The 72,089-nt window shown below is 41.4% G+C and overlaps 1 protein-coding gene and 1 long non-coding RNA gene across 2 annotated transcripts; both read right to left on the reverse strand.

The window, feature by feature from the left end:
• Positions 1–26,314: 26,314 nt before the first annotated feature.
• LOC121642169 lies at positions 26,315–36,357 on the reverse strand. The gene is made up of 3 exons (XR_006010853.1): positions 36,116–36,357; positions 32,534–32,539; positions 26,315–26,326 (listed from the first exon to the last, which is right to left on the reverse strand). It is a non-coding gene; the product is annotated as an uncharacterized LOC121642169 (long non-coding RNA).
• An 8,198-nt stretch (positions 36,358–44,555) lies between these two features.
• Positions 44,556–47,512, reverse strand: LOC121642113. The gene is made up of 4 exons (XM_041988606.1): positions 47,436–47,512; positions 45,772–45,931; positions 44,864–45,074; positions 44,556–44,757 (listed from the first exon to the last, which is right to left on the reverse strand). Exons 1-4 carry the CDS (start codon positions 47,510–47,512, stop codon positions 44,579–44,581), a joined length of 627 nt encoding a protein of 208 aa, XP_041844540.1. The 3' UTR covers positions 44,556–44,578.
• Positions 47,513–72,089: the final 24,577 nt, after the last annotated feature.

Consider the following 72,089-nt stretch of genomic DNA (forward strand, 5'->3'; position numbering starts at 1 on the left):
CCAGGTTACGAACTTGGTTGGTAATTTTAAGAGCCCGAGTCTCCAGGTGTTTGCCAATGCTGACCCTCTTCTCTTTGCTACCAAACAGAATAATCTCAGTTTTGTCTTCATTTAATTGTAGGAAATTCTCCCTCATCCAGGTGTTTATTTGCTCCAGACACTGACACATTAAGTCTATTGGACTGCAGTCATCTGGTGACAGAGACACATAAAGTTGTGTATCATCTGCATAACTTTGATAACTAATGCTATAGTTTTGTAATATTTTACCCAAAGGGAGCATATACAAGTTGAACAGAAGAGGTCCAAGGACTGACCCCTGGGGGACTCCACAAGTCATGGCCACTCGCTCGGATTCATAGCTGCCGATCGTAACAAAATAACTCCGGCCTTCTAAATAGGACCTAGGTTTATTCTCAAATGGTGATTAGGTTAAAATAAATTTAACTACCTTTTTAAGTAGTCAGTATCTTTACAAACCTAGATTTGATTAATACAAGACAGAATTTAAAGTAGTACAACTCACCTTTAGAGGTGCTCTGTAGTAAGAGCCTGTGATCAAATGTTTATTTGTATATGCACATTAAAACAACAATCACAAGAAAGAATCAGATAGATTAGGAACAAAATAATAAATAAATAAATGAAAAGAAAAATGTTTGGGAATGGTTAACTTTCAGATACCAAAATCGAACTTTCTTGTTGCTGATTTCATTGCAAATATTAGTAATGCTGACAAAACATATAGCTATAGTATATAGCTGCTGGCATTTACTTTTCTTAAACATTATATTAGCCGATTCACATAGGATCTTTGTTATTTGTTATTTGGACCTCATTCTATTCTTTTTTTTTTTTATTTTTTGGACCTCATTCTAAATGACATGCTGCCAGTTCATATAATCATATTGACAGTTTTTGTAAGTAAGTAAGCAAGCACCAAAAACCAACAAAAAAAATACACATTTACACATACTGAGCATGCGTTGTGATAATACTTAATATTAAGAACCTGCAAATATTTGATTGCATTCACAGCACTCTATAAATAATTATCTTTTTTTTACCTGTGTTCACAGTCTCCACTGGTTAATGGTTTTAAATACATCTTTCTAGTGGTTTACCTGAGTGCTTGTCCTGACTTTGTTGTGGTTAAAAGCTGCTAATAACAGTTAATCTGAGATCATCCATGTATTACAAAACATGTACACGATTTGGGTGGTTGTAGATACATATTTAAAGACAAAAAAGTTAACGGTAATGTTAACGGTTACTAGAAATTGTTATATTGTTATATCCTGTTTGACAGGCATGTTACCAACGAAAGAAAGTAAACTTTTCCCAGTCCTGCCTAGTTTTACTACGTTATACAAAAGGTTAATATCGGACAGGAAAGTTTGAAAAATGAGTGCAACCAAAGTGAACTGACCAAGGTTTGCATTCCTTTAAGAAATGTAAAAACAACATGTTTAAAAGCTCCCACATTTTGCTTCATTTAATATACTGACACTGACACCCGCGAGCACAAAACAATGTGAAGTTGTATAATCTCCTGCACTACACATTGGCAGCAATGTCAAAACTCATTTTTGACTTTGACGTCATTAGAGCAGCAACGTTGTGGCGTACTGCACTTTAAGTGTACAATATTTTCTAAAAAAGTCTACTTAGAAAAGGTCTTTATAGAAGCTGTGTTTACTCACAAACCCCGAGTTATACATAATTATAACTACATCAATCGTTCAGAGTGTATTAAAGTTTTAAGTTGGTTAAATTTGGCAGCAGATTTTAATTGTAAGACCTGCAAGCTTTATGAGTAAGGTTTACTGTTCAGGTTTACAGGGATTCACAAAAGTGATAATTAAACAACAGTAAGTCTTTACATAGACTTACGCTGTGCTCACACCAAATGATTTTCACAGTCACAGACTAAAACCAGAAGTCTTTAGGAAATCTTAGGTGTCTTCCTGGAGTCACAGCGCGCTCCTGCCAGCTCAGTCGTTAGGTTTAAGATGGTAATCTGCACTGTTTAACGTCAATCTTTCCCTAGCCTTGGGTCTGACAAAACACAATCAACAACGAATAGATGAGCTCTGACAAAAGCAGAAACAGGCATCCCAACAGTCAGAACACTGGCAAAAAGGGATGCAAAAAAAAAAGAAAAAAGAAAAAGACAAACAAAAAGCGGTGATGAAACGCCATGGGTGGACCATCCAGAAAGAGGAGCAGATGGTTACTAAGAAGTAAATGTCTGCTGTGGATCATTTATGTGTTAAAGTATTATGAGATAACAAATGAGAGAAGAATAGAAACTCATTCATCCCTCCAGATTCTGATGAGTCGGCGTAACACCTGGTGGAGATGCAAACACAATGTGTAATTCCTAATTGATTTTGGAGGGAAACTCTCCCCTTGTTTGCTTTGCTGTGGGCAGATCAGCCCTGTTCCACATCAACTGCCCAACAAAAAATGCTAAAAGAATGTAGTTGTACTCTTGTAAATAATGATTCACAGTCTTTGTCAAATCTCAGTCTGAGACTAGGCTGAGACTTAAAACTTGAACATTTGTCTTTAGATGTAAGCTGGGGTGAGCTGGTGGTTTTCTGGAGTCTTTTGCAAATCTTTTAAAGGTCTTCTGATGTAAACCCAGCATTAAGTGTACAATTTCAGAATTTCATTGGCTTTTTCATGACAACTCTCATAACTTCACATGTGTGGTGAGCATGAAAGATTAATTCAGTAAATCCACCTGCCAGATTAAAAATAGAAATATTAATTCCAGGCTCAAGCAATGTAAATTAAAATTAATAAAACAATTATATCATTCAGCAAATAAACAAATCTCAATCATCTGTGAAATGAGATGCATTTGATTAATCTGCTGAAAAAGAATCATCTATTTGTTTCTTTTATTTTTATTTCCAAGTAGATTGCTGTCACAAGCCTGGGAAGTTAAAAGGAAGTCAAATGTGTTTTTGGTGTAGAGATGGATAAGATAAAAAGATTTCTGTCTTTCGTTCAGGCTGTGTCATTAAAGTGAGTTTTCTTACAAAGTGCTTTTGGGGCAAAAAGCCAAAGAATGTGAATGGGAGCCAAGCAATAGTAGGTTTGCTTTTGCTTAGCTAATTTACATAGTTGACTTTTTCTCAAACAATTGTGTGATGAAAGGGAATAACAGTTTTTTCATATATTATGTTGTTACATTGTTGGTGTTATTTTATATTGTTTACAAACAAAAATGGTTAAATTTAAATTTATCAGTTCTGTTATTCAGTTTGTTAATAAAAATGTTTAAATTGACAAAAATATTTTTACTGTCTTTATTATGATAGTAATCATGATCAATAATCAAAGAAAAAGTCATTACGTGACTGTGAGCAGGTCGCTGGTGAACTACAGACTTGTGATCATGGACAGCTCAGCTAGTTGGTAACTCTGAAAACATACATTACATTACTGAAATGAGCTGGGTGCATTTGTAGCTCCGGTTTGGGGATGTCACTCAGAAACTAAACACTTAAATCTTGCAAAGTTATCACCACTAAGTAAAAGTCTGCACAAAATGTATTTGATATAGATATTTTGATAAACCACTGTTAGACCATTTTGATTAAATAAAGACATTCACTAGTATCAACAAACAAACAGATCACTAACCTGAAAGAAGAAATCTGGAAGCTATCTGAGGAACTGAAGTCCAAAAATCAGCTGAATTCCCTGATGGATGTAGCCCAACAGCAGTTGATTCACATAGTGTCACTGAAAGTGGCTCCCCAGGACACCATGACTCGCCCTGGCCTTCTTCCAGCTCCACGCCAAAACACCTGCCATCTTGGTCTGAGGTTGTCTGTCGTCCTAAGAAAGACTCCAACAGTGCTTGACCAACTCAACTCAACTCAACTTTATTTATATAGCCCTTTAAAACAACCACAGCTGAAACAAAGTGCTGTACATAAATGGACAAGGCAACACAAAGTACAAAAATCAACCAGGAAATAAATAATATCATAAAATATAATAAAATAATTGTTCATTGTTTTAAAAACGGTTTTAAAACAATAAGCAATTTTAAAAGAACAAATATAAACAAATAAAACCAATAAGTAAAACAAACCACTGCACACTAAAACAGGAACAGTCTCACACTGGGCTGAAAGCCAAAGAATAAAAATGGGTTTTAAGATGAGTTTTAAAAATAGACAATGAAGACGCTTGTCTAATGTGGAGAGAGAGCTCATTCCACAGTTTTGGACCAGTGACTGAAAAAGCTCGATCCCCCCTGAGCTTCCGTTTGGACCTCGGTATGTCCAGGAGCAGCAGGTCAGCTGACCTGAGGCACCGAGCAGGAGCATAGGGGTGGAGTAGCTCAGAGAGGTAAGGAGGCGCCAGACCATTTAAAGATTTAAAAACAAATAAAAGAATCTTAAAATGAACTCTGTAGTGCACTGGCAGCCAGTGAAGTGAGGCCAGGATGGGGGTTATGTGCTCCCTCTTACGTACTCCAGCTAGGAGGCGTGCAGCTGCATTTTGCACCAACTGGAGACGTGCGAGGGAGGACTGGCTAACCCCGAAATAAAGTTTTATCCAACCGTTTCCAGGTTTTGTCTGACGCTCTGCTGCCCGGCTGTGACTCTGTGGCTTCCAGGACTGCCAGCGTGGCATCGATTAGTTCACCGCCGGTCCGGACCGAGGCGACCGGGACTCGACGGTCATCCCAGGGCTCCTCAAGGCGTCGAAAGCTCCTTAAAGCCAGGAGCACATCGCCGCTCAAGCTGGATCCTCCCTCTCTTCTCTTGCGTCCACTGCTGCAGGGGCCTATGTCTCTCCTCCCGTCACCATGGAGACCGCTGCATTGCACTCTAATGCTGCAGGCCGCTCTACCTCTACCTGGAGACTACCAGCAGCTGTTGCTGGCCCTTGTGTGCTCATTGTTGTGGATTCATTCATGTCCACGTGAACAGCTGCTGCACATCTTGCCACTAAGGTGGAGTAGTCACTGACATCAGTAGCTCCGCCCACCAACTCTCTCATCACCACCCGTCAGCTTCCGCCATAGTTAGACATGCAGGCACAAATGATCTGAAGTTCCAACAGACAGACACTGAAGATGGACATTGTTAACCTCATCCACAATATCAAACAGTTAAATTAACACTGCCTTATTTCTGGTCCACTACCTTCACCCTGTTATGGAGACATTAAGTCCAGCCAATATACACCTCCCCCAATTAAAACTTACGCTCTTATACATCACATACCAGTACACATCACCAGCAGACAGTACAGACATGTCCATCCACATACCTCTACCATCAGATGCATACGCCCCATACATACAGCTCCTAGTACAGAATTCATATCCACAACTTCAAAACCGAACTTTCCTGCAACACTCAACATGGCTCTTTTAAATGCCAGATCACTGTCAAACAAATCTTTTATTATCAATTATCTGATTTTAGATAATAATACTGACCATCTCTTTTTCATTGAAACTTGGCTCGGCACTGATGCATCAGTTATGCTTACTGAGGTATCTCCCCCAAATTTTAATAATTTATTTTCTATCAGAGGAGGTAAAAAAGGCGGTGGAACAGCTGCTCAACAGTCATTATAAGCACAAATAATTTAATTGAAAAACTATTCTTCATTTGAGCACTCACTTGTTTTTAACAATCCACCTGTTTTATCAAGTACAATTTATAGACCACCAAACCCTCCTTCCTCTTTTATTAAAGAGTTTTCAGAGTTTTTACCAACCAGACACATTAAATACAACAAAATTTTAATAACTGATAATTTTAACCTTCACATTGACAATAGTGGTGATTCCTACACCAGCGAGTTTTTAAACACTTATACAGTATGGGTTTTAAACAGCATGTAACACAACCTACTCACAACAGAGGACACACCCTGGACCTGGTCAATACTAATGGTCTGTCTGCTGGTGTGTCCTCTGTTGTTGATCTGGCTGTGTCAGTTTTAGCCAACGCGAAACCTCTGTGAGAACTGTGAGGAAACAATATATTACTTCTTAAGTGGCTGCAAATTTTATTGACATTTTAAATCAAACTCCTGCTTAGATCTTACCTGCATTGTGTGCTTTTATTGTTGACCATTTTAACAACAAACTAAAATCAGCCATTGACTCAACAGCTCCACTTAAATCAAAAACACTGTGGAGAAGCCAGGAAATAAATGAGTTAAAAAGAAGCTGCAGGAGAGCAGAGAGGAAATGGAGAAAAACAAAATTAACAGTTCATTATGAAATTTGAAGGAACAACTCAAAATCTACAATATATTATTAAAACAGGCAAGAAAACTCTATTACTCAAATCTCATCACAAATAATAAAAACAAGCCAAAAATCCTTTTTAAAACCATAGATCTTTTAACAATCACAGATTTTAACAAGTCCTCCATGTCTGCATCAGATGCTGCATGTGGGGCCTTTGCAGACCACTTCAGAAGAAAGATTAATGTTGTTAGATCCAGTCTTTTATCGACATGTTGATTTTAACAGACCTGAAGCTTTGTTTTTACCTGAGGAAACACTGGAAAGTTTTGTCCTGGTTGATGCAAAGATGCTTGGTCGAATTTTCTCCCAACAACCTGCCTTTTAGACCCCATTCCCACATCACTTTTAAAAACATTTTATGCTTTCTTTGAGCCTGAGCTTTTAAACATAGTAAATTACTCTCTTCAGATGGGTGTCTTCCCTGCCGCCTTTAAAACAGTGGTGGTTAGGCCCCTTCTGAAGAAAAGTAATTTAGATCTAAACATTCTTGATAACTACCGACCTGTATCCAACTTACCTTTATTAAGTAAAATGACAGGAAAAGCTGTTTTTATTATTGCATGAGTTTTTGAATCAACACAAGATTTTAGAAAAATATCAATCTGGTTTTAGGATAAACCACAGTACTGAGACGGCCCCTTTAAAAATTGTTAATGACCTTATACCTAATTTAGACTCACAGAAACTTTCTGTCCTGGTTTTGCTGGATGTTAGTGCAACCTTCGATACAGTTAATCAGGTCTGGTGGGCCTCTCAGGTACTGTTCTTAAATGGTTTTACTCCTATCTCACAGAACGCCAATTTTTTTTTAAGTATGGATACATGCTCCTCAGGAATCCATGAAGTCAAGTGTGGGATTCCCCAAAGATCGATTTTAGGCCCAATACTTTTTAATTTGTACATGTTACCTCTTGGGAATGTTATCAGGAGACACTGCATTGATTTTCACAACTATGCTGATGATACGCAGCTTTACATTGCCGTGTTTCCTGATGACCGGGAGCCAGTTAATGTCCTTTTAAACTGTATTTTAGATATTAAGTCATGGATAGCAGAGAACTTCTTACAGCTTAACCAGGACAAAAGTGACTTTTAATTATCGGTCCTCAGGACAAGAGAGAGATCATTTTATCAAAACTACATCATTTTAATCCCTCTCAGTGTGTGAGAAATCTGGGTTTCTTTACAACTCTGATCTGGATTTCACTACACACATCAGGAATATAACAAAAACTGGATTTTATCATCTTACAAACATTGCCAGAGTCCGCCCATTTCTCTCTCTTGCCAGCACGGAGGTGCCGATGCATGCTTTTATTTCTAGTAGATTAGATTACTGTAATGCCCTGCTCTCTGGTCTTCCCAAAAAATCCATTTCAAACCTACAGCTACTTCCCAGAGGGCAGGAACACATTACACCAGTTTTAAAATCGCTGCATTGTCTCCCCATGCGTTTCAGGATTGATTTTAAGGTTCTTTTAGTAGTCTATAAATGTCTTAATGGTCTTGGGCCTTCTTATTTATCAGACCTTCTTTTAAGTCATGAACCCTCGCGGACCCTGAGATCCTCTGGTACTGGCCTTTTAGTTGTTCCAAGGGTGAGGACAAAGACATACGGGGAGGCCTCTTTCTATTGTTACGGCCCTCGTCTGTGGAACAGTCTGCCAGAGAACCTCAGGGCTGCAGAGACTGTTGATGTTTTTAAAAAGAGGCTTAAGACCTACTTTTTTAGCTTAGCTTTTAACAACATTTTATTTGATCTTAATTTGTTACATCATTTTATTTCATGTTAATTTATTTTTTTTTTACTCAGCTGCACTACTTCTTATTGATTGATTGATTGATTGATTCTTAGCTGTTCTTATTTTTTCTTAAGTTTATTTAATCTTCATTTTAACTCTGCTTGGTGTGTATATACATGTGTCTGCGTGTGACTGTGTAAAATATTTTAATGAGTGTTTTATTTTAATGAGTGTTTTTATTGTTATGTAATTCTACATTGATGTATGTAAAGGCTTGTTTTATTTCTAATTTGCATAAGTGTTTTTATTCATGTAAAGCACTTTGTGTTGCTTGTGGCATGAAAAGTACTTTACAAATACAGTTTTGATTTTTTTTAATTTTGATAATAACTTTCCTTTTTAGGCATTTAATTTGCATTTGTGCCAACTTGTTCCAACACACTGGAAATTATAGGGGGTACAGCAAGTGGATTTTAAATTGGATAAAAGCAAATTGTTTGCATCTGCAGAGACCAGCCAGAGGTTCAATCACATTAGCAAACAAATGTGATGAGAGTGAACAACCATGTCTTGTGTCTCCTAAGAAAGGAGACAACAGTTTATTGTTTGTAATCTAACCACAGAGGTTGTATATAGCAGCCTCATCCAGTGGAAACCATCATTCCCAAGCCAGTTCATCAGTAGTACTTAGTGAGTGACTAGTCAATTTAGCCCTTTAAAAGGCTTTTTGGTATCATGGAAAACTGCTATGAATAGAACTATTATGTAGGGGGTAACTACCAACCAAACATGAATCCTTTCAGGCCAAATGACACATAGAGATTGATTATTGAAGACAGAATAACTTTAGAGAGGATCTTTTAAATTCAAGAGTGAAATCTCTTAAAAATCCAAGACATGACTACTGCAGACTTGTTTTTTAAACAAAAATGATGTAATCTTAAAAATAAAACATGGTGTGCATGTGCAGGTAAAGGTCTAGGGAGGTCAAGATATGATCTGATATATCATAGTATCTGCAGCAAGAAGTTCATTAAACCAGCGTTGTCGTGACAACAAAACTAGAATCATGACATTGTAACTAGATGCTAATAGTGACATCAGAAGTAGAATTATGGCATTAGAAATAGATTCATGGCATCAGAACTAAAAACATGGCATCAGAATTAGAATGATGACATTAGAACCAGAATCATGGCACCAAAATTACAATGATAACATCAGGACTAGAATCATGGGATCAGAACTAGAATGATGACATTAGAATTAAAATGATGGTATCAGAACTAGAATCATGGGACCAGAACTAGAATGATGACATCAGAAATAGAATCATGGCATCAAAACTAGAACGATGACATCAGAAGTAGAACCTTGGCACCAAAATTAGAATGATGACATCAAAACTAGAATCACGGCATCAGAATAAGAATGATGACATCAAAAGTAGAATCATGGGATCAGAACTAGAATGGTGACATCAGGAGTAGAATCATGGCATCAGAATTAGAATGATGACATCAAAACTAGAATCATGGCAGCAGCGTTCTGGATGAGCTGCAGATGTTTAATGCTCTTTTTAGGAAGTCCTGTTAAAAGACCATTACAATAATCCAGTCTACTGGAGATGAATGCATGGATGAGTTTCTCGTGGTCTTTCTGAGAGACTAAACTTTTAATTCTGTTGATGTTTCTGAGCTGGTAAAAAGCTGTCTTAGTGACAGCTTTGATGTGGCTGCTGAAAGTCAGATCTGGGTCTATCAACACTCCCAGGTTACGGACTTGGTTGGTGATTTTAAGAGCCCGAGTCTCCAGGTGTTTGCCAATTCTGACCCTCTTCTCTTTGCTACCAAACAGAATAATCTCAGTTTTGTCTTCATTTAATTGTAGGAAATTCTCCCTCATCCAGGTGTTTATTTGCTCCAGACACTGACACATTAAGTCTATTGGACTGCAGTCATCTGGTGACAGAGACACATAAAGTTGTGTATCATCTGCATAACTTTGATAACTAATGCTATAGTTCTGTAATATTTTACCCAAAGGGAGCATATACAAGTTGAACAGAAGAGGTCCAAGGACTGACCCCTGGAGGACTCCACAAGTCATGGCCACTCGCTCGGATTCATAGCTGCCGATCGAAACAAAATAACTCTGGCCTTCTAAATAGGACCTGAACCAGTTAAGGACCGCTCCAGAAAGTCCAACCCAGTTTTCCAGCCTGTGCAACAGGATTCTGTGATCTACAGTATCAAACGCAGCACTGAGATCCAACAGAACCAGGACTGATACTTGACCAGAATCGGTATTCAACCTAATGTCATTTAACACTTTGACCAGAGCTGTTTCAGTGCTGTGATGAGGTTGAAAGCCAGACTGAAATTTATCAAGATTTCCACTTTCATTTAAAAAGTCATGAAGCTGGTGAAATACAACTTTTTCAATAATCTTGGAAATAAAAGAGAGGTTAGAGACGGTCTATAGTTGTTCATTATAGCGGCGTCTAGAGTCCTTTTCTTTAGGAGGCTTAATAGCAGCTATCTTTAGTGACTTGGGAAAAATGCCTGATGCCAGTGAGCTGTTAACTATCAGTAGGAGATCACTTTCTACTGAGCTAAAAACTGTTTTTAAAAAGTCGGATGGTATCATGTCCAGAGTGCATGTTGTTGATTTCAAATGCCAAACTGTTTCTTGTAGGACTTTTAAATTCACCATTTTAAATTGCGACATGACAGCAGAATTGTTTCCGGGTTTTAGACACAGACTAATTTTCTTGTTTGACTGTGTGGAATTAATATTTTGCCTAATTGTTTTAATTTTTTGGCTAAAAAAGTTTGCAAATTGGTTGCATTTCTCAGTGGAAAGGAGCTCTGGGCTTATCTGTATAGGAGGATTAGTAAGTTTTTCAATCATAGCAAACAGAGTGCGAGAATTGTTGACATTCCTGTTAATCATTTCAGATAAATGCAGCTCTCTGGCCTTGCACAGCTCATTGTTATAGTTACGCAGGCTTTGTTTGTACAGCTCATAGTAAATTTGAAGTTTATTTTTCCGCCATCTCAGTTTTTCTGCATTCTGCTTTTAGGCTGGTAACCACAGTGGTGTTTCTCCATGGTGTTTTCTGTTTGCTCAAGTTGCTCTTGATTCTTATCAGTGCAACAGCATCCATTACATTCAAAACTTTCAGATTGAAATGATCCAGGAGTCCATCAACTGACTCTGCACTGGTTGTTGGTAACATAGCTATGGCCTCCACAAACTTAGCACTTGTTCTTTCATTAATGTACCTCTTCCTAACAGAGAAGCAAGTTGGTTGGACATTCTGAGTGATCAGTAAATCAAACAAAATACAAAAATGGTCAGACAAGGCCGAGTCAGTGACCACAACAGAAGAAATATCAACACCCTTTGAAATAACCAGGTCCAGAATGTGACCTCGAATGTGGGTCGGTTGTTTTACATGTTGACACAAACCAAACATCCAATATGGAAGAAAATTCCTTGACATTACCATCCGTCATGTTATCTATGTGAATGTTAAAATCCCCAGTTAAGATGAAATGGTTAAAATCAGTAGAGATAACCGACAATAATTCAGAAAATTCATCAATAAAATTTACACAGTGTCCTGGACGTCTGTAGATGATTAGAAATAGGATTTTAGGAATGGCCCTTAAAATAAAACTAAGATATTCAAAAGAAGTAAAATCATCAAATGAAATTTCTTTACACTGAAATGAATCTTTAAATAAGGCAGCTTCTCCTCCCCCTTTCCTCCCGTTTCGACATTTATTCATAAAACTAAAATGAGCTCTAGTGAGCTCTACTGGTTCTTTGTCTGAACCTTTAAATGTTCAGGAGTGGTGCCTGTCCACGCTCCTCTCTGGGAGAGGATCTGGCTTTTGCTGGCACCCGCTCTGTGAGTTTAGAGGGCAGGCTCAGCTAGTTGGGGGGGCGGGTCAATGACAGTATCCACTACCAGGGGTAGCGGTTATTTCCCTTTATGAGGTCACAATGGGAAAGATATCAGATTCACCTATTTGAGCATAGATTTGCTAGAAAGTGGAAGAAGCAGGTGAGAGACGAGACAGAATTTACACATTATGGGACCTTATACACAGGCTATGAGGACACATATGACTGTTAGGAAACCTTTAGAATGCGAGTTTTGCATAATATGCAACCTTTAAATGAAAACTATACAGTTTAACATAATTTCAGTACAAAAAGAGCAACTGATGTGCTTGACAAAGAGTTTATAGCTAGCACTAATTTTCAATTCTTGTCCCTGTTGGATCTTTACATTCTTTAATTTTTTTTATTTTAATTTAATTTATTTTTCCTTTTTATTTATGTAATTTTTTATTATTTATTTTATTTATTTGTCTTACTGCTTTCTTCTTGATGTTACTATAAAACAAATGGACCCGGCTCCATTATTACCATGATTTACCATGCAGGTTTAGCCATGTCTCTCTCAGCCATTGGATGATACTGTATATATAAATGACTCAAGATAACACAAATGGCTCACTATAAAGTGTTTATTATAGTGTTTTATTTAAGCAGTCCTCTGTACAGAGGAAGAGGGCAATTCTTCTGCTGGACCTCCCTCACTTTCTCAAGGATCTTTCAAGCGCATTCAAGACTGTCCAGCTCAGTTTGTGTATGAAAAGAATTAACTGTGAACTCCATAAGAGTTTAAAATCATTTATATGTAGTTATCATGTGTTAAAAGTGGTGTCTGTAGAATTAATGCTCTAATTATTACAAAATGAGCATTATGTGCATTTCACTTTATATCTTGTCTAGGCCACTGACGAGGAAGCCACGTTCAGACGGAGGTAATATTAATTTCGTTAACAAAAACTGAACTAAAATATTTTGCACCGGACAAAAATTTGACTAGACGAGACTAAAACCCCCATTAATAAACAATAACTGGGACTAAAACAGAATGAATTTTCGTGGACTAATAAAGACAAGACGAAAATGTAGTTCACTAAATAATAACTGGGCTAAAGTCTATAGACATTTTAGTACATTAACAAAAACAAGACGAAAATTATATTATTATATGATATGACTTTGTCAAATCATGTCTCCTCCGCTTCCTCCTCCTCGGCTCCTCCATCACTCACACACACCCTGTCAAACCTGCAGCGGGTAGGTGTACAAACGGGACAGACAGGAGGTGAATTCACAGCGAAAGGTTAAAAATAAAACATTAATGGCCATGCTTTGCACAGGGTCCAAGAGAAAGAAAAGACGTGATATATGGACCCATTTTCACTAAATGCTGGCTAACTTACTAGCTTTGTAGCTTCATAGCTTGTAGCGATAGTAGCCACTTGTTGGTAGGATTGTGTGTGAAGTTGAATTTATGCTAACTTAGATACATTATAGTGGTCAGTTTCAGTTGGATTGCAAGTTTAATCAAAGCAGCCAGAAGTATGAGCTAATCTAGGAGCTGTAGGTGAACTATAGTGAACACAAAACACCTGGGCAGCTACACATGGATACAAACTGAAAACTAAAACATACTAAAATAAATCATCTAGATAAAATAAAATAACACGCCACACTTATTTCAAGATTACTTTAACCTACATTTTCATACATGAAATAGCCTAAATGTGGTATAAAAGTAAGTAAAATTGTCTGTGTTTTGAATGTCTGGGGTCGCCAGAGTTTAATGATATCAAAATGGAGCTCCAAGCTAAAGAAGGTTGGGAACCATTGCTCTAGGAGTTTGCATCCCAGTGACCAAAAGAACAGGATCATGAATACAAGCAGTCAAAATGAGTTTTCGCTGTAGGGTGACTCTCCCTTAGAGATGGGATGAGAAGCTTGATTATCTGGGAGGGGCTTAGAGTCACTGCTCCTCATCAAGAGGAGTCAGATGAGGTAGCTCGGGCATCTGGTCAGGATGCCTCCTGGACGCCTCCCTGGTGAGGTGTTCTGGGCACGTCCCACTGGGAGGAGGCCCCGGGGAAGACCCAGGACAAGCTGGATGGACTACATCTCTTGGCTGGCCTGGGAACGCCTCAGGATCCCCTCAGATGAACTGGTGATGTGATAGGTGGATGGAAATATGAAAAACTAACACAGATAAAGACAGGAAGACAGACCCTCCTCTCTCTATGTATTCATCTTTCTCTTCTCCACCCTCTGTCCTCTCCAAGAAACCGATCAATCAGTGTGGATAATTTCTGTACTTTCATCACAGGTCTTAAATGTGTTTCTATATGTTTTTGACTGATTTTGTACTAAACATACATGTGTTGTGGTTTCATTTCTACGTTTTTGCTCATGGAGTTTGATGAGTCTCGGATGGGGGTGTCTGCCTCCAGCACTGCACTTCCATTGGACATTTTCTGTCTGGATCTTTTCTGTGCTTCTCCAATACCTTCTCTGTTTCCTCTTTGCTCTGTCTCCCATCTCGCTTCTTTGTATTAATTTTTTGTCACAAACTCCTTTCTTTCACCTTTACCCATCCCTGTCTTGCATGTCATGTTTGCTCTCAACAGGGGGCCGCAGCAAAGCTACATAAAACTTATAGTTTATATAGTTTATAGTAAAATTTTAATGCAATTAATTACATAAATTAGTTACCACCTTTAAGGCTGTTCATTTTTGACAACTTTTTAGCTATTTTGATATCAGTTTTTTTCTCCATGAAAAACTATAATAGACCTTATTTAGACTATTTAAGTTAATTGAACTTGTAAAAGAATATTTAGATAGGATTTGAACAAGTGGAAATTTTATTAGGTTGTTGGGAGTGAGATGTATTTTTTGTATGGAGTCAAATTTCATTAATAAACCATGCCATTTATTGCAAGGATTTTTTTTTTTCTATTTTTTTTTTTCCTTTTCTTTTAGGTAAATTATTAGTTATTTTTTGTGTAGTCTTAACAGTAGAGGCCAACTCAATATTAAACATTATGTCTGCCTGGTGTAAAAAATCTAAATGACAGCATGTGAATGCAGGGCTCAGCAGAACATTTAGAAGACTCTGAAGGTAGTTCTTCTTGTTTCTGTGAGGTGTCAATCAAGGTTGGATGCAGCGGTGTGTTATGATTACAGTTTTCACTGCAGGATGCATTCACAGACTAATCAGAGTAATCACTTTAATGAGGACTCTTTCCTAGCCATCCCACAGCACACCAGGAAGCTCTGTAGCATGCTCTGTGGTTTATTTTTATTTTGCATAGCAAAAGTTGGAGTGAAACTCCAACATTCCAACATCTGAATCAAGACTTTTTCAATAAGAATGATTTTACCATTTTAAATTAAATATGTATAAATTTAAAAAATATCAAGTATTTTTGATATTACCTCTTTATCATGCTCTGTATCATAGTTATTCTGTATCATAAGACACAGTGGTGACTTCATGCATGAAATGGTAATAAATGTAAAATACGTGCTTTGTATCTGATGTTTCAGACTCACAAGAGTTACTCTTCTGGAAAATGCAGCCAAATAGTGTCCTCAGTTAAAAGTATTGTTACTTTGTAAGAGCAGATGCCCACACTGTCAAATGATGAGCCTGTATTCTTGACTCATTTATTGAACAGAATAAAATACAATTTAAGCATCCTCCTGGTTAAAAAAGAGGACTGTCTGGTTTATTTAAATCCTGTTTCCACTTAAAAGGTACTTAAAAGTAATTTAGCATCATCCCCTGTATCTGTCTTAAAGAGGGCTAATGTACCACCTACTGTGGCTCTAAATGGCAATGGCAATTTTATTTATATAGCACATTTCATTACATGTAAACACAATGTGCGTTCCAGTTCCAAGAACAAAAAATATAAATGCACACGTAAACATATTTGTACATATTTTTTTACATACATTTACACAGACATACGTGCACTAGTACATGCACACATGAATAAAAAATAAAAATAAAAACCAATATAGTTGGTGCATATCAAGAAACATAGACACAACGGTGTTAGGAGAAAGTCTGTGAGAATAGTATATATATATATATATATATATATATATATATATATATATATATATATTTATACATACACCACCGTTCAAAGTTTGGGGTCACTTCCCTATTGAATCCCATGGCAAAGTGACCCCAAACTTTTGAACGGTAGTGTATATATATATATATATATATACATATATATATATATATGTATATATATATATATATTCATTCATTCTCTGTACAGCTTAGTCCATTACGGGTCGCGGGTAAGCTGGAGTTTATCCAAGCATTTAACAGGTGAGAGGCAGGGTACACCCTGGACAGGTCACCAGTCAAAAATTATCTCAGCAGTCTCTCCTGCACTCCATAAAACCCGAGTCTCCTTTGGAAATACAGCCTACTCTGTCCATTCTTGTACAGTACATTAGTGTTGTCTGACCAGTCCAGTTTGTTGTTCAGGTGAACACCCAGGTACTTGTAAGATGTCACCCTCTCAATGTCTATTCCCTGGATGTTCACTGATGCCAGAGGAGAGTGTTTACACCTGCGGAAGTCCATCATCAACTAGTTTTCCCTGCACTGATCTGGAGGCGGTTCTGCTGACACCAGCACACAAAACCCTGGATCAGCTCTCTCCATCTGCGATGAGGCAGACAACTGCAGAGTCATCTCAGAACTTTTGTAGGTGGCAGTTTGCTGAATTGTGTATGAAGTCTGCAGTATAAAGGGTGGAGAGGAAGGGCGCCAGAACTCTTTCCTGTGCCCCCCCCCCCCCCCCCCCCCCCCCCGCCATGCTGCAGACAACCCTGTTGAACTCATTGTCTAGTGTCCTCACATACTGTGGTCGGTTGGTGAGGCAGTCCAGGATCCCTGTTGAGAGATGGAGGTCTACCATCTCACAAATTGTCTCTCATGGTGGGCAGTATGGTGTAAGGCACTGGAGAAATCAAAAAACGTTATTCTCACAGTGCTCCCAGCCTTTTCCAGGTGAGACAGGGATCTTTGTAGGAGGTAGGTGACAGTGTCATCCACTCCAACACCAGGCTGGTAGGCGAACTGTAGCGGGTCCATTGATTAGCTCACTAGAGGCTGGAGATGGGCAAGAACCAGCCTCTCCAAGGTCTTCGTCAGATGGGATGTCAGTGCCACCGGCCTTAAGCACAGTATTAATTTTATAGCTGTGAGTTTAAACTTTTAAACACAATGAATTAATAAGTAAATGATGCCTTGTTAATAGCTTCACAGGCGCTTGTTGGGCTACTGACCTAAATCAAACTGTAGCTATATTAACCCTGACCCTAGCTCACGTATTAAACCTGAAACAGCAATAGATGGGTGCATTTGCTCAGTAACAACGTTACTTAAATAGTACTAAACCCAGTCAATATAGACAACAGTAGTGACCTATCCAAAAAACAAAGATAGAAAACAGGACAGGAAACAGGGACAGGAAAACAAGTAAATACATGACTTCACAATCCACCTTTCACAATAATTTCACATTGAAGTGCATTGGTAACCAAAAATTAATGTTCATGAATGCAATTTTAACTTTATATCATGAAAAATCAAATCATGAACTCACTTTTAATGTGTGCGACCTGCATGCTAGGTCACACAGACACTCTCAGGATTGACACAGCAAGATATCTCCCCTCTGAGTCAAACAGAAACATACAAAGTTGAACGAATAAGATAAAATATAACACAGAAAATTTTGAAATCTGTCCGGATGTCACTACAACTTAGGCCAACCCCGCTCTTCAGGGTTGCTTACAGTGTGGTCAGTCCTTACATGCAATCTACAAAAATCATTAGGAATACAGAGTCATCAAATGTTAAACTTAGCTTGTTTGGCTAACTAAACTCTCTAAGAAACTTGCTAATCATTTTGCTAGCTAACGTAACTTCATATGACCTACATAAATAGTGTCAAATCACCAGTATCTGGATAAAGTATGCTTTTGTAATGCTTTTTTAACATACGGCAGCAGGGGTCAGGCAGTAAACAATGTTTATCAATGTTTAAACAATGTTTATCGTCTGATAAATCACTTGACTATGTTTATTAAACATATTTTAATAAAATATCCTGACCTGTCCTGAACTGTCAAAAGGTATTGTAATGATAAATTTAGTGGTGCTGTTAAAATGTTTCAGATACACAAACTCTGTTTTTGCCAGCATGTGCAGGTTTAGCTGTGGTTCTACATTCAATAATATAATAATAATCTGTCACACACTTGTACTGTATGGTAACCGTTTTGGGGATAGTTTTGGTGTCCATCCTTTGTTACAGTTCCCTTCCTGATGTATACTAAAAAACATTTTTTTTCTTTAATTCCCCAGATGCACTCAGGCAGTATTTACAGAGGCCGGCATCTGCTGGAGAAAGGTCCAGATCCTTCAGGTTCACCCCACTTTGTTTGTACAACTAGTATTATTGTTGCTGTTTTTGTGTGTTATTATTATAAGCAGTTATTAGTACTGTTATTATCTCTATTATTAGTAGTAGTATTCAGCCATGGAGCTGCCTATTAGTAATAATAGTAGTGGTGGTAGTGGTACAATGTCAGATAACATTTTTGGAAGACTGCAGTTATGTGGTAGGATGATAGAAATGACCAAATGCAGTAGCCTAATTAATAACATGGATCAACTCTGTGTTTGAATGCAGCTGCAGGAGACGGGATGTCCTGTAGTAGTACACCATGAACCAGTGAAACATGCCAGGAACACACAGGCTGTCTCAGGTGAATGAGTCTGTTTATTCATGCCACATTCATACTTTTAAGTAGGCCTACACTAAAATATATAAATATAAAATACAAAAGTTATTTCTAAAAAGTGATCCATGATCCTTTCACTTATTGTATTAAACACTGCTTGTCTGGCTATACAATGTGCTTAAATACAGGTAAAAGTGAAGGGGCATCCTGGGAAGCATCAGGCATTCACGGCACCAGTGTAACGCAGATGACAGAGTCCAGGGGCACGCAGTCTGACGCAAGTAAGTCATTTGTAATGAATAATTTTAGCTCATAACCATCTGAGAAAATTCACTACACTATATTGACAACACATGGAAGTCCCAATAACATTTCATCCCTATGAAACTAATTTCAACCACCATTTTAAACATTATTTTAAATTTAATTGAATGCCACTGATCTGGCTGATGCAGGTGATGTGTTCACATCTAGCATTCCAGGCACCAGTGAAACACAGACCATGGAGACCACAGAAACCACAATTAAAAACCTCAGTGACTTGTTTTCTCATCAACCCAAGTTGACACTCTTCATTAATTGTTCTCAATCACTGCTGGTCTATATTAGATGTAGTATAGTAATGCTTAGTGTAAGCACAGTCTAAAATAGCTTAATCACACTTTAGTTAGTTATAGTTATAATTTACATTTTTGCAGTATTTACAATGTGTTTTAATTTATTAATACTGATTAATCTTAGAAATAAATACAAACAAATAAGAGAATTTCACCAACACAAATCAAATTACACATTTTTACATTTGGTAATATATTTTTTTCTTTGACATTGTGTACACTAACATCCATTTTGCATGTATGTATTTGCCTTCAGGTGGAGGAGCAACAATCACATCATGCTCTGCCAGTACTCTGCCACCTGCAGGCATCTCAACCTCAGCCATTTCTGATATTCAGGGAACACCCGTAGATCCTGCTGACTGGCCAGCCCTCACTGATGCAGTAACGACTAAGTTAGTTAGTAGAGGATCATACCAGACCAGTCCAGACTTTACATATCCAAAAAAGATGATGTGACAAGCTGCCACCACCACCAATTCTACAACTTGTTAAAAAAAAAAAATTAACCAAAGTCTTCTTTTAAAATATTTTATAATAATAATAATAATAATATATATATATATCGCCTAGGGCAGCCAAAGAGCTAGAGCCAGCCCTGTTCATCACTACAGTTTTAACCAGAAGGTAAAGTCAAACGTGACCATTTGTTGTCTTTCCTTTCATTTGTCTTGTTATGAACAAGCCTTTTTTAGACATCTGCAGGTTTACCTTCTGTATACTGTGGGAGGATGCTCCCTGCTGACTAATGTGTTGCTCCACTTCTTCCTGGCTGACCATTTGTATCCAGGGTGAGGTCTTTTAGGACCTGCAGCTTCTTTGATAACTCCTTATCACCTATTCCTACGACCAGTCTGTCCCTGATGTTCTCACTCCTCTGCTCTCCAAATTTATAAAAGAAACTTCAGCTATTTCTTCAGTAAAGACAAATTCAGTCTCCCTTTCCTCTGACGCGATGTGCATGTCTTAACCACAAACTGAGAAAACAGAGTTCACGTCAAAGATTTTTAACAGTGATATGGCTTTTTGTTTTTAAATATGTCTTAAACCAGGCTGCTCTCACAAATGTTTTTTATTATTTCTGAGGAAAAATAATGCACAGACATTCGTACATATCCCTTCGACGTCCTGAACCAATAAGTGTCTAAGTCAATGGAGGAGCTCTGGCATGTTGCCTGCCGGACTTTTTTGGTTCCGATGTAAAAAGAAACAAAACAAACAAAACACCAACCAACCAAAAAAAAAAAAAAAAAAAAAGTGGTAGAAATTGTTTAAAAAAAAAATCTCTCTAATGACAGTTTTTTTCTGGGTAGGTGTGTTTTTTTCATGTCATCAGATCATTTTGAATGAAACCTGACCACTGAGTCATGGATTGCTCTATTTGTGTGGTTGAAAAGATCATTTTATCCTCCTATTATCAATTTTCCACTAATATCAGAATTATATTAGATGCTGAACAACCAATGATGTACTCTATTTAAGTGGGCACCCTTATCAAAACTTCCCACTCGAACGAATGGACATTATCAGTGGTTATCAGCACATTCATATGGGACAGTGAACAGCACTGATCAGCAGCACTGATCAGCAGCACTGATACAGGAAGACTCCCGATCCTGTCTGACTGAAATTCAGTGTTCTTGTGTCAGTGCTGCTGATACAAGAAGGGATAGGGCCAGCACTGGACTGGCCATCGGGCATACCCAGCACTTGCCCAGTGGGCCGACGATGATTGTAGGCCTTTACCTTTTGCTTTTTCTTTGTTTTTGTTTTTTTTTTGTTTTTTTTGTTTGTTTGTTTGTTTGTTTTTTAGGCTACTAATGGTACTAATTATAAAAGTCATGATACCTATTGGTACACAAATCTGATATATCGACCCACTAGTCATGATTGATTCTGAGCTGGACCAATTACAGCCAAGGGCTGATGCCCCCTCTCTCTTGGGCCACAGTTGTCATGTCAGTCAATCATACAGCGAGAAACAGAGAACAAGATGGAAAACAAAAAAACGTAAAGGAGACAGAGAAAAAATTCGAGACAGAAAGAGGCAAGCCCTTCAGGCAGATGCAGCTAAATGTGTTAAAATAGCATGACTTTTTGTTGCCGGTGGTGGAGTTCCTCAACAGCCTCAGAATCAGCCGCAGGTGATGGAGGTGGCCGGCAGGTGAATGAGGGGAAGGTGAGGAAGGAGGAGAGACTGGAGACGGCCGTTGGTGCCAATGGTGGAGAAAGTGAACTTGTGGTAAGTGATGAACTGTAGTATATACTGGGTCAGATATAAATCAAGTTTGGGTGTAGTTTATTTTTGTTTTGCTTGATACCACTTAAAGCAATCAGGAGTTATGAGTAAGCCATTTAACAATTTAGCTAGCTATACATGCTAGTTAGCTAGCATGACGGGTTTCTCTACTGCTGGGCAGTTCCTGTCATAGGCATATGTAGACGGTGCATTGGTCCCGCTTCGTATATCAATGGCGCTGCCATATTGAGGCTGGGAATTACTTTTGACTGTAAAAATGGACAACTGTTTTATAATCTCTAAATAAATAACTTTGGGAACTTGTTAGTCTTTTCCCTAGCAAGCTGGGGATTTGTTACATTAAAAATATGTTTCTTTACTCTTTCTCCAGCTTCCCTGTAAAATTTCCTATGAGAGTTTACGTCATGTGTGTGACTCATGTGTGCGTGTGTGCGTCAGTGACTGACTTTTTGGATATTAGGAATATACAACTAGTCTGGGATCATCTAATGAGAACCACATGTAACTGTGTGTCAATAAACCTTTTCTAATCTTAACATTTTTAAGGTTAAGAGTTTTGTTTAATATTCACTTTAACCTGCATCATATTTATTTGTGCATGTTTGTCTGGTCAGTTAACTGCTATTTTCATGTTTAGACATCAGAAAATACCTGGTTTGGTTACAGTGTATGAAATCAAAACTGAAACCCAATCAAAATTGCGGAGAAAAACACAACGTTGACATGTAATGTTCCTCTTTATGGACAAACTATGACAGATTAGACTTATCTGCCACCAGAAATAGATAAATGAGGCAGCACCTTTGAGCACGTTCAGGTAGGCAAGTGGAGCTACTGTGTTGCATCCCATGTGATCTGCTTCAAACATTCATGCTACATATCAAATATTCCCATAAAACCTGGGTAGTCTATGTTGGCCGTACACGCCCTTACTTGTGCTTTGTTTCACACTTGTTGCCATTACCACTGCTGCCATGGTCACATGGTGCATATTGCCTGCTTTTGTTTTCAGTCCCTCCATCATCGCAGCATCCACCTGTAAGCTCCAGTTAGAAGAAAAAATATTGTTCAGCATTCACTCCATAATTAATTTGATTAAATAACATGATTGCACAAGGAGTGATGGAATCAGAGCCTAACTGCCAAACTACAATGCTCAAGAAATCGTTTTCAAATAACTCCATCCATCCATCCATCCATCCATCCATTATCCGGAGTCGGGTCGCGGAGGCAGCTGCCTAAGCAGGGAATCCCAGACTTTCCTCTCCCCGACCACATTCACCAGCTCATCCGGAGGGATCCCGAGGCATTTTCCAGGCCAGCCGAGAGATGTAGTCCATCCAGAGTGTCCTAGGTCTTCCCTGGGGCCTCTTGCCGGTGGGACGTGCCCGGAACACCTCACCAGGGAGGCGTCCTTAAGGCATCCTAACCAGATGTCCGAGTCACCTCATCTGGCTCCTCTCGATGTGGAGGAGCAGCGGCTCTACTCTGAGCCCCTCCCGGATCACCGAGCTTCTCACCCTATCTCTAACGGAGAGCCCGGCGACCCTGCGGAGAAAACTCATTTCGGCCGCTTGTATTCACGATCTCGTTCTTTCGGTCACTACCCACAGCTCATGACCATAGGTGAGGGTAGGAACGTAGATCGACAGGTAAATTGAGAGCTTTGCCTTTTGGCTCAGCTCCCTCTTCACCACGACAGACCGATGCAGAGCCCGCATCACTGCAGACGCCGCACCGATCCGCCTGTCAATCTCCTGCTACATCCTTCCCTCACTCGTGAACAAGACCCCGAGATACATAAACTCCTCCACTTGAGGCAGGACCCTATTGCAGACCTGGAGAGAGCACTCCACCCTTTTCCGGCTGAGGACCATGGTCTCGGACTTGGAGGTGCTGATTCTCATCCCAGCCGCTTCACGCTCGGCTGCGAATCGCTCCAGTGAGAGCTGAAGATCACGGCCCAATGAAGCCAAAAGAACCACATTATCCGCAAAGAGCAGAGACCCAATCCTGAGGCTACCGGACCGGATCCCCTCAACACCTCTGCTGCGCCTAGAAATTCTGTCCATAAAGGTTATGAACAGAATCGGTGACAGAGGGCAGCCTTGGTGGAGTCCAACCCGCACTGGAAACGATTCTGATTTACTGCCGGCAATGCCGACCAAGCTCTGACACCAGTCGTACATGGACAGGACAGCTCATACAAGCGAGTCTGGCATTCCATACTCCCGGAGTACCCCCCACAGGAGTCCCCAGGGAATACGGTCGAATGCCTTCTCCAAATCCACAAAACACATGTAGATTAGTTGGGCAAACTCCCATGCCCCCTCAAAGACCCCGAAGAGGGTGTAGAGCTGGTCCACTGTTCCACGATCGGGACGAAAACCACACTGCTTCTCCTCAATCCGAGGTTCGACTATCCGACGGACCCTCCTCTCAAGCACCCCTGAATAGACCTTACCGGGGAGGCTGAGGAGTGTGATCCCCCTGAAGTTGGAGCACACCCTCCGGTCCCCCTATTTGAAGAGGGGGACCACCACCCCAGTCTGCCGGTCCCGGGGAACTGTCCCCGATGTCCACACAATGCTGCAGCGGTGTGTCAACCAAGACAGCCCTGCAGCATCCAGAGCCTTAAGGAACTCTGAGCGGACCTCATCCACCCCCGGGGCCTTGCCACCGAGGAGCTTTTTAACCACCTCAGCGACCTCTGCCCCAGAGATAGGAGAGCCAGCACCAGCTACCCCAGACTCTGCTTCCTCATCAGAAGACGTGTTGGTGGGATTGAGAAGGTCTTCGAAGTATTCCCTCCACCACCTCACAACATCCCGAGTCGAGGTCAGCAGCCCCCCATCCCCACTGTACACAGTGTTGACGGAGCACCGCTTTCCCCTCCTGAGCCGCCGGATGATGGACCAGAATCTCCTCTAAGCCGGCTGGAAGTCATTCTCCATGGCCTCTCCAAACTCCTCCCATGCCCGAGTTTTTGCCTTAGTGACCGCCGAAGCTGCGCTCTGCTTAGCCCGCTGATACCCATCCGCTGCCTCTGGTGTCCCACAGGCCAAAAAGGCCCGATAGGACTCCTTCTTCAGCTTGACGGCATCCCTTACTGCCGGTGTCCACCAACGAGTTCGGGGGTTACCACCACGACAGCCACCGACGACCTTATGGCCACAGCTGCGGCTGGCTGCCTCGACAATAGAGGCATGGAACACAGCCCATTCGGACTCAATGTCCCCTGCCTCACCCGGGACATGGTTGAAGCTCTGCCGGAGATGGGAGTTGAAACTCTTTCTGACAGGGGACTCTGCCAGACATTCCCAGCAGACCCTCACAACACGCTTGGGTCTACCAGGCCTGACCGGCATCCTCCTCCACCATCTGAGCCAACTCACCACCAGGTGGTGATCATTTGACAGCTCTGCCCCTCTCTTTACCCGAGTGTCCACGACATGCGGCCGCAAGTCCAACGACACGACTACAAAGTCGATCATTGAACTGCGGCCTAGAGTGTCCTGGTGCCAAGTGCACTTGTGGACACTCTTATGTCTGAACAAGGTGTTCGTTATGGACAATCCATGACGAGCACAGAAGTCCAGCAACAAAGCACCACTCGGATTTAGATTAGGGGGGCCGTTCCTCCCAATCATGCCCCTCCAGGTCTTGCTGTCATCGCCCACGTGAGCATTTAAGTCCCCCAGCAGAACGAGGGAGTGCCCGGAAGGAGTGCTCTCCAACAGCCCCCCCCAAGGACTCCAAAAAGGGTGGGTACTCTGAACTGCTATTTGGTGCATAAACACAAACAACAGTCAGGACCTGTCCCCCCACCCGAAGGCGGAGGGAGGCTACCCTTTCTTCCACCGGGGTAAACCCCAATGTACAGGCTCCAAGTTAGGGGCAATGAGCATGCCCACACCTGCTCGGCGCCTCTCACCAGGAGCAACTCCAGAATGGAAGAGGGTCCAGCCCCTCTCGAGGACAGTGGTTCCAGAGCCCAAGCTGTGCATCGAAGTGGGTCCAACTATATCTAGCCAGAACCGATCAACCTCGCGCACCAGCTCAGGCTCCTTCCCCGCCAGAGAGGTGACATTCCACGTCTCTAGAGCTAGCTTTTGCAGCCGAGGATCAGACTGCCAGGGTCACCGCCTCACAATGCACCCGACCCCTATGGCCCCTCCAACAGGTGGTGAGCCCATGGAAGATCCATTAATTCCTGAGTTTTATCACTGAAATTAATAAATGGTATAAAAAAAAGTTGGAAACCTCAGATTAGGTTAACCTGTTAAACCCTGGGGGGTTTTGGAGGTGTGGTTCGCCTGAACAGACCTACCCAAATTAAATCAATAAAAACACTCTAATTATAAGGTAAATATGCATAATCTTGGGGTGTGTCCCAAACCGCGCACTTCTATACTTCGAACACTACATTTAAGTGCTTAGTGCGCTGACACAGAAATTTCAGTAAAAACTCAGTGCACTGAAAGTACCCGGATGCTGCCCTAAACTCGGCCAAAAATCTAGTGCGAAACGATGGACACTACACGCACTAAACGGACGCCATCTTGCTGACGTAGCGGAAGGGAAGGGACTTTCAACCAGTTTTTCAGAGCTGGCAGCCACCGACTCAGCGGTACCGATGCAGGCGGAGGGTATTTTCAACTGTTGTAAGTATGAAGATATTTGATCATAATTCTAATATAAAATGCAGCATGCTTCTTATCTCTTCCATCCCTGATGACAGTTATGGATCTGATCATTTGTTGGAGGCTGCAGTAGAGTTAGCAACGTAAATGTTAGCAGTTTTATAGCTGATTTCGTGGATCTAGATGGGCTATAAGTGTTAAAAATGATTAATACTATAGGTTCCGTATGTTTATTCATGATTGCTGAACCTCCAAATTAAGCACTGCGGGGTCTCTGGCGTAAACGAAATGGTCCTTGATCTGAAAACTGATTAGTAAACACCGCTGGTTTAGAGAACCGGCCCGTTTCCATGGTACCGCTGACGAAGCTGTAGCTGATTGCAGATGCTTATCTAAAGTGATGTACAAAGTACCCATAAAGTACATAATAATGTTTGCTTTTATATAAACTTCCATTCTGTGTTCACCGTAGGTCACTGTGGCATCAAACTACCGAGCCAGCAGTGGCACTGAGGCATTTACCACCTGCGGGCTAGGACGCTGCTGTGGAGAAGAGGAGGCGGCAAGGGAGAAATGATTTAATTAAAAGTTTAAATAAAATGTTTTCTGCATCCCTGTTTTAGCGTCTTCATTACTGCATTTCATATTTTAAATGATGGTTTCTAGTATAATCGGTTTCCTGTTGCCAGACATGAACGGTATCAGTGTAAACACTAATGAAAACAAATGTATAATGTAACGTACTTTAATTCAGTTAAGATATCGTTGCTTATTTAAAAACTGTTTTAGCATAAAAGTATGACATGCAAACACGTATGTTGACGTGATTTTGGATTTTGGAAGAAAAAAAAGGTATATTAACTGAGCGGCGCTGCTAAGCTGGTACGTCACTACCGGTAAGTGCAAAACGTTAGTGCTCAATTTGGATCAGGACTTACCCACGATAGTGTGCACTACAGAAGGTAGTGCTTAGTGCGCACTACGCACTACCTTCCAGTGCACTCATGTAAGTGCGCGGTTTGAGACACACTCTTGGTCTCTTCGTATTGGTAAGACCTAGCTAAGAATATAATCCCACTGTCAGAAAAACTGTGAATGTTCATATCTCTGACCAAATTGTGATAAACCAAAGGTAAATTTTAATACTTTATAATCGCCTAATTGTTTTAAATTTACACAGTGAAAAACATCATGATAGAAATTATTCTATGCATAATAATGTGAACTGTAACAAGTTAGATAAGAAAAGCACAAAGATCATTGATTTTATGAAGGTTTTAGTGTGGCTAGTACCGGGTGGACTCTGTATTTGACCACTTTTATATCTAAACCGTGCCAAAGTGTGCCACAAAGGTATTTTACTTCTTGGAAGGGAATCTGGCTACAATATTCTGTGTGCATACAATTCACAAACTGGCCATGGCATTTAGCCACTATATCATCAGTTCCTACCACTGTGCATAGTGTATAATAAAATCACTGTCATAGTTTGCATTAGCATCACTACTAGCTTCAGAACTGGATATAACTACATCTCTGTGTTTACTTGAGATCTTCTAAGAAGATGTATTTATTTTGAGGTCTCTTGGACATGCTGATCACGTTTAGCCTTTGTTGTAGATGAGTAAAGTCTCTAAATCTATGAAAGAAATCACTGCCATTCTATCTTCACTCTGTGCGGTGCACCACCATACGTTATGAGGGCCCGTATAAGCCATAATTCATTCTTAGACTCATACGCACATCTGAACTCATACACACATTTATTCTTCTGTCATTCACGTGCATTTTAACTTACACACACACACACACACACACACATTTTACTCACACATACATTCTTCTCACACATATATGCATTTTTCACACACACACACACACACACGTATTTTAACTCTCACAGACATACATTTTCCTCTCACACATATACATTCTCCTCTCACACACATACATTCTCTTCTCACACACATCAATCAATCAATCAATCAAATTTTATTTATAAAGCGCTTTTCATGCAAAGGCAACACAAAGTGCTTTACATAGTATAAATGAATGCATATTAAAATGAAAAAAGAAAATCACAGAACAAAAACAATAAGCCATTTACACACCCAGTTATGTGACAGATTAAACACCTCCCACCCACCCCCCCTCACCCATCCACACACACACACACACACACACACAAACTCCTAATATCTGTCTCTGGCTTGGCGCTGCTGTGAGGAAACGGCATTTTTGGGGACCCATTCACACCAGGAGCCAGTCAAGTCATGTTTGCAGAGGGCAGACCAAGCAGGCTTGACTCCCAGAGTTTAGGATCCCCATAAAGAAACACTGGAGTTAAAAATGTTAACACATACACACACGTACATTCTCCTCTCACATACATACATTCTCCTCTCACACACATACATTCCCCTCTCACACACATACATTCCCCTCTCACACAAATACATTCTCCTCTTACATACACATATGCTGCTTTAACACATGAAATGTGTGGGTGACCTCTTTTTGTTTTTGCTTAGCATCTGGCACAGGAAGTTCTTCTCTGTACTGGAAATAATTCTTAAACCAGGAAATTCTTTAACAAGAATTGCTTAGCATGTCCAGAGGCGGTAATAATTTGCAGAAGAACATAATACAATGATGCTATTCAAGTTCATTACGATTCCTTTTTAGATGTTTTTCAATTTGGAAGTAAAAAGCAATGAAAATGATTTAAGATAATTTTTTGAAAATGTTTTGGGATGTGTTGAAGAAATACAAAGAGAACCTGCAGACTTTTTTCATCAGAGGCACCACGAAGACCTTCGTGATCATATTCATATTTTATCTGGATTACTGACAATCCCAAGTTTTGTTCAAGATTCCAGAAACAGAGAAGTGGTTGGTATGTTAGAGTCTTTATATGGATGTCTACAATTTTTGCTGAGTGTCTATGAAACCAGGCAAAGAAGTAGGTCTGAGAACAGAGAAGTTCTTTTGCCACCACCAGTTATGACTAGACATCAAGTTCGACCTCAGTACAGCATTTCAGAAGAGCAGATCTCTCATTTAGTTTCCCTTGGAAAGACAAAATATTGCAACATGCTTGGGAATAAGCTGTCGGAACCTCTACAGCAGGGCTACTCAATTCGGTCCTACAAGGGCCTTAATCCAGCAGGTTTTCCATGTATTCCTGCACCAACACACCTGAGTGAAATTAATGAGTTATTGTGTAGAACCTGATTGGCTGTTAGAGCCACCTAATTTGACTCAGGTGTGTTGGTGCAGGGATACATGGAAAACCTGCTGGATTGCGGCCCTCGTAGTACCGAATTGAGTAGCCCTGCTCTACAGGCACAGACAGTAGCTTGGGATTCAGCCACTTACATATTCAACAATATCAAATGACAATCTCAACAGAGTTGGTGAAATTCTCCAGTCAACCACAAATGCAGGTTAAAAGGTATGTTCATGGCAGCTTGAGGTCACATGGATTACGCCTTCAAAGGTGGCATGTTAGACAGAGTCTAAAAGAAGTTGACCCCGTTGGGCGGTCTTTCAGAGGACGTTATGCAATACGTCAACGGATTTATCATGTCTCTACTTCAAATCAGCTATCGTAAGGACATTCATACCACAACTGGAACAGTTACATGAAGTTACACATCTAAAATAAAATTAACTGACCTTTGACAAAAAAAAAATTTGTTTTTTCAGTCTTCATATTTTGTGATACATAATCTTGGCCTCGTTTTGCTTTTCCTTCTAATAAATCACTGTGATTTCACTTTCACGGGCACATAGATGGAAACCACAAACTTGTGAGGTGGAGGATAGTGTTTCACGGCTTTGTTGATGGTTTTAGTCAGACCATCATCTACCTTGCTTGTCTGGACAACAACAGAGCCTCAAGTGTTTTATCACTATTCATTGCTGGTACCCAAAATTTTGGAATACTGTCTAGGGTGAGATGTGATCATGGACCGGAAAACACTGGTGTTGCCCATTTCATGCTTCACAGGAGAGGGTTAAGTTATTACTGGGAGGTCAGTGCACAATCAAAGAATTGAGAAATTGTGGGCAGAATAGAATCAAGTTGTATCATTTCATTTAGCTAATCTGTTCAGCTTCATGGAGGAAGAAGGTGTACTAGATTCTCGTAATGAAATACATTTGTTTTGTCTTCATTACGTCTATTTCCAACGAATTCAAAGGGCTGCTACTGAATTTCAGAATCAGTGGAATAACCATGGTCTTTCAACACAAGGAGGGCAAACACCTCTATAACTGTGGCAGCAGGATGTAATCAACAGTGCAGGAATACATAATCTTTGACTTAAACAGTGGCTTTGGGAATGATAATAATGCAACTATTTCCCAGTTACAGACAAACAATAATATTGTTATTCCATCTATACACATTACTATCAGTAATGCCTCAATGTATTCTCTTCAGCAAACTTTGATCCATTTGAAAATTATGGAAATCATAGTATATATTTATTTTGCAACCTTGTGCATTTTCTTGAAGAAAGGAATTCCTAGTTATATCCACATTGATACTGAGAACAGTTTTACATGGGACAAATTCCAGTTAAATAGGCCATCACATATTTGGCACCCAGCTGGAGCCAGTAGCAGAGCCTGCCGTCCAGTCACATCGGACATTCTGTGGAAGTAAGTTGATACTTGTTTTTTTAGGCCTTTAAATTGTTTCAGTTGTTGTAGATACTGAGTTACTTACGTTTAGCTTCACTGACAAACTTACTGTTATACCCATGTCCGTGAAACTGCAGTAACTTTATTTGGAACTGAGATGCCAACTGCTAGCTTTTATGGTTTCATTCATAGATGTAACGCCCGTTGGCCATTGCTGCGACACATCCACGTGATCGCCATCTTGGTCCTGGCAAGTAAGCTCCTCGTTAAATGAATACAAGTGAATGGTTGTTTCATTTAAACTGGGTTAAATATAAAACGTGTGTAAAATTTCTTTTGTCTTTTAATACTTATTTTATGGTTAAAACAGTTAAAACTGTTTCTTAATTGTTCAATAACCACTGACAGACAATCAATCGAGTGCTTATTGTCATTAAAGTAAGTTAAATACATAATGGGTGGACAAAATTACTGTCAAAAGTAAAGGTAAAACCCGGAGTAAATTTGGTTGGCCAACAAGCTGACTGAAGCTTTGGAGAACTGGAGGTCAACTGGTGGTGGTAGCAGTAACAGCAGGAGCTGTGGAACCACACACTTCACAGCATTTTCCTACGGTTAATCTGTAAGCTGTTTACTAAGCCTTTTTGTTATTGTTGCTGCTCATGTGGAATATATATGGGAAAATGTTTACTGGCGAGTTATCAGTCTGAAGTTCCCTTAGATAAAATATGTCCACAACCACACAGAAACAACTTATTTTAGAATTATTAACCACTGTAATGAGGTGTAGATTTATTTATTGACCTTCTTCCTCTTTTTACAGAAAGTTTCTAGAACTGTCAGCATGATGAGGATCGCGAGGAGACCAGAATGCCTGTACACCCTGAGGTGGTTGAAGGCTGTATATGTACACACCAAAAATACTATTTTAAGCAGCTCAGTACAACTACTGTATGCTTGGTAGATCCTTGTGACGGAGAGAAAACTGTTTCTTGATAAAATGTTTTCTGTATGTTGTGCAATGGGCAGTATATATCTTAGTGTGTGTATAAATATATAGCTTACAGGTAGTACAGAATCAGTATAGTACAGAATGCAAGTATGACGGCTGCCTACCACAATGCACCACGTGGGATGACGTGCTTTCCCAAGTTCTCTTAATTGTTTGATCAACACCATCTTGTCCTTTTTGTCTTTTGTTGATGATAATAAGGGACTAAAGATGGAAATTAGCTTTGCTAAAGTCATTCATAATTACATTAAAATGATTATTAATATGCAAGTTCCCATTAAAAAAAAAGTTCCCAATCCTTGTTCCCTTCATTGTTCCCTTATGGGAGTCATATGCTTTGATTTCTGTAATGATGTTCCAGTGTTTACAATCAAAAACTGAAATGTTGGAAAACACACTTGTAAATGTTTCAGGGTGTGTGCAGGGCACACCTGAAAGTTGACAAGGTGATGGAGAAACTGGTTGAACTGACTGAAGCCGTGGAGAACAGACTGGCTGCAGGAGCAGAAACATCAGCAACTCCGAAACCACGGACTCTGCAGCAGATTCCTACAACCCAGTTGGAAGTTATTCACTAAGCCTTTATTGTTGTTTTCATAGATTTGAGTAAAACAGATCTAACATTCATCTTCATACACTGTTACTACTGTTACAAGATATTGGCTGTTTTAGCGTGAGGTAAAAAGGACCCACGGGAGTCTGGAGGATGGGCACAAATACGAGGTAAGACATCTATAACCATTTAATAGTCTGTAAGTTGATTACAAGACATGTATTTTCTATGCAGCATCACCTTTAGTAGTTATATATTCATCAGATCATACACTAATGATGCTTTAGTCCATCTTAAATTGACTCAGATACAAAAATAATGGCACTTTGATTTTACATGTTCACCAACAAATTTTCAGAGCAGATGTTTTGTATGTCATGTTTCCTGTTGCTTTGTTGTGTTTTCTGTGATGTAATCTGCAGGTTCATGTCTGAGCACAACTCCGGTGTCACAAATTCAATGTTGTGGACAACTGGAGATGAAGAGGAATATGACACCTCTTTGATCAGAAGTAAGTTATGACTCTAAAATTGGTTTAAGGTTACTTCTGAAAAAAAATGCTTATCTCTCCAAAGAAAGTGTCATGTTCTCTGCCCTGTCTGAGCTCATCAGCTGATTTAGATCACCTGGGCCTAATTGCTACTCTGTCTTTGTTCCTGCTCTGACAGGCTACCAACCTAATTCAGCCCACCTGGTTTTCCCTGATTGCTGCTTGGTTTCTCTGCACTACTTAATCCCTCTTCAGTCTCTCCGTCTCTGCCAGATTATCATCGCCAGCACCTCGCCAAGTTGATATCCAGCATTCAGTTGTCTTCAGATTGCCTACTACTTCTGCCCTTGGATTACCCCTCTTGCCTATGGATGGTGAAACCGAGGCCTCATGAATCATCGAGCCAACTTTGACCCAAATGCTTGAAAATGGCTTAGTGTTCTGAATCATTTGACCAAATCAAAGAGCATCATCTGCTGGATGTGGGAGTCTGATGTATCAGAAGGACAGCATTGACACCTCACATCTGTCATCCCCATCTCAACTTTGAATACGTGTTCAATAAACGATACGTAATCTACCATCCGAGTGAATATTTATTTTCTGTTGTTCATATAAATAAGAAGGAGGGGTATTAGGTAACATTTGTTTAGGTAACAGAATTGTGGTGTAACTTAAGTAAACCAATCTGTAATGATAGTAGTCTACTCACAGTGGGAAGGCATGAGGGAAGGAGTGTTTGTGCAACGGGTATAGTGACTGTGTTTTATACAGTTGTAATAAAATTGTTTACTGTTTTATGTGTCTTATTATTTATAATAGATATTGCAAATGCTTGTTTTCGTCTACCTCATGAGTTGTTTTCTTTTGTATAGCTGATCGTTGTTAAATGTGGCACAAGAGTTTATAGCACACTGCACATTTATGTACATAGATTATTTACTCAGTTTTTTTGTTCATCTTCTATCTATTTTTTTTTTTTTTTTTTTTTTCCAAATTGTTTATTTTTATTTTATAATGTTTTATGGCATTCAGGTTGGACGGCAAAGTAAGATTTTCGTTGTTCAGGGAAACTTGTTTCCTTACTGTGCAAATGACAAAGACACTTTGAATGTTGAAATGTATTATGAGAAAAAAAACTTTGGCAACATTGTGATGTGTCATAAATTTTTATTTAAAAACGTATTTTCTGTTAGGCTTCAGTCTGCTCATCTTCTGGCACACTACCTCTCCAGCTTTGGAGAGGTTGCACCTGAAAGAAACACAACAACAAAATTGTAATTAACCAAATTTAAAAACATTAAATTGCTGCTGATGGTGATCAGAAACCAGCTTGGTGTCTAAGGTCCTGCAGGTGGAGGTTTTTCCTCTGCAGCTGTAGACTGAGACGTTTCCTCTGATGCTTCTGGTTGAAGTTTATGATTAACTTTAAAGTCTGCTCTTTGCAAGGCTATTTACAAAACATCTATATAAAGAAAGGGGAATAAAGCTTACCTGTGATGTTGAAGGCACCACCTGCTCCGTCCTTCTCTCATACTCCGAGCTCCATAAGCAGTTACCATGGCAACGGCATCTTGCGCAGACGTGTGTTTCCCCAAATCTTTAAAACATAAATGTGATTCAATATAAGCTCGTGCTGATGTGATGCTTTTCCTAAATTTGTTTTCAAAATGCAATGTCGCACAATCGCTACAGAATCTCCTCTCAAAAACCTGCGATCTCCTCAGCGTTTGGAATCTGAGAGATTGACAAGCCCGGTCCCTTCAAAGATCCCGCTTGCTGCTCGATACGCTCTGATGACGTAACGAGACCTCGCTTGGTCTATCACGTGACTTTTGGCAATGCAGAATCAATGCTCAGAGACAATGCTCGAAACACTTCCGTGTCACATGCTCGACACATGATCGAGCAGATCGGCTCGAGCATAACATCCCTACTCTTGCCTTGCCCTTGTCGGATACCTCTTGCCTGGTTTCTTGGATTTCTGGATTCTGACCCATGCTTTGTTTTTGGACCCCGAGCTTCGTCTGACGTCTTGGATAAGTACCCCATCTGTCTCTGTGTTCTGACCATTGCCTGCCTTCGGACCCTGATTCTGGATTTTGGACTTTTACAGCATTCTCCCTTCCCCCATCCAGGGCTAGACCGCTTCTTCCAGCCTTGCCAGACTCTTGCCCCTTTGCTGAATAAATGTTTTTTCTACATTCCAACTACTGTGTGTGGTTGATTTTCTGGGTCCTCACAGTCACTCATCACAGAAAGACAATTTTGTTGAAAAGATATTATTGTGTCACTTTTTGTGTTCATAGGGGCAACAGATACTTTAAGAACATCAGGAGGGAATTTAAGTTGTCAGAAGACAACAAAGTGGAAGAGGATCGGAGGGCCGAAGCTCTCAACAACCTAAGGCATAGAGTGAGTTGAATCACTTACAGATTTAAAAGCTTTTAAATTCACACCGATCTGTTGCTCGCTTCATCTTAACCAATGAGGAGTACAGATACCTGGAACAGGCGCCTGCATGCATGGTGAGTGACGAGGAGACAGACACTGAAGACAAAGACGTGTGGAAAGGGTACATACCTGAATGGAGGTCAACAAGACTCATGGACATGTTAGAAAGGTGTCAGCGCCACCTTGTTGACCTACAAAAGATGTCCTCCAGGATGGTGCACCGGAGAGTGCCCAGTGGCGTATGTAGTCAGAGGCAGCCACTGAGAGGGATCAGATCCATTTATTTGAAATAAAACAGTGTGCTTTAATTAAGAAAAAAAAAGAAAAACATTGGTCTGTTTTTCATGTCTGACATGTTTTCATTCAGCTATGCAGTTATGTAAATGCACCTGATTTATTAGACTGTTTCATTCTGTTCTGTTCCTACTGTTCAGTTAATAATGCTAATATTTTTTATACAGTTTAATCTGACAATGTCATTTTATAAATGCTTACTGAAATAGTAATGTGTAATTTGGTCAAATGATTTGTACAACATGAAGATGGTACACAAACCAAGATTAAAGACTTTCACATTACTATGATTGTAATGTTTGAAACTGACTGGGTGATTTTAACGTGCCTGCTAAGATCTTAAAAGATAAGAACTAGGTTAGTACTTTTACGTGAAAGATTACATGCCAAACCATATAATAAATGAAGAGAACTATTCTGCCCTTGCTGTTTCCCCGGGGCTAGGCAGATAGATAACTCCTTCAATGATGACAAGTGCTGATCTTTAACAGGCATTTATTGTACCATTGGCCAGAGTAAAACTGCAAACAAGAATAAACCAAATTAACATGGCTTACAATGAGTATTTGTTACCTTATTTTATGAAATAGTGACCCACACGTGATCACGTGACTTGTTAGCATACACTAAATAAGCACACACATACAAGGCTAACATGCTAACGCAAGCTTAAATGCTAATGTAACAACTTCACAGAATTAGCGTATTTTTACAGAACAAACATAATAACAAACATAAAGACACTTAGTTCTAAGTCTAAGCATGTAAATGAAGGTATTTTATAAACATACAGGCTGTGCTCGCTCAGGACACAGGGCTGCTGGAGTAGGAGTAAGCCTTCGCGTTTGACGTGCTTGACAGGAAGTAAGCTACGCTACTTCCTGTTGCCCTTCACAATACGATCTAAATGCATACTTTTACAAAACGTAAGTAGCGGTTAAATTAACAATTAATCACACCAAAAATAACTGTGAGATGGCTCTTAAGGAGCCAGAACACTCCCCGCCTGACATCAGTAAGATGTCACACTTAACCCTTCAACTAACCTTGTTGCACAGCATCAGATAAAAGAAGAACAACATCTGTAACTGGCCTTAAATACACTCTGTTAGTGCCATCCTTCACCACTTTAACTTCAACTTTTCTAACCCGTCCATCACTACTAGGGTGGGCTTTAACTATCACCCCCATTGGCCATAAGTTCCTCTTGGCAAGGGGATCCTTCAGGAGGACAACATCCCCCTCTTGCAGGTTTGGTCTTGCAGAATGCCACTTCCGACGGCATTGCAGCGTTGAGAGGTACTCCTTCCGCCAACGATGCCAGAAAGAGTTGGCCAAGCTCTGGACCCGTCTCCATTGCTGCTTGTAAATGTCCTTTTCCTCAAAGTCACCTTGAGGAGCACGAAGAGCGCCGATCTTCTGCGTTAGGAGTGTAGCCGGAGTGAGGATGAATGGGGAGTCTGGGTCGCTTGAGACAGGAACCAGCGGCCGTGCATTCATGATTGCAGCCACCTCTGCTAAGAAGGTGGTCAGGACTTCATGTGTGAGGAGTTGCGGTCCAAGTTGCGCAAGCTGGGAGTCTAAGATCCTACGTGCTACTCCGATCATCCGCTCCCAACTTCCTCCCATGTGTGAAGAGTGGGGAGGATTAAAGATCCAAGTGCAACCGTTGTTGTTGAGGAACGACTTGATCTTTGGGTCAGTAGAGATCTTAATGTCAAACCCTAGTTCTTTGCAGGCCCCTGTAAAATTAGTCCCACAATCTGATCTCAGCTGTTTTGTGGGTCCCCTGATGGAAAAGAACCTGTGGAGGGCATTGATAAAACTTGATGTGTCCAACGGCTCTTGTGCTCATGCATGTGAACATCACTGCCCACCGTTTGCTGCTTGCAAGTCCTCCCCGTGTACGGTGGGAGGTAACTAACCATGGCCCAAACACATCAATACCTACATAAGAGAATGGGGGTTCAGTACTTAGGCGTTCTGTAGGTAGATCGGCCATTTTCTGTGTTTGTGTCGCTCCCCTTAGCTTGCGACAAAGCACACATGAGTAGATGAGGCTTCTGATCTGACGTTTACCTCCTAGGATCCAGTATCCTGCAGATCTTAAGGCACCCTCTGTAAGGTGACGCCCTTGATGCTTGATCTTCTCGTGGTAATGCCGGATCAACAGGCTGGTTACGTGGTGCTGGCGTGGCATAATAAAAGGGTTTTTCTCAACAGTTTCAAGGTCTGAGTGGAGAAGGCGTCCGCCCATCCTGAGGAGACCTGCTTTGTCAAGAAAGGGTGAAAGTTTTGTTAAGGGACTTCCCTTTGGAAAGTTCTTTCCTGCTTTCATTAACTTCAGCTCCTCTGGGAAGGTTTCCTGTTGGACGGCTTTTATAATTGTCTCTGTTGCTTGTTGGAAATCTGAAGTTGTCAGCTCGTGACACATATGCCATCCCTTACATTGTCCATCTTTCTGCTTTAGTGTGAAAGTGTGTGAAATGTGGGCAAGCCTGGCAATGGCTCTGGTAACTGACTGCCAGCTGGAGAAAGACTGTAAGTTTGCAGCTTTCGAACAAGGGTGTGATGTATGGGAAATAGCTGTGAGCAAAGGACGGACTTCTAAGTCTGTGTCAGGATCTTGTAGGTGGAATGTGTCTTGTGAAGTGCTCTCTGTGGGCCTTAAGAGAAAGTCGGGTCCTGTTAACCATGTGCTGGATGATAGTTTGGCAGCTGGCAGAGATCTGGATCCGTGGTCTGCCGGGTTGCGCTCAGAGGCTACGTAGCTCCATTGAGTTGGTTGTGTTGCCCGTCTGATGCGCTGCACACGGTTGTTCACAAAGACATGAAATCTCCTGGACTCATTGTAAATATAGCCAAGAACGACTCTACTGTCTGAGAAGAAATGCATGGCACTAGTCTGAATGTCCATTTCATCTCTAATGAGCTCTGCAACCTCCACCGCTAACACTGCAGCGCACAGTTCAAGTCGGGGTATGGTAAGTTCAGGCTTGGGTGCAAGTTTTGCTTTCCCGAATATGAATGCGAGCTCCACCTAACCATTGTTGTTGGTTGCCTTTAAGTAAGCCACAGCCGCGATTGCTTGGGTTGATGCATCACAAAAGATGCAGATTTCCTTGTGTTTTGCATTTGCAAGAGAGAATGAGCAGTAGGGTCTTGGAATGTGAGTTTGCTCAAGTTGTTTGAGAGTGTTTTTCCATTCTAGCCACTCCTTGAACATGGCCTCTGGAAGTGAATCGTCCCACCCACAAGTCTCTTTTGTCAGTTCCCTTAACAGCGCCCTCCCCTGGATGCTTACTGGCACTGCGAACCCCAGCGGGTCAAAAAGACTATTGATTGTGGACAGGACGCCTCTCTTTGTGTAAGGCTTTTCGGCTTCTGACACTCTGAATGTGAATGTGTCTTTCTCAATGTCCCAACATACTCCCAAACTTCTCTGCATCGGTGGGAAGTCAGTGCTGAAGTCTATGTCTTTGAGCCCGCTTGCCAGGTCCTCACTTGGAAATGCTTTCATGACTTCGAGGGCTGTTTGAGGCTATTTTATGAAGCCTCAAGTTGGAAGCAGCAAGCAGGTTTTGTGTGTCTTTGAGGAGCTTGACTGCATCAGACTCTGTGGGAACAGATTTTAATCCATCGTCGACATAGAAATGTTTCTGAATGAACTGCTTGGCTGCAGGAGAGTAGCACATGTCTGACTGGCGTGCTGTGTTTCTCAGGCCGAATATGGCAACAGCTGGTGAAGGGCTATTGCCGAACATGTGCACCTTCATCCGGAACTCAACAATTTGTTCTTGTGGGTCATTGTTGCGGTACCAGAGGAACCGGAGATAGTTCCTGTGATCCTCTCGCACGAGAAAACAATGGAACATTTGCTGTATTTCCGCTGTAATTGCCACTGCGTCTTCTCTGAAACGGACAAGCACCCCTACAAGGCTGTTGTTCATGTTTGGGCCTGTGAGCAACATGTCATTTAAAGACACCCCCTGGAACTTAGCACTTGAGTCGAACACGACCCTAATGTTCCCCGGCTTCTGTGGGTGATAAACTCCGAAGAAGGGCAAGTACCAGCATTCCTCTTCTTCCCCCAGGCTCGGAGCTGGCTCTGCGTGACCTTTATCAAATAACCACTGCATAAAGCCCATGAAGTGTGTCTCCATTTCAGGACGTCTCTTTAGTGTGGGGCACAGTGACTCTAACCGGCTGAGAGCTAGGCCTCTATTGTTAGGCAGACGAGGCCTTGGTGTGCGGAAAGGAAGGGGAGCTATCCAGCTGTTTGTGTCGTCTTGGTGAAACTCTTGTTCCATAATTTGTAGAAAGGCTTGGTCCTCTAGAGAGGGGGCTAGCTTTTCATCTTTCTCACTTTGTTGAAATATGGACTCACCGATTTGACATGAACTGCGAGTGTCCCAGGGCTCGTTATGCGACTGGAACTGCTCTTTAGCTCGGAAACTGTTCTGGCACGGTGGCAGAAGACTTGGACGGCCGTTCTCTAGGACGCAGGTCCTGTATGAGCCTACAACAGTTGGCTTATGAGCTCCGCCTAAGCATACTTCCCCGACAATGACCCACCCAAGTGCAAGTCTCTGAGCAAATGGAGCATTCACTGGGCCATTAACACGTTCATACACTTTGTGTGCTTGTATTAAGTCTCGTCCTAACAGCAACATAATATCGGCCTCAGGGTCAAAGGGTAGGATTTTGCCTGCCAGGTGCTTGAGATGTGGATGGGCTTGAGCAACCTCTGGCGTTGGGATTTCTGATTTGTTGTCTGGCAGTGCATCACACTCGAGCAGGGAAGGCAGAGGAGAGCTGAACTGACCACTGATTGACTGTATGATGAAGTTTTCAGCTATGCGACCATTTGTCATGGAAACCCCTGTGCATGTCTTAAGTGTGTATGGTGATACCAAGCCCATTGGAATGTCAAATGTGTCAAAAAACGCTGATTTGACTAATGACCTATTGCTCTGGTCGTCAATGATGGCATAAACCTTGACCTTCTTTTCTGGGTGTCCCTCTGGATAGACATAGGTCAAACATATTTTTGAGCAGGAGCGGCCTCCACTCAGGTCTCCACATATCTGAGTGCATGCTGAGGTAGTTTCGAGAGTAGGTGTGTTGTTCTCCCCGCCATGATCCTCCCCGAGATCCCCGCCTTGGCCTTGAGTAGTAGTGGCACTGATCTCGAATGACGTCACATTTACTCATCAATATTCATGAGCTCCGGCAACAGCGTGAGTTCGGACAAACAAAGAGTTAGCTTACAATGGCGACACCTAGTGTACGTGTAGTTTTGGAAGAAAAAGACGTCCCGGGAGCTTCATTTCAGTACAGTCCAATCAATAAACACAGTGTTGTTGAACTTAAACGTTGGTTGACATGTAGAGGCCTCAAAGTGAGCGGAAAGAAAGCTTTATTAGTTGAAAGGTAAGCTGTTTTTAAGCTAGCTCTCGCTCAGTTATTAGTGTTGTATGCGGTGTAACTAGTGTGTTTCACATTTCAGCAGACCTAAACACACTTTAGCCACCAAAATGTAGTAAGAATGTTATAGTAGGAATTTATTTTAAATCTAGGCTATTACCCATCATTAACTCTGACAGTGCAACCCTAACTTGTTAAGGAGCTAAACGTGATATTAAATCAGTTACAGAAGTTAACTCCACTGTCCGAAAAAGTGGCCTGCCACTACCAATAAAATAGTTTTGAGTTATTTTATGGCCAAATAGTCTTTTTCTTATATTTGCCCCTTTCTCCCTTGTTTAAAACTGTGGCCTTCTATTGCTTGTTGTACTAACAAAACTTAACACTGAACAAATAATTATTATGGAAATGGATAGGAATGGAAAACAAATCTTTTTGTGAACAAAAGATGATTTGTTTTGAACGTCATCTTCATTGATGCATTATATGCAAATCAATTTTCCTTTTTTCTACATCGATTTTCATTTAAACCAGTTTGAATTGATTTTAAATCAATTTTCGATTGTTTCCTTACATCCCTAGCAATCAATGAGTCATTCGGTTTTATGGACTTACCCCTTATACCACATAATATACTATGTAAAAACCATTCTTCTTAGACATATTAAAATAATATCAGGTATAGCTCCTTTATGAATTATAAATACAAAGGCAAGATATATTTATTTTCAGAGACATTGTTCTGTTTGATTATTAGATAAATACATTACTCCATGCATTGTGTTTGTACAGATGCCAGCATGCTGTGGATCAAAAATTACCAATTGATCCAGCTGTAGACGGTGGTGCATGGTATAACATCAAAGCTGCATCACAGCGAGGGTCAAGTCCAGCAAATGAGGATCTTCAACCAAAGGATGGAAACTGGAAAGATTTTCCTCAAAGCGGCATACCGGTTTGCTTCAATTCTGGACATATTTATCACCACATCATAGAATCAGTGCAAGAAAATAGTGATGTGGAAGATGAAGGATTACACTGTCAAACAACAAAACCATTGAGAAGAGGAAGACAGTTGTTTGAGAGTCAAAATGTGACCATGATGCAGGATTTATATCAAGGTAACCAGTATCATGTTAAAGCAAAAGTTCTTGGAAGCATGCGAAAGATCACATACAATGTTGTGATAGTTCTCTCCACGAACACTGGGTTTGTGCAAAATGCTTCCTGTGAGTGTAAGGCTTCCTCACTTGGGCGCTGTAGTCATGTGGCTGCAGTTCTCTTTGCAATAGATGACTGTAAGAACTCCAGAAGTGATGAATCCTGTACAAGCAAACCATGCACCTGGAATGTTGGCAGGAAGGTGGGCAAAAACCCAAAGTCCATCACAGATGCTCAGTATCCAAACAGAAAGCGGAAGATGTCTGCTGTAATAAACTTTGACCCTAGGCCTACTTCTTTGCGGAGGACATCGCTAACACATGTGGAGATGAACAATTTTGTGAGAGATCTACAAACTGCAAGTTCTCCTCAGGGTAGTATGTGGGAGACCATCATCCCCATGCATTATGACAACTACACCCTCTCCATTGATGAAACAGGCTTGTTACAACAAAAGGTGGGCATAATTTGCCAAAATCTGATGCCCAGTGTGAGTGGTATCACAGAACTATGTTCTGTACAGGGGGATGAGACTTGGTTTGCTGAGCGCAGACTTAGGGTAACTGCATCTATAGCCAAATCAGTAGTAACAGCTTCAAGTGACTGTGTTAGAGCAAACCTGGTGAAAAGAAAGCTATGGGAACCACCTGTGAAAGCTGTTAGTCTGGAGTATGGCCATGCAAATGAGGCTAAGGCAAGGCAAAGCTTTGTGGAGAAATTCCCGAACATGACAGTTAGAGAGACTGGACTGTGGGTAAACTCTGAGTATCCCTACCTTGCTGCCTCACCAGATGGCCTGTTGCATGACAGAGACTTGGACAGTCACGGGGTGTTGGAAATAAAATGCCCCATATCACTGAAAGAAGCACATCCAAAAGACTTCTACACAGCACTGAGCAAGAAACAGCTGGCAGGTTTCTGTTTGAAGGTAGATGGGAATGAGGTAACCATGAGTAAAAAACATGAGTACTATTACCAGGTGCAGATGCAAATGGGCGTTTTACAGAGAGAGTGGTCCTACTTTGTTATTTGGAGCCCAAAAGGAATGATAGTTAAAAAAATATTGTTTGACAAAGATTTCTTTGACGCTATGGTTCCTGTTCTGAGAAACTTCCACTGTAATTACCTGTGCCCAGAGTATGTAGAAATGAGACTTCCTAGACACCTTCCGATTCTGAGTTTGAACTATTGATGCTGAAAGATCACAGTGAACATTATCAGTCACAATAAAAAAAACAAATGCATCTGAAATGTTTTTATTTGAACTTCATTTCTATTACAATTAATTACTTCATGACAGAGTAGTTAATTCAACAGCTCATGTATGAATTAATTCAAGAACTTCACTGCTACCTCACGTTCAACATCTTTCCTGTTATGTTACAAGTGGTTCTTGAAAGTTGACTAAGCAGGCAGCAACAAAAACCATTTGTGAAAATACAGGCTGCAGTGACAGGGGTACAACTTTACTGAGCAATCTAAATTTTTTTATTCTCTCGATGCATCTTTCAACATGGATTCTTACTCTTGCTATCTTTTTAGTGTAAATTTCTTCCTCTGGCGTGAGCCGTTTTCTCCCACTCAAAAATGGTGGGATGTTAAGGTGAACCCCCCTTTCTGCTAAAATTTCCCTTATTGTGAAACCCCGATCAGCTAGAACAAGATCCCCAGCTTCAAGATTATCAAGAAATCCACTTTGCTTTACAATTTCAACATCAGAGATCGACCCTTCGTATGCATCAGATACAAACATAACAGCGCCAGTGGGGGACACACCTACTAAAACTTTATATGTCCCATGACTTTTGTACGATGAGTACAGATTACCCTGTTGCTCAAAATTAGAGGCTTGTTCAACAAAAAATTCAGTACAATCAATAATGGTTCTAATCCCTTTGAGTCTCTTAAAACACGAAGGGAGATTTCTGGCAACAATTTCTCGAGATGCAAACATTTGTTTTCTCAATGTGGAAAACTCAAGATACATAAACTGAATCCAAGTGGTGACTATTTTTGAGACTAAACTAACAGAAACTCCAAATCTAAATGCCAAATCCTGATGAAGTAAGCCAGTTCTCAGTCTTATTAGGGTAAGAAATAGTTCATTAATGGGATCCAGTTTTCTTTTGACACCTGGCCTTTTACTTGGAGATATTTCTGACCTTAATGTGCTTTTGTGATATGTTAACTTATCTGTAGAGGGTCCAAGGACATTCCAGAGAGCCATGAACTGAAGCCATGTCAGACCAGTGTAGAATTTTGCCTGCTTGTCATCATTTCTGACATCATCAACAGAAAAAGGGGTTTTTCTGCTGTGCATTTACATCTTGCTCTCTGCACTTTGAGAGTTCATCTTTTTGAATCTTGTTTTCCAGTTTTAACTTAATCAGTTCATCACATGTAGCATCGGTCTGACAGGATTGGTCCATCTTATCAAAGCTATCCGTGATGATTTGAGCTGAAAGATCTGAAAAATATAAATTGAAACAATAAATTTCCATCCTGATAGTGTGAAAAGACACAGATTAAAAATATATTTTTATTCTTAATTTTGAAAAAATATATCACACAACCTGAAACTGAAGAAAGGTCCAGAAGGGCTGTTGCAGCTGTGGTATCATCATTTATGTGAAGATCAGTCGATTCATGTTCTGTCTCGTGGCTACTCGGTGTGCTTGACGATGGAGTGTTGTTGTGGGTCAATCTTTTCCTCTTTCTCTTTGCTTCAGAAACAGCCTCATTTCTTTGGGTAGGAGCTTTCCTTTTGCGGGCTATTTTCTCCACCTAGAAACAGAAAATGAGTTTTATAAGATAATACCTCATTTGGTTTAAAAACACAATCACAAAACAAAACATGACAATAGAACATTGGCTGAGCAAGCTTGGCCTGTTTTATTGACACCCAGCTGACAGGCAGGTCAAAGAAAAATAAATAGTGGCCCATTAGTCTTAATACTTTGGTGGCTTTGAGAGGTAAGGTCTAAAAAGCCTGTGTTACAAAATGTGGAGTGTTCAGCTACTGGATTCCATGACAACTGCCCACAGTAAAGCAAAGTTTATCATCTGTTGTTCATTCTTGTCTCATGAGACTAGTTTGAGCTTCTCATACTCGTATCATTCTGTGATCATTTGTTGCTGAATTACTTCTCCTAAGGTTACCATAGGAGCAAGAGGTAAGCAAAAAAGGGGAAAAGACATTGAGACAAAGGAGGTTGAGTTGAGATAACTACTTGAGCAATACTTGAGAAGTGGGATTAACAGGTGGGATCTCACTAATGTCTCAAATTCATCTGAATCCGAGACATTATAATTAATAATAGTTATAATAGTTCGTCCAGTAATGAAAGACAAGAAGTTGCCTTAAGTTCAGTAAAGAGTGGAGCTGTGCGTAGAGGCAATTGTCTGGACAACCAGCTACGGAAAAAGGATATCATGAACTGTATGAATGACCATTCTGCCGCGGAAAAGGCAAAGAACCTACCTGTCCAGATGTTGTTGTTGCTGGTATTGGGTCTGGATCATCAATTGTTGGCCCTTTTCCACCGAGGAAATGCAGAGAGCAAATGTATGTATCCTTTGTCACATTTTTCTCGTTTACAAGCTCGTACCCAACGTTGGCATTTCTCTGGTTCTCTTCCGGGCTTTGGAAATGGAATGAAAAAAACTCCCTTCATATGTTCACGGTCACTATATCGCGAGTCACTTCGGCAGACACCGAAGCAGCAGTGTTTAGTTGTTACCATAATGGTTTTGTTAAAGAATATTCGGATATTCGGAATGCAACTTTGCTCGTACAAACACAGTATACACGCTCTACAGGTTGTTTGTCCGAATCCAATATGGCGCAGTACGCTGTTCTAAAAATAGCATTTTGACGTCATTCGTGATCAGTCCTGTTTGAGTTAGTGCATTTGGTGCTGTCCATGGTGCTGGACCTGCATGCAGTGCAGCAATATGTTTGTCGCTGTTGCACTCTGAACATTTAATGTCCGCTTTACAGTTCTTTGCTTGATGAGTAGATGAATCACAGCACCGGAAGCATATGTTGTGTTCTCTGAGATATGCTTTGCGCTCATCTAATGTCCTTTCCCTAAAGGCTCTACACTTCTTTAGTGGGTGTGGTTTCTTATGTATGGGGCAATGTCTGTTTGTGAATTCGCTTGTAACGACTGGGCTTGTTTTGTAAGGTTTATTGACCTCTGTTTTGTGGACAGCAACTGGAGCTCTCAACCTTGCAAATCTTCCGTAGTGGCTGTCGTGTGTGGCTGGAGTGGATGTGGGAGCAGGTATGAGTGACTTGAAACTGGGGTCGTTTCTCATTCTTGCTTCATCTTGTATAAAGCGACAGAAGAATAAAAATGGAGGGAAGCTTACATTGTGTCATTGTTTATACTTTGTCCCTTCTGACATCCATTTATCTTGAAGATTGATTGGCAGCTTGTCAACAACTGGGGCGACGCCACGTGAGGTGTCTAAATACATTAAACCAGGTAAGGAGCCGTCACATTTAGCTGCGTCTATTTCCAACAGTAGGTCGCCCAGCTCTCTGAGTTTGTGTGGCTCTTTGTTGGAAACTCGAGGGAAGCGTTCAAGTCTGTCTAAGAGAGATTTTTCTATAACCTCTGGGGTGCCATAGCATTCCTCTAGTCGTGCCCAGACTCTGTGTAAACCCTCTGCTGGGTTGTTAAGATGGACAGAGCGGATGCGTTTGGCGTGTTTAGAAGACTCATCCCCAAGCCACCGTGTGAGCAGATCTAATTCTTCACTAGACCTTAGGCTTAACCCCTCTATAGTGTTATTAAAGGAAGCTTTCCACACCCAATAGTCCTCAGCCTTGTCCGTAAACCTTGTCAGACCATCGGTAACAAGATCTCTTTTGGCTAAATATCTAGCAAGATTGGCAAAGTCATTGTCCCCATTGTTATATTGATCTGGCTGGTGTGGCAGACTGAGTGGAGCAGGAGGGCTTATTGGCTGGGTTGGAGTGGTACTCACGTACTTGTAGTCGCGTGACCCTGAAGTGGTGATAACAGGTGGGTGTGTAACAAACTCCCTTTTAATGTTCTGGTGATATGGATGTGGTACATGTTCAGATGGGGCTCTTGGACCTGGGACTGGACTTGTGGCAAGTGGAAGTTGCTTTACTTGTGCGTATCCCTTGGCGTCGTGTAGGCCTTCATGCTGTTGGGCTGGTGAGTAACTGAGGTAGGTATGTAGTCCATAGTTGTCCGAATGTGCTGAGGCTGGGAGTTGACTGAGCGTGTGAGGGGTCAGTTTGACTTGTGTGTGGTCTTGACCTTGCTTTGAGTCCTCATGTTGTTGTTCTGGTGTGCGTGGAGAAAGCATTTCACCACTCATGGCCTCCTCTTCCGCTGCAGCTTCAAACACGGCGGCCTCAGCAACAGCCGCCTCTGCTTCCTTCTCTTCTCTGAGGGCCTCTAATGTAGCATCTAGCTCTGCTTGTTTTGTTTTAATGTCAATTTCTTTGCGTGCAAACTCGGCTCTGGCACGTGCAGCTTCGGCCTTTGCATGTGCTTCCACTGCTGCCTTTGCGATCAGTGAGCTGCTGGATCGGGTTGACGAACGGGAACAGACTGATCGGACCTCCAGGCTGTCCTCTTCGGCTGGCTGCATTGTCGTAGTTGAGTCTGAAGGCTGGAAACTGTACTCTGGTCCGTTTAGAGTAGCCTTTTTACTATTCTGCCCTTGCTATTTCCCCGGGGCTAGGCAGATAGATAACTCCTTCAATGATGACAAGTGCTGATCTTTAACAGGCGTTTATTGTACCATTGGCCAGAGTAAAACTGCAAACAAGAATAAACCAAGTTAACATGGCTTACAATGAGTATTTGTTACCTTATTTTATGAAATAGTGACCCACAAGTGATCACGTGACTTGTTAGCATACACTAAATAAGCACACACATACAAGGCTAACATGCTAACGCTAGCTTAAATGCTAATGTAACAACTTCACAGAATTAGCGTATTTTTACAGAACAAACATAATAAAAAACATAAAGACACTTAGTTCTAAGTCTAAGCATGTAAATGAAGGTATTTTATAAACATACAGGCTGTGCTCGCTCAGGACACAGGGCTGCCGGAGTAGGAGTAAGCCTTCGCGTTTGACGTGCTTGACAGGAAGTAAGCTACGCTACTTCCTGTTGCCCTTCACAATACGATCTAAATGCATACTTTTACAAAACGTAAGTAGCGGTTAAATTAACAATTAATCACACCAAAAATAACTGTGAGATGGCTCTTAAGGAGCCAGAACAAGAACCATTAAATCAGACATATTGCATAGATGAAAAATCCGCAAATACCGGGCGGGCATCCGTCACGGATGTTCAATGTATTTCCCGTGATCTGTGAACATGGTTCGCCAAAGATGCGGTCAGTATCCAGAGAGAGCTAAAGTCGGGGGATCAAAATGTGACGCATCTTCTGGATACCTCACGGACTGAAATCCGGATTTTTGGACTTTTCAGGATTTATTAGAGGTCAATATCCGAGGAGATCTAAAATTGGATCTGTGAGGGATCACATAAACATGCATCTTCTGGATACCTCATGGATGAAAATCCAGGTTTTTGGAGTTTTAGTAGTCCGGATCCGGAGAGATCTAAAAATAGGATCCGTGAGGGATGCAGCGGGGATTTTCCCTTATCTTGTCCGTATTTGTGACAGTTACGGACAGATAGCAGCATCGGATCGCTTCGTATCTTGATACTTTACGTCCAGTGTACATACATCAAGGACTCACTCCCTCTTCGTTCTTGGCTTCCCTTATCCCCCCGTCGCCTCCTCCGTTGTTGGTATCAGTAAGATCCTTCTTCTGAGTTCATGTAATAAAGTATTGTTAACCTGCCTTTGTCTCTGAGGAGTTCAGGTGTAACAGAAGGTCCGACCACCAACAGTATGAGGCGAATAAGGAGGAAGAGGAAAGATGATCAGGAGCCGGACCCGGTGGCCCTCCTCTCTCCAGACGCTCTTCAATGTCCAATGCCAGCTCCCAGGCCCACGCAGCCTCTGATGGTTCCTGGTTCTGAGAGGGTCTCTGAGCACGACTCTCTTCTCCAGCCAGTGGCTCCAGTCTCCGAGGGGGTTTCCGAGCGGGACGCTCCTCTCCAGCCTCTGGTTCCTCCCTTTCTGTCTGTTCCTGTCTCCGAGGGGGTCTCTGGTAGAGATGCTCCTCTTCTGTCACCTGTGGCCCTGCTGAGAAGATTGCTCCTCTTCGGCCACTGGCACCTGGGCTAGCCATGAGGTGGATGTTACCGAGCTCCCCAGAGCTCCTGTCTGTGCGACCTTCCCGTCGCCCGCCAGACGTCCTGCTAACATATGTCTGTCTTCCAGAGACCCAGTCAGTGGCCTTCCAGAGATCCCTCTTCAGTCTGCACGCTTTCCAGAGATCCCGTCAGCACATCTACCTGAGCTCCAGAGCCAGCCCGTGCAGTCCTCTGGCTGTTTGCCAGAGACCCAGCCTGCATGTCCTCCTAAGATCCAGCTCCAGACCATACAGCCCACTGGCCATCTGCCAGAGATCCTGCCTGAACGTACTCCTGAGGTTTAGCTCTGGGCAGTGCTGTCCTCGCTGTCCATCAGTGTCCCAGTCTGCTAGAGCTCCCGGTCATCCTCCAGAGATTAATTTAACGCCTGCTTGTCTTCCAGAGATGTCACTCCAGTCTGTGACCCATCTGGCGATCCAGTCAGCTTGTCCTCCAGAGGTTCCACTGCTGGCCAAGCAGCATTCTAGCTGTCTGCCAGAGATCTGGTCTGCTCAACCTCCAGGGGTCCAGTCTGCACGTCCCTGGTTCCGGCTTTGGTCTGTGCCGTTCTCTGGTCCTCCACTTGAGATCCAGCCTGCTCACCCTCCAGGTCTTCCTCCAGATCTCCAGTTAAAGTCTGCTCATCCACTGGGACGTCCTCCTGAGACCCAGCCCAAATCTGCACGTCCTCCTGGTCATCTTCCGGGTTCCCGGTCTATGTCTGATTGTCTTCCGGGTCGTCTTCCTAAGACCCGGCCCAAGTCTACTCGGTGTCCCAGTTGTCCAGCTGCAGTCTGTCTGCTGTCGTCGTAGCCTCCCGGGTGGCCTCCTGCATCCTGTTGGTTGTCTCGGCCTCCCGGGGGTCCTCTCAGACCATCTGAAATCCGGCCCCTGGAGGGGGGGTACTGTCACAGCCTGCCCTGCCAATCCTCCATCAGCACTCCCCTGATTCCAAGCATTCAGTCGCTCTGCTCCCCATCTCTGGAACTCCTTTCCCCCTGATATCCATATCATAGACTCTCTTCCACTCAATCACAACTCAAAACACAATTGTTAAGACACTCCTATGTCATCTAGTCACACATTCACCATCTTTATGTTGTTCTCTGTTTTGTTTTGTACTTATTGTTTTTAACCATTTTAATGTTCTTTTGTACAGTGTCCCTGGGTGTTTTTAAAGGCGCTTTTAAATAAAATGTATTACTGGTAGTTGTCGATGTGTCAATGTCAATGTGTGGATCTAAATTACTCTTCTTGATAAGGAGCCTCACCACCTCTGTTTTAAGGGAAGACACCCAGCTCACACTCAAAGAAACCATAAAATGCTTTTAAAAGTGGTGTGGGAATGGGCTCTAAAAGGCAGGTTGTTGGGTTTAGTTGGGAGAAAACTCGACCAAGCCTCTTCAGCCAGACACAACTGTCCAGTGTTTCCTTGGGTAAAAACAATGCTTTCAGAGTTGTTAAAATCAACATTTTGTTTAAGACTGGATCTAATAACATTGATCTTACCTCTGAAGTAGTCTCCAAAGTCCTCTAAAATCTGTGTTTATTAAAAGATCAAAAAAGGAATTTGGGATTATTCTTGTTTTCTCTAATAAGATTGGAAAAGGAAGTGTTCTGGCATGTCTGTTTTATTGTAGTTTTTCAGTTATTCTTTAAAAATTCCTAAAAGAATAATTAATGTTGTTTTCCTCCATTTCCTCTCTGCTCTCCTGCATGTTTTTTTTTTTTTATTTTGTTTTGTTTTTTTTAGGTCCAAGCAAAACAGTGCAGGTGACAAAGTTCAGGGGGGCAGCCCGGGGGCCGCAAAGATTGGGGGCAGGATCTCTGGAAGCCGATATGATGGGGCAGGATTTCTGGACGCTGACCCGGAGGCTGAGAAGACCTGGGCCAGATCTCGGGAGGCAGACCTGGATGATGAGCAGACCGGGGCCGGTCTCTGGAGGACGACCCGGTTGATGAGCAGACTTGGGCTGGGTCCCCGAAGGACAACCCAGAGGATGTGCAACTTGGGCTGGATCTCTGGAGGTTGAACCGGAGGACAATCCGACATGGGCCGGATCTCAGGAGGAAGACCCGGAGGACGAGCAGACATGGGCCGGTTCTCTGAAAGACTACACGGAGGACGAGCACACCGGATCTCTGGTGTACGGCCAGGGGGCTACACTGACTGGAGCTGGATCCTCGGAGGACATGCAGACCTGATGCCTGCGTGGGGTGCTGCAGCACTGAAGCAGACCTAGGAGCCAGCGTGGGGCGCTAAAGCACTGGAGCAGACCTGAGAGCCGGTGTGGGTGATCTCAGAACTAATTGACTGAATAGCTCTAAGTAACTCGTCAAGACCCTGTTGCGCCATCTTCATTAATCCACTGCGCCTGGAAGACCAAGGTACCAGTATTGGCCTTCAGTGGATTAATGACCTTCCCGGCAGGTGCCGCTTGTTCCATAAAGGAACTAGATCCAGCTATGCAGACCTGGGGCTTCATTTATCAAGCTTGCGTAGGAATAAAAGCCAACGTACGTCAAATATAGTCAACTTTTGGGATTTATAAAAACCAAACTTGATTGAAATATGTCCCTACCTCCACAGCAACTCTGACCCAGGCATACGCACATAATCTGGAAAAATGGGAAACTGCGACACCAATGGTACAGAATAAAATTGAGGAAATGATGCGAAATGTGAGACATTTCTGCACAATCCACTATTACCTTTCACACCACATGTTAGATATTAAAGTTGTTTGCAGAAATTAATAAAGATACACATTCAATATTAATACTCCTAAGAGCGTATCTTCATGGAAAAAAAAACAAAACAGGATTTTAAGGAAAAAGAGATGATATTTGTTACGCAGGGACTCCTCAAAGACAGAAGCAGGTTAACCACTCTTTATTTATCACCATGAACACAAGGAAATAGTCTTACTGAACCAGACACTGCAGGAGTCGGCTGGAGGGACAGGAACCAGGGAGCCAGAAACGGAGAAGGGAAGAGTCCATGAGGTGCATAGGTTAAGGTCTGACAGGGAGTGATGGTGGTGCTGGGGTAGATAAGGGCTGGTGAGTGAAAGGGAGACAGGTGTAGCTGATCTGGGACAGGTGTGAGCAATCGGGAGTGATCACTTAGGAAATGCAGAAAAGGCTTGGGCAGACCAGGTGAGGGCGTGACAATATTAATAAGAACCTCAACCACTAAAATATGTTCGTTCATTGTGAAACGAAACTTACATGTTATAAAATACATTTAGCTAAATAAGGTGGACAGTCTGCTGCCAGTATGTCAGAAAGTCATTTAGCAGAGTGGGACGCAGACTGGAGGCTGGAGGTCTAGAAGTGATGCATGATGATGAAACACCCAAGAGGTGGATTTCCTTTTACTTATTCTTACACAACACTTTTTTAAAAATTGTTGTCCCAATTTCTGTCCAGACAGTCTTTATTTCCTGCAACTCCTTGTCTTCTTGGTTAATAGCAATGATTGTGTCTCTCTGCACCGCCACCCAGCTGAAGCGCCCAGTGACTAGAAAGAAATATTAGTTAACACTAATTAAACTGCTACCAATCTCAATTTCAACAAATTACCAGCATCATTACTGTACTTTAGCAGACGCTTTTCTCCCACGCGATTCACCACTCTGGGAATTGAACTTTGCCCTCCCACATGGTAGACGGATGCTCTATAGACTGGGATATCCAGCCATGTTCCGATGCTTCTGGCGTGTCTTGCCTTCTGACACTACTAACACTGACACTAATCAGTTTTGCTATGCAGATTGTAACCAAAATGGCGCCTGTGCCTGGCTACGCCTTTGTTGCTGGTCTCCTTTGTCGACTTTTACTCATTATTTTTACTTTATGTACGGTCCTATCAGTCCGTTTTCCCAACGGATACGTTTCTGCTGTTTGGAGCTACGATCGCGGTGCTCTTTTGAGCATAAGAAAATCTATGGAGTCCTTATGTAATGACTGGGGAAAGTACAGGCAAACTTTTCCACCACCCTTCGTTTGCTCGACCGACTCTCCAGAGTTCTTGCTGCTGATTCGTGTCCCCGACAAAAAGAGGAGACAGAGGAAGCCTGGCTGTAGGTCCGGCATCCAAGCTAAGCGAAAGCGAATTTCGCGTCGTCAGGTTGACATCCCGGATCACATGGACAGGTGCTTGCGGATTGTTCCCCTCATCGACGTGTGCTCTGGTTTTGGTGTTCCCTCTTCGCTCCCCTTTTCCGATCCCTCGTCAGATGTCTGGGAGTTGGTGAAACGTCGGAATTGGGGCTACCAGGATGTTTTGCCACCGCTCGTTTCCATGTTTACATCTGACAATCTACGTGTGGCACCCCGACCCAGCTGGAGATCACGTGACCGCACTGCGTGCCTTCGGCAAATTCCGTTGAGCTGAGCTGATGTGAAGACTGTGACGTCATCCTCGTCTCGGGTCGGTCTATTGAATGTACGCTCAATTTCAAATAAATCTTTCTCATTGAATGACTTTTTTATCAGGCGCAACTTGGATTTCCTGTTCCTCACTGAAACATGGCAGAGTGAAGGGGAGTTTATTCACTTAAATGAACTTTGCCCTGATGACTGCTCGGTTTTCGGGATACCCCGCCCCTCTCGTCGTGGAGGAGGTCTTGCAGTGGTATTCAAGGATAAATTTACTTGTAAAATGATTAATTCTCAAACCTACCTTTCATTTGAATCTCAGATGTTTAAGATTGGTTCTTCTGATGTCTTTTATTGTGTGCTGGTTTACCGCCCACCAGGTCATGCTGCTGCCTTTTTAAAGGATTTTAGTGATTTTTTATCATTTATTATTAAGTTGGAAAAAGTTTTACTAGTTGGTGATTTTAATATTCATGTCGATGACCGAAATTCCTGTGCTGCAAGGGATCTTTTAACGTTGACTGAAACTTTTGATTTGGAGCAACACGTTTCTGGACCCACTCACCATAAGGGTCATACCCTCGATTTAGTCTTTTCTCTTGGCATTAACGTGGCTGACCTCTGTGTAGAAGATGTCCACATTAGTGATCATTACTGTGTTTTATTTGATCTGCACCTCACTCCTAAACCTGAGCCCTCTGCGACTAGGGCCGCAAGGCGCATTATCACTGAGAATACAGCAGCTCATTTCTCTGCCTTGTTTGACTCTAATGTGTTTAAGGATTGTTATGATGTGGACAGCCTCACCGTTAGTTTTAATAGTCTCTGTAAATCCATTCTGGATCAGGTTGCTCCGGTTAAATCCAATCTGGTGACCAAGAAGACCACCCGTCCATGGATAAATCATGATATTCAGGACTTTAGGCGCCTGTGTCGAAAAACGGAGCGCTTGTGGAAGTCTACTAAACTTGAAGTACATAGATTGCATCTTAGGGAACTTATGTCCTCATTAAATGAAATGATTAGAAACGCCAGATCTGAATACTTTCGTCAGCTGATCTCATCGAATAAGAAGAACCCCCAGGTTGTGTTTGACACCATCAGTTCTATTGTATGTCCTGTTGATCCCCTTATACCTGTTTCTTGTAAAACCGACAGTAATGTATTCTTGAAATATTTCATTAGCAAAATTGAGGATATTAAGGATAAGCTTCCTCTGCGCTCATTCTGTAACCCAGTTGTTATTGATGAGCCTGTACTTCATAGGTGGTCATCTTTTAATCAGGTGACCCAAGCGTATATCTCAGACTTAGTAACTAAAATGAAGCCCTCATCTTGCCCTTCTGATGCACTCCCTTGTAAACTCCTTTTAAAAGTGTTAGATGTCATCGGACCCTGGGTTACCAATCTGGTTAACACCTCACTGTCTTCTGGCGTTTTCCCCAGTCCTTTTAAACATGCTTTTTGTGGAACCTCTTCTTAAAAAATCTAACATGGATCCAAACGAACCAAATAGTTTCAGGCCCATATCGAAGCTACCCTTCCTGTCCAAAGTTTTGGAGAAAGTTGTTTCGGAACAATTGATTTCCTTTTTAGAGAATTTTAACATCTTTGATCCTTTTCAGTCCGGTTTCCGTAGGCATCACTCAACAGAAACTGCTTTGCTCAAAGTGTCCAGTGACATTTTGATGTCTGCGGACTATGGGAAATGTACTGTTTTAGTCCTGTTGGATCTCTCCTCGGCATTTGACACTGTTGATCATGACAGCTTGCTGACTAGATTGCGCGATCAAATAGGAATGTCAGGCCCCGTTTTATCATGGTTCACTTCGTATTTGTCAGGTAGGAGTTTTTGTGTATCAGCTAACCAGATCCTGTCTGACTCAGCTGATTTGCGGTGTGGAGTACCTCAGGGTTCTGTGTTAGGTCCTTTATTGTTTTTATTGTATGTTCTTCCACTGGGAAAGATAATCAAGGACTTTGATGATGTTTCTTACCACATTTATGCTGATGACATTCAGCTGTACTGTTCTTTTAAGACTTCTGAGATCCATAAATTGGACTCCCTAATGAGCTGCCTAAAGCAAATTAAACAATGGTTGGGTGCTAATTCACTGCAGTTAAACTCAGACAAAACTGAGGTGCTGGTGATCGCCCCTGATGATGCCAGCCCATGTATTAAACAGTACCTGGGTGTTTTGAATGAGTCATCTAAATCCCACCTTAGAAACCTCGGTGTCATCTTTGACAAAGATATGTCCTTAGAACACCACTCTAAGCAGCTAACTAGGAACTGTTTCCATCAGCTAAGGAATATCTCTAAACTGAGAACTGTTGTTTCAAATAAGGACCTTGAATTGGTAATTCATGCATTTGTATCGTCTCGTTTGGACTACTGCAACAGCCTATTTACTTGTCTAAATAAAAAGGAATTGTCCCGTCTGCAGCACGTCCAAAATTCTGCAGCCAGGCTCCTGACTCGCACGAACAGATGGGCACATATTACGCCAATTTTAAAGTCTCTTCACTGGCTTCCAGTCTCCGTTCGTTTTGCTTTTAAAATCATGGTGCTGACTTTTAGAGCCCTACATGGCCAGGCTCCTTCCTATATTAGAGACTTATTTTGTCCCTACACTCCCTCTCGGAAGTTGAGGTCTTCGGACCAAAATCTTCTAATGATCCCTCGTACTCATTATAAGTCCCGGGGTGACCGCTCCTTCCAGGCCTTTGCGCCGAGGCTATGGAATGACCTCCCGCCGTCCCTGCGTTCCCTCGACTCTAAGAGTAAGAGTAAACTTAAAACTCACCTGTTTTCTCAGGCTTTTAATAATTGACGTGCGAGGGCTGTGTTATGCTTATTATGTCTTTCAGATCTTAATGTATTTTGTTTTTTATTTTAACGAGTTTTATTTGTATTTTATTACTTGTTGTGTTTAATTTATTTGTATTGATGTAAAGCACCTTGTGATGTTCATTGTCTGTGAAAGGTGCGATAGAAATAAACTTTACTTACTTACTTACTTACTTACTATGACAGGATCAGCCACTTGCTACCACTATTCTGCCTTTCTGACACCAGTAATACCCATGCCTTTCCCACCAATTAAATATTTTTACGTTTTTCAGCGTGGTCCATTAGGATCTCCCTGAAAAATTCCACTTCTTGACTCTTTTTCCTGAGACATCATGCAAATAATGTGATGAATATGTATCATAGGCCCTTCAATCCAACCTAAACCAGACAGCCAACTGCTACACCTGTACAGAAACACAACAGGGGATTTCCTACAGCTTTTACAGATAATAAACTAAGCTGACAATCATCAGGAGTTCCTAACAAAATAACCAAACTTTTTGCATATTACTGAAGCGTGTGTGCATCCCACTGCTTCTTTGCATTTATGTGTCTGCCAGATGAGTGTGCAACATGGATCTGTGTATTAAATGTCTGCAAGTTTGCTTGTGTTGTTCCCTTATTCATGGCATGTGTGCATTTGTGTGAATCATGCAAAGTGCCGATGTGTGTCAGGAAGCTGGGACTGATGTTCAAGCGTGTGTGTGTGCCACGGTTCGTATTAATATGACAGGTGGGATTACCGATAACCATGAAAGGGTCAGAAAGAAGAAGAGTGGAAAGTGAAAAGAGTGACAGTGCACAGAGAAAAAAATAATAAAAAAAAAACAACACATCCCTGTTGAGTGTGAGTGAATTTACTGTCAACTGCATTGACACGATCTAGTGAGAATATAGAAAGATTAAATGACATATAAACAAGTCAGTAGAACCATGGAGGAATATTCAGGTTATGGTACAGCTGTCTGTTAATAAATAACTTATCCACCGCAATGACAAAGCCTTCGGCGATGGATTTCCTCCTGATGGGAAACAGGATGTTCATCTCTTTCAGTTCACGGCCCTGGTTTTTCACCTGCTCCTTCTGTTTGAAGTTGATGAACTTCGCTACAGTGGGTCTTGGTCTGCTGGCCTCCTCCCGCCAAGACGATAGACGATGTTGTACTGGTATATGACAGTGAGGAAGGGCGGGTTTGACTGGGGATGTGTTCTGGCTGTGATGCAAATCTATTAATAATTTGCAGGAGCAGAGTGTGACTTCAATACACCTTTTGATTTAAAGAGATATGATCTATTGTAAAAAGGATATAAAGTTGTTGACGTTTGAAATGTTGATGGAGTTGCAGAAACCTTTAAAGCTGCTGGAGGCGACAGAATGTGATATCTCCATAATGGGGGGAGGGCAGTGGTCCAGGTGTTTTAAAGAGTCTTTGACTGCTATAATATAAGGTCATCTGTACCTGCATGGACAATAACTGTGGAAACAGAGGAGTGGAAACAGAGTGTAGATGGGAACGCATGTGGGCAGAGTGAGTAATGTCATTAACAAGTGCACCTTGGTAACAGAATAGCGGGACCTGTTGACTCGAACATGCTTGACTATAGATGATCCAACAATGAATTCATCCGGGCCATGGCCACTGGACCCTGGTTCTGACAGCTGACTCCAGGTAGCAACCGAAGATGACACTCTGGAGGTTCAGCAACAGCAGAAGAGGAGAAGGCAGTTCTCGGGATGGAGGTTCCTGATGCAGGCGCCACAGGGAGAGGAGCTGGTGGTACTTGCAGTGGATATCCCCACTGCAGGGGAAGCAGTAGAGGCAGGCGCCGGAGAGGAGGAGGCGGTCGCCGGAATTGAGGTTTTGCTGCAGGCAATAGGAGAATGGAGCCGGCGGACCTCATGGTGGATACCCCCACTGCAGGGGGCACATCAGAGGCAGGCACCGCAGAGGAGGATGTGGTCTTCGCCATGAAGATACCTGCGATAGCCATCACGGAAGAGGAACTGGCAGTCTTTGTGGTGGAGATCCCTGCAGAAGGTGCAAAGGAAGACGCAGTGGCTGTAGACCCCACAGAAGAACGTTCTCTGGCAGACCAATGTTGAGTTTTCACTCGCCGCATTTCTCGGGGGCTGCCGATGTTTTGCCAAGGATGACCTCCGGGAGCGCCGGGATTCTCCAATGGTGTGAGCGTGGATAGTGGTTGGTCTTGACACTTGACACTCAGCGACAAGTTCCCACTCGCAAATTTTATTTTATTCATGAAGAAAGAGTTTGCACACAGACATCCAGAACGACTACACTGGGAAAATAAATAACCTGGAATAATTTTTGATCTTTTTAAACACTGGACTCTAATGGGAAAAGTAATACAACTGATTATACACTGTATACACTATACACTGTGTCCACTGTTCCACAATCGGTGCAAAAACCACACTACTCCTCCTCAATCTGAGGTTTGACTATTCGACAGACCCTCCTCTCCAGCACCCCCGAATAGACCTTAACAGGGAGGCTAAGGAGTGTGATCCTCCTGTAGTTGGAGCACACCCTCTGGTCCCCTTTTATGAAGAGGGGGACCACCACGCCAGTTTGTCAGTCTGGGTGAACTGTCCCTGATGTCTACACAATGCTGCAGTAATGCCTCAGGCAAGACAGCCCCACAGCATCCAGAGCATTAAGGAACTCTGGGAGGACCTCATCCAAGCCTGGGGCCCTGCCACTGAGGAGCTTTGTAACCCACTCAGCGACCTCAGCCCCAGAGATAGGAGTAGAGATGTGACGTTCATGAACGAATCGATTCTTTTGAACGACTCTTTTAAATGAACGATGGGAACCGATTCACAACTGTGAGCCGTTCATTTGTGAGCCATTCTTTTTATATACAAATTTTTGACACTGCCTTCATGAAAACAAATCAAATTAAACTTTATTTATAAAGCGCTTTTCATGCCATAGGCAACACAAAGTTCATTACATGATTAAAAACATAAGAATAAAAACACTCAATGAAATCTTTCACACAGTCACGCGCACACACGTATAGACACACACGCCAAGCCCAATCCTCCCCCACCCCCCTTTCAGCTAAAAATGACTGAATGAATAAAAAAATGAATAAATAAGTAAATAAGACGTAGTACAGTTGAGTAAAATGAAAAAAAAATAAATAACATTTTTGACATCATAGAAGTCTGATGTCCAACACGCTCCATTCATGTGAAGCATCTATGGGCAGAGAGTATTGTTTGGAAACAAATACTGTTCTATCCAAAACATTTACTAGAATTTGCACTGACTGCTCAGGTTTATCCTTTTTTATCTATATTTTTCCTGTAATTTTTATTTTTTTATCTTGTATAGTAGATTTCATATAGGTACATATTTTAATTGTTTGTCATTCTTATATATTGTGAAATTTTGTGAAATAGTGTGAGAACGAGCCAGACTTTTGAATGGCTCTTTGAAAGGAACAGCTCCTCAAGATCCGGCTCCCTTCAAAGAGCTATAAATCCCATCTCTAGATAGGAGAGCCCACGCCATGGTACCCCAACTCTGCTTCCTCATTAGAAGACGTGTTGGTGGGATTGAGAAGGTCTATGAATTATTCCCTCCACCGGCTCACAACATCCCGAGTCGAGGTCAGCAGCCCCCACTGTACACAGTGTTGATGGAGCACTGCTACCCCCTCGTAAGCCACCGGATTGGTAGACCAGGATCTTCTCGAAGTCGTCCAGCAGTCATTCTCCATGGCCTCTCCAAACTCCTCCTATGCCTGAGTTTTTGCCTTGCCAAAGCAGCTTTCTGCTTAGCCTGCCGATACCCATCAGCTGCCTCTGGAGTCCCACAGGCCAAAAAGGCCCGATAGGACTCCTTCTTCAGCTTGACGGCATCCCTTACTGCTGGTGTCCACCAACGAGTTCGGGGGTTACCGCCACGACAGGCACCGACGACTTCGCGGCCACAGTTCCAGTTGGTCGCCTCAATAATAGAGGCACGGAACACAGCTTATTTGGACTCCCATATCCCCTGCCTCACCCGGGACATTGTTGAAGCTATGCCGGAGATGGGAGTTGAAACTCTTTCTGACAGGGGACTCCGCCAGATATTCCCAGCAGACCCTCACAACATGTTGGTCATCTGCCACACACACTCTGCACCTGACAAGGAGGGGACAAAAAGAACCCACCAGCCAGTCCATCTCCTCCTGTCCTGGCACACAAGTGATTCTGATTAGTTAATTATCACATGGAAGAAGGAGCAGGTTTCAGAGTGTACATGTGCGAGCACACACACACACACACACACACACATACACACACACACACACACACAGGTGTGATAAATTCCTATAATTACAAATGTTATTGGAGAAGTTTTAGACTTTATTAAACAAGATGGTGACCCTATCACAGGCAATCTGGTGGTAATGAAGAAATTAGACAAGACGCAGGATACACCCTGCACAGGTTACCATTACCGACCTGGAATCAATGATATTACATCAACTATTTAAAGCTATGACCTGGTTTATGGAGAAAACACCATCCTAAGCATGCTTAAAATTAGAGTTCATCCAACCGTGCTTACTTCGACTCTGGCCCTATTTCCCACTTTTCACTAAGACAAACCCAGCCCTTTAATTATCCTGTCATGACGGCACATATCAATCATAAGTCCACGGGAGTTCACAAACTGTAGAAAACAAATGGCACCAAAACCTGTTTGACCTGCCTGGATAAAATTAATTATCCAATTACTCCCATCCCAGTGACTGTTTCTCCCAGATAGCTTCACAGCTATTTACAAAAGGCTGTCTTGCCAAGATAAGAACAGGACCAGTTGTTGCATTATCACTTCACATAATAAATTATTAGCTGAGAAGTCCTGAGACTGCAACAAACTCCACACACCTCCAACAAGTCATCAACATAGTTTACATCTTCTCTGAGAAAATCTTTTACCAACTGATGACCAAAAATACACAGAAGTAATTGAAAAAATTTAAATAAGACAACAGAGGAGCGTTAACACACCAAAAATCTACTTTCTCTGTCATCTCTTAGTTTACAAATCCATTTAGAGCCCAGCCAAGTGTTTCATTTCTATTTCAGCCATCCATTTTGTATTTTATCTACTCCAAAGCTGCAAGGAGGAGGAGGAGGGGGAGAAAAGTATAGTCCTTGTTCACTCATCACTTTCTAGAGAGGACAAGCAATGTTTAAATTCAGCTTTTACTCTGGCCAAGGTTGTAGGCCTGCAGAGAAATTTATCAGTCCTGAGACGTTCTCCATGGATCATCCTAGTTGCACTGGACTTATTCTCAGGGAGAAAAATAAAAATACTTCTCTCCAGAAAACAATACAAGAAATGAATTTTGTAAATATTTATACATATATATATATATATATATATATATATATATATATATATATATATATACACTTGCTAGAGGGGTCTAAATAGCTAAAGTCGCTATAGTTAGAAATAATAAGTTCCCCGAAGACCCGTCTCTTTCCACACATAAACAACAAGTGGGGTCGTTCGTCCCCACTCACACACATATTGGCTGTCATCTCCTTCGTAGGTGTTTGTCTCCTTTCTTGTATTGAACTTAGTTTGAGTCGGCAAACCAGCAACTAATTTATGCATTACTGTGTACTGGGCTGAAGAGGGGAGCAAAAGTTAACAATTAAATAAATTCAGGTATAACTACTACTACCAAAAAAAAAAAAAAGACCAGCAAATGTATTGCTCGCCATTGCATGAGTAGATGAAAAATTCACTTGCAATGTCTCACATGTTAGTTGTAAAATGTGACCATTTGGTCGCAGTCTGGAGCCATGTATGGACTAGGATTTTCTGAAACATTGTAATATCCACTCTTGATGCTTGTAACACTGATTATTTCAGTATGTTTCAGTTCAGTATAGCACAACTAAAAGGGCTGTATGTATAATCTTGGTCTCTACAGAAAGCTGAGGCATGTGAGATTACTACAGAAGTGTTGGAATCAAGATATGTGTTACTGTCACATGTGAGTGGCCGAAGTGAGGACCCAAATGCAGGCGGATCAGGCAGGAGGCAGAATTGGTGCAGAAAAAAAGGTTTATTTTCCAAAAACCTCAAGAACAGGGAAACACATATTACAGGGGATGAACCACATATAAGGATCTGACAAAGACAACTGAAAACCAAGGGGCATATATACACAGATAGAGTAATGAGGAACAGGTGAAATAAATGAGAAATCAGACCAGGTAATCTAATTAGCCAGGAACAGAAAACACAGAGCACACGAGGGGAAAACTACAAACTGAACAAAAACCAAAGAACACACCTCAACCCAGGAACCACGCCGTGAACCATGACAGTCACTGTGTTAGAGTAAATTCACCCGGAACACAGCAGAAAATGTAAAAGAAAACCACATTGCTTTCAATGAAAACCAGAGAATAGCAGCCCAGTCTAGGAATCCTCTAGGGATCCATAAAGTAGTCCTAGGAGTGAAGAAAATAATCCAAGGAATTAGTAAAGTGTTCCTGTGAATGAATGTTTTAGCTTTTATTTTTGCACAGTTCCTAATCAGCCAGTACTTAATTAACTTTTAGGACTACTTAACTAATTCGTTTGATTACTTAACTAAAAAAAATCTCCCTAACAAATTATCATGACAACAGATGATCTTAAAACAAAAAAGTTGGTAAGATATAAAAAAGTAACAGAGAATGAGGTGACCTATTACAAATTGCTGCCCCTGGTGGTGAACCCTGGAATTAGACTTTGCTGAGTTTGCAGTAGCTTGTTGATGCTCATACACTCAAAAAAATTATTCTTGGCCCTAATAATAATCAGTCAATATTATTATGTAAAACGTAAGTAAATTATCTAAAAACAAAAGTATATATATTCATATAGTTAGATACAAAGTGAATTTACAAATAAATTAAAAGTATAAACTAAATGTGACTCAATCGAGTAAACTTTACATGACAGGATCACATTTTTATAAGTTCTAAAAGAAGCCAGTAGAGGGCAGTAATGCGCCAATGCAGCACCTTTTCAGCCATATTTAGAAAGAGAGAAGAAGAAGATTGTACGCATGCGCAGGAAACAGAAACGTCTGTAATCGTCTAGAAATGTTTATTATTTGTTCTGCTGAGGCGGTGTGAGTAAGTAAGGTAAGTAAACTCATGAGGCATGTTGTTTATCTGTGTTACATTGTTGTTCTTCTCTTTTTAAGGCAGTGCTTTACCCAGTGGATATTATGTGTTAAACACAAGATTTGAAATGTTGTTGGAATTAGGTTAGCACATGCTAGCTAACTTTCGTTAAACAAAAGTTAGCTAACACATTTAGTACACATACTCCTGCTCATAGTTCTAAGGCTTAATAAAGCAAGACTTTGAAACAGTTTTTTTTTATTATTAAACTTTATTTAAGAGTGCCACTAGCATAACTGTGCATATTGACATGGCGCCTAGCACCTTACTTGGTGATGTCCACATCAGTAGCGGATAAAGGATTCGCCATTGTTATACTAATAACGGCGCGAAAGACGGCGCAACATGCTAAACGACAGTCGGATATATCTATAAAGTTTGTATTTGCTCTAGGCTTCATTCTTTCCAAGAGAAAAATTGTGGACTCAGGTCTTACATGTGTGTGACCATGTTAAAGAGTAAAATGATTTTTTTAAATATCTAATTTGGTGTATTTGAATGGCTTGTTTTATTTTAATATACATACTGTTTTTATACTTTTTATATATTTTGTTTTATTTCATTTTTATTTTTTTTAATGCAAAGCACATTGTGTTTTGGCCTTTCAGTACAAACTGAAGTAGTCTTTTTAGGCAAGATTTAATGGATTTTTGTTATTCCACTTTTTGACCAGTGTAAATATGACTTCAGCTTGTAGCATTTCTATTATTCTATATATGCAGAAAAACCCAATCTAAATTTACAAGCTGCTTCTTATTTGTTTCTCTGAGTTTTCCTTTTTTCCCCTGTTTTCTACAGGTTAAAAAAAAATCATCAAATCAATAAAATAGCTTTCCCCCAGGGCAACCTCTTAACATAGGTAAGTAAAGGTGATAATAATTTGTATGTAAGTATGAGGCTGCAGTAAAATGATGATCTTGATCTCCTACTCCTCTCTAGGTACATAATGTGAATGGGTGTGTGGGAATTTAAGGTATGTAAAGAAATAGTTGAAAGTCAATTTCGAGTTGCTTAAGCATTGTAAGCTACAGCATAGGAACACATTTCAGACATCCCTGCCTGTATGCTAGCTGGCCTTGCACATATAGATCATGGAATAGTCATATATACTGTGGTCACAAAACTCAGTCATCTTTATGACCATCAGACTTACCTGTATTTTCATGTAATTTGTGTATATCTAATGAGCTTTCAAATGAGCAAAATTATTTCAGTCATATAAATGAGCATTTATGGCGAAATGAAACCGTAACATGCATGTTTAAAGGGTACACATTTGAGACAAACATCTACAATACATTTCAAAGTCATAAAAACAGGCAGCATAATGCTCACACAATAAATGACTTTAAAACTGAGGTTGTTACTGTGGTAGGTGTGGTAGAGGAGTCAAACTCTTCTTGTCTTGATAATTCTTGTGTTGCAGACACAGCTGCTGAGTCTGATACAGCTGAGTTTAGATCTTTCCAAAGTTGTTGAGCAAAACATTGCTTCAACTTTACTGATGTTGAAAAATATTCTGTTTGTGCCAGCAACAGCTGTTAATGAATTAGTACACGAGTTAAATTTTTTTGTTAAGCTCATCATCAGTTCCAGTTACCTTTAACAATCTGCGTGATATTTTTAACAATTGTAATCTTCAAGTTGAAGAATCGGTTGTCAGAGAGCTTGCTGACGTTGTGTGCAGCTCCAATCGCTTGGCTAAAGCTTTAGCAAAAAATAGGCCCTTAGCTACAAGTTACAAAAGGAAAGAGTACTACCAAAAACAATTCAGTGTTATAAATCCAGTGGAGTAAATTCTTGATTCTAAGACCAAAAGGACATTTCAGTATATTCCTATTTTATCTTCTTTGCAGCAACTTTTGAGCAATGAGTACATTTTATAACTTGTAAACCATGACCACAATCAGCATGATAACAGTGTGGGCACAGAGCAGTACAAGTCAATAAGAAACGGAAGTCAAGAGGGAATTCTACATAAACTTTATATATTTATTCAGTTATTACATATTATAGTCACACATATCAAATAGCTGATTAATCAACAGTATAAAAACTTAAATTGACATCCATTCAAATCAAACTTGCACAGGTCAACAGGGAAAGCTTTGCAACCCCTCAAATTACTACAGACATGGTTTACTTATTTGTTCTCTTAGCAATTTTAGACTTAGGGATACATGATCAAGACAGTAAAACCATAATGTGCCATATTATATGCAATAAACCAAACCAGTTAAGACCACTGAAAATTTGTTTTGCTGAAATTTTCTACACAATAACAATTAAAACTGTGAATGTAAAAAAGAAAAATGAAATTTGAAAAAATCATTGTTACAATTATGTTTATAAAAACGTCAATCAAGGCTAAACATTGTTTCAGAACATTGAGCTAGTTTAGTAAAAACAGTACAAAGGTCAGGTACCTGGTCAGGTCGGCTGCCAGCACTGTCTCCTGTTTGTGTGCTTGTTTGTGTGCTTGTCAGTGTGCTCTTAATTCACACCCATTTTAGTGCGTTTTATTCACTTTTCTTTGCTGGAAAGTTGACTAAGGAAGGCTTAATCTCAAATCCTTCCATAAAGAGCCTTCCGTGTGCTCACTGAATTTTAAAATCCAGCAGCTACAGTCTGGATCCTTGCTAGCCTTAGCTCAATGGGCCTTCCATAAACTATAGCCTGGATCTCTACTGGTCTCAGCCTAGCCTCACCATCTACAACCTGGATCTCTGGTAGTCTTAGCCTGGCCCTCATCAGCTATAGCCTGGATCTTTGCTAGCCGCAGCTCAACCTGGCCTTCACCGACTACAGCCTGGATCTCTGTTAATTTCAGCCAGCCCTTCAGCAGCTACAGCCTGGGTCTCTGCTAGCTCGGCCTGGCCTTCGCTGACTTCAGCCTGGATCTCTGCTAGCCCCAGCCTGGCCTGACTACAGCCTGGATCTCTGCTAGCTTCAGCCTGGCCTTCATCAGCTACAGCCTGGATCTCTGCTAGCCCCAGCCTGGCCTGACTACAGCCTGGATCTCTGCTAGCCCCAGCCTGGCCTGACTACAGCCTGGATCTCTGCTAGCTTCAGCCTGGCCTTCATCAGCTACAGCCTGGATCTCTGCTAGCCCCAGCCTGGCCTGAATACAGCTTGGGTCTTTACTAGCCTCAGCTCAGCCTGGCTTTCTAACAACTATAGCCTGGGTCCTTGCTAGCTTCAGCCTGACTTTTCACCAGCTATAGCCTGGATCTCTGCTAGCCCCAGCCTGGCCCAACTACAGCCTGGGTCTTTACTAGCCTCAGCTCAGCCTGGCTTTTCAACAGCTACAGCCTGGGTCCCTGCGAGCTTCAGGCCTTCATCACCAGCTACAGCCTACATCTCCGCCAGCTTCAGCCTACCAATGCCAACTCGAAGGTTATCCAGCGTTCTCCCGCAGGTGACTCCCCATCTCCACCCATTTTTTTAATCCTTACTTTGAATCTGGTGAAACAATTTAACAATGATTTTAACTTTTGCACTGTCCCTGGGTTTCTTGCTTCTTCCTGGACCAGCTCTCCACAACTGTGGTGGTGTACCTGAACAAAGTGCACCTCCAATCTTGGACTTTGCCAAATGCTATAACAATTGCCTGGTCTTTAGAAACTATTGAGTCGTGTGAGTTGTCAGTGCCCCTATGGAAATCCTCCTGTCGCTTATGGTGTATTTTTGTCTTGAAAAGATGTTTCACATATAGTGAAGTCAATTTCTATAACGGTGGGAAGTCAGTTAATACTGTCACTGGTTCATCTCACAATATAAAACAAAGAATTTTTATATTGCTTTTACTCTTGCTAATAGGCAATGTACAACCAAATCCAGGCCCTGCTTTAAATAACATTAGTACTCCTGATGAATTCAGAGCCAGGACAGGCCTAGGATTACTTCATTTAAACATTAGGAGCTTGCTACCCAAACTAGATGCCGTCAAGATCTGGATTCAAAGAACTAATGCAGATATCCTTATTTTATCAGAAACGTGGCTAAGTAAAGCTGTCTCTGACAGGGATATTGCTATCAGTGGGTATAATGTCTCCCGGTGTGATCGCCCACGAAAAGGCGGAGGGGTGGCTATATACATAAAAAATAAATTTCACGTTACCTTGCTATCTTCTCTCTCCATCACCAAACATTTTGAACTCCTTGCCCTGAGGCTTGAATTCTCCCATGGCCAGTCTCTCACAATTATAGGTTGTTACAGACGACCTTCTGCCTCCCCTGAAGCCCTCGATTCTCTTGCATCTTGCGTGACTGGGTTCAATCCCAGTGAGCTTCTTTTGATGGGTGATTTAAATCTTGACTGGTTCACTGCCTCATCTGATAATCTTAAAGCTTTTTGTGACTCACTAAATTTAACTCAATTGATCATTGCCTCAACTCGGCCCAATATTAAAAACCCATCAAAATCTTCCTTACTTGACCTTATCTTAACAAATGCTCCCCATAAGTACACACATACAGGTGTATTTGTGAATGACCTGAGTGATCATTGTACCACTGCAGCTATAAGAAATTCTAAGCTTCCAAGGTCTAAGCCCAATATTATATGTAAAAGAGATGTTAAAAACTTTTGCATTTCGGCTTTTATGCACAACATAGCTGCCTTTTAGTGGAGTAGAGTTTCTCTTTTTGACGATGTAGAGTTGGATCTGAAATACTTTTATGACAAATTCCAATGAATAGTCAATAAACATGCTCCTTTTAGAAAATTTAGGGTGAAGGGACAAAATAATCCATGGTTTTCCTCTGAAATTGGAAACTTCCTCAAAGAGAGAGACATTGCTTGGGCCAGGGCCTGGAAAACAAAGTCGGAAGTAGACTGGCTCAACTTTCGCCAGCTTAGAAATAAATGTACTTCGCTTATTAAACGTCCTAAGTCTGATTTTTATCTGAATGAATCCATAAGGAATATAAATGACCCTAAAAAGTTTTGGAAAGTCATAAAATCTTCTATAAATCATGTGACAACTAATGACTTGCCAAGTTTTTTAATTACTCAGTTAGGTACACTGACTAACAAGACAGCTATTCTTAATTGTTTTAATGATCATTTTATTTCTGAAACCTAAAGGTCTTTGTTCGAGTCACCACACCCTGAATTGAAAAATACTGGTCTGCCCAATGTAAATACATCCTTGACTCCACATGCAGTGAGTGGTCCCATCACTTGTTCTTTCGAGTTCATGTCTATATCTGCCTCTGAGGTAAAAAATGCACTAAAGAGGCTGAACACAAATAAAGCAGCAGGGCCTGATAAAATTGAATCCCTTTACTTAAAGTTGGCTGCTGATTTTATTGCTGAGCCTCTCTCACATATTTTTAACCTGAGTCTTGTGAGCAATAAAATTCCAAAAATTTGGAAGTCAGCCTTCATTCTCCCCCTGCTGAAAGGGGGCGAACCTACAAATGTAAACAACTACAGACCAATATCCAAATTATGTATTTTAGCCAAATTGTTTGAGAGGTAAATCAGTGACCAGCGTTCTCCCGCAGGTGACTCCCCATCTCCACCCATTTTTTTAATCCTTACTTTGAATCTGGTGAAACAATTTAACAATGATTTTAACTTTTGCACTGTCCCTGGGTTTCTTGCTTCTTCCTGGACCAGCTCTCCACAACTGTGGTGGTGTACCTGAACAAAGTGCACCTCCAATCTTGGACTTTGCCAAATGCTATAACAATTGCCTGGTCTTTAGAAACTATTGAGTCGTGTGAGTTGTCAGTGCCCCTATGGAAATCCTCCTGTCGCTTATGGTGTATTTTTGTCTTGAAAAGATGTTTCACATATAGTGAAGTCAATTTCTATAACGGTGGGAAGTCAGTTAATACTGTCACTGGTTCATCTCACAATATAAAACAAAGAATTTTTATATTGCTTTTACTCTTGCTATCAGGCAATGTACAACCAAATCCAGGCCCTGCTTTAAATAACATTAGTACTCCTGATGAATTCAGAGCCAGGACAGGCCTAGGATTACTTCATTTAAACATTAGGAGCTTGCTACCCAAACTAGATGCCGTCAAGATCTGGATTCAAACAACTAATGCAGATATCCTTATTTTATCAGAAACGTGGCTAAGTAAAGCTGTCTCTGACAGGGATATTGCTATCAGTGGGTATAATGTCTCCCGGTGTGATCGCCCACGAAAAGGCGGAGGGGTGGCTATATACATAAAAAATAAATTTCACGTTACCTTGCTATCTTCTCTCTCCATCACCAAACATTTTGAACTCCTTGCCCTGAGGCTTGAATTCTCCCATGGCCAGTCTCTCACAATTATAGGTTGTTACAGACCTCCTTCTGCCTCCCCTGAAGCCCTCGATTCTCTTGCATCTTGCGTGACTGGGCTCAATCCCAGTGAGCTTCTTTTGATGGGTGATTTAAATCTTGACTGGTTCACAACTACAGACCAATATCCAAATTATGTATTTTAGCCAAATTGTTCAAGAGGTAAATCAGTGACCAGTTAAAAGAATTTTTAGAATCGCTAAATATTTTATCTCCATTCCAATCTGGTTTTAGAAAACAGCACAGCAGTGTTACAGCTACTCTGAAGGTCCTAAATGACTTAACTGAGGCTCTGGACAGCAAAAAATATTGTATATCTCTTTTTATTGATTTATCAAAAGCATTTGATACAGTAGACCACAGATTGTTGGTACAAGCACTACATCACATTGGCTTATCTACACATGCAGCTGCCTGGTTTGCCAACTACCTATCAAATAGAACACAATGTGTTCAGGTGGCGGGAACCACCTCTTCTTTTCTGGACATTACCAAAGGGGTACCTCAAGGCTCAGTGCTGGGACCCATTTTATTTTCAATTTATATAAACAATCTCTGTAATAACTTATCAAATGCATTTTACCATTTTTATGCAGACGATACCATTATTTATTGCTGTTCTACCTCTCTCACTCAGGCTTTTGAGGTTTTACAATCTGCTTTTAACATTGTCCAGTCTCGTTTATATGATCTTAAATTGGTTTTAAATACAGACAAAACCAAGCTCATGGTCTTCCATCATTCAAAGATGCTACCGCAGAATATTCCAAATATCACAACATCAAATGGAAGACCTATAGAGCAGGTCTCGCATTATAAGTACTTGGGCTTTATCATAGATCAACAGCTCTCTTTTAAAACTCATATAAAAAATCTGGTCTCTAACTTAGGGCAAAGCTTGGTTTCCTTTTCAGAAATAGAACCTGCTTCTCTCTCAGGGTCAGAAAGAAATTAGTGACAGCGACCTTCTTGCCTATTCTCGACTATGGGGACGTGCTTTATTTGAGTGCTTCGTCCAAATGTATCCAGTCCTTGGACACAGTATTTCATGCGGCACTGAGATTTGTCACAGGCTGCAGTTATCTCACCCATCACTGTGGACTATATGCAAAATCAATCTTGCCTTCTCTGAGTGCCCGTAGGTATGCACACTGGCTGACCCTAATTTATAAGGCTCCCTTAAGCTTGAGTCCTACTTATTTGTGCACTTTACTGCAGAAAACAAGCAGCAGCTATGCCCTGCAATCTTGTTCTACACTTGTTTTATCAGTTCCACGAGTAAGGTCTGAATTTGGAAAAAGAGCATTTAGCTTTGCTGCCCCCACAGCATGGAACACTCTACAGTCCAAACTGAAACTTCTTGAAATTATTCCTCTTGGAGCTTTCCGCTCTATATTAAAGGACAGACAGAGTGAGACTATCGGGACAGTGCCTGTGTTATAAATCTTAATTCGTTGTCTGTTATTGAATTGCTTGGATGGTACACGCACTCTATGTTTAAAAAGGCTATTGCTCTGGTGATATTGTATGTTTTAATTTTGTTTGTTTCATTGTTTTGGTTCTCATACTGTTTTGTTTGTCTGTTTCTGACGTGCTGCAGACCTCTTGGCCAGGTCACCCTTGTGAAAGAGATCATGATCTCAATGGGTTTTTTCTATCTGGTTGAATAAAGGTTGAAAAAAAAAAAAGGTACCAGTTTTATTAGATAACAGATGGATAGTTAGTGAGATTGAAGGAATAACACATCCTACTGCAATT

This window comes from Melanotaenia boesemani, chromosome 6 (assembly GCF_017639745.1).
Source record: "Melanotaenia boesemani isolate fMelBoe1 chromosome 6, fMelBoe1.pri, whole genome shotgun sequence".
Classification (NCBI taxonomy): Eukaryota; Metazoa; Chordata; class Actinopteri; order Atheriniformes; family Melanotaeniidae; genus Melanotaenia; species Melanotaenia boesemani.

Bases quoted from the DNA above. Each gene is read 5' to 3' on its own strand.
- LOC121642113 (XM_041988606.1), bottom strand. From the start codon at position 47,512: ATGGACTACATACCTACCTCAGTTACTCACCAGCCCAACAGCATGAAG. The intron at 45,932-47,435 runs GTAAAGCAACTT...CCATTTCCAAAG, and splicing joins ACGCCAAGGGATACGCACAA to CCCGGAAGAGAACCAGAGAA. The intron at 45,075-45,771 runs GTAGGTTCTTTG...TTCTGTTTCTAG, and splicing joins CAACAACAACATCTGGACAG to GTGGAGAAAATAGCCCGCAA.